The following is a 71535-nucleotide window of genomic DNA, read 5'->3' as shown; positions in this document are numbered from 1 at the left end:
AATAAGACATGGGTGTACATTTTGAAAAAAAACAAAGTGCTGGTGAGAAACATCTTAATGACATCAAAACTTTTTAAACTAAAAATAAAATTTATGTTATTTTTGGAACCAGTATGTGATGCAGTGTTCTACTTACAGTAGTGTTCTAGTATGATGATAATAAATCTAATCAAGGTTAAACTAGTTTAGGACTGGAGTTAAAGCATGCTATTATGGTTACAGTTAGGGTATCATGTGAGCTATTTGTTCTTTAGTACCAATACAAAATGTTGTTAAAAAACATTAAAAACTCACTGAACATGAACATAATAATAATAATAATAATAATAATAATAATAATATATATTTAAGGGAAGGGCCAGGAGCCAGGACAATCACAGAAGTGATTCAGTGATTTTTACAGAGATTCATACATGACGTTTTATTTTAAATCTCTTTGTGGTGGTTCGATGGCCTTCTGAAACCTGAGTAGCCTCCTGCAGAGCCTGTCATTCCTGCAATAAAGCTGAAAGCCCTCTCACTGCAGATGCTGTATGTACAATTCCAGTTCAAACACAGCTGGGGGGTGTGCATGCGTGCGTGTGTGTGTGTCGGGTGTGTGTGTGCAGGATCTCGACATTGTGGAAAAGCTGATCAGAGACTCCCGAGCCATTGCGGTTAACTTTGAAGACAAACCACACCGCGCTCACCACATGTATGTACAGTCACCATGGAAGTCATTTATAGGAAATAAATAAATGAAAAAAAAGGATGGATTTCATTATGGAATTTGACACATTATGAAACTAGAAGAAAAGGGCAATATGATTATGATGAGTCCCTTGCTGAAGAGTTAAAAAAATATCTGTGCATGCTTTGTGGTTTGGATGTTCAGCTATTACAATGTGGAAAGCCCTGTTTCTGTGCATATGAGGTATTTTCCACTGGATGACTTTTATGGGAGAGGCTTGTGGAGAAAAGTGCAGGTCAATTAAAGTTGGAGGATTGCACAAAAGTGGCCAGATAGTTTTTTATGATTGGTTTTCTGCGGACGGCAGGTTTCACTGTGCCATTAGTCAGTCTAGTTAAGTGGTTGGTGTTGAGTAAGCCTTAGGAACAGGTGAAGGAAGGCGGGAAACTTCACCTTCTTATTTGAGGTCTCTTAAAGGTCAGCGCTGCTACTCAGAAAGATGAAATGTGAAATATTTCTGGTTATTATCTGGTTTCCTTTTGAGAACCATGACTCGGCTCTGAACTCTTTGTTCAGCCTCAGATCCCTTTCCTTCTCCTCGTCCTCGGGTGAGACTGTGGTTTTCGCAGTGTTTTAAGTGCTATGCTACTTGAACAGTTCTGAAGGAGGAGGATGAGTAAGTACAAGAAGAGGAGGTGGAGGAGGAGGAGGAGGGCAGCTCGCAAACTTAATCCCTCTGATGACAGAAACACATGGCCTGTACGTGAACAACCCTGACTAACTCATCCCGGCTCCTTCCGTCCAGACATCATCAAACAGTCCGTGTTGTTGTGAGTCGGAAATGCGAAAGCTATTATGCATCCACTTAAATCTCTGGTTTCTGATATCAGCACTATTGGAAAAACACCAGAGGTGTAAAACAGACACATGATATGTTTTTTGATTTAATAAATTCCTTTATACCCCCATACGAGGTGAACAAACTAGTCAAAATCAAAATAACAGATCAAATCTTATATCATATTCTTTGCATAGATTTATATATATTGAATTATATATGTATAATTTACCAAATTCCTTATAAACTAGAGAAATTAAAATAAGAATCTTGAATTTAAACTCTTTGTACGGTTGTACTTGGTGAACAAAAAGAGTCATAATCAAAATCAAAATTACAAATTGATTCTTTAAGTATATTAATTCCTTCATATATTTGTTACTGTTAAATGAAAAATTTAGAGACAACAATCAATATCAAATTTATAATAAACTTACTTAGTAAACAAAAGATTTAAGAGTCAGACTCAAAATCAGAATGTAAATCTTTTACACATTTGTACTTGGTGAATAAGTGTCAGAATCTTTTTTTTTTCACCAAATTTCTTTTGTACTTTTCTTAGAAAATGAGGGAAAAAAGAAATAAATAGCATAATAAGCAGGATTTAGAACCTTTTAATCAACAAATTCTTTGTACACTTGTACTTAGTAAAGAAAAGATTTCAGAATTACAAATAAAATATTAATTCATCTTCTATATCGCTTATCCTGTACAGGGTGCCGGGGGGGTTTGGCGCCTAGTCCGGGGACTTGAACCGTTAACTCTCGAGGAGCAAGGCCACAGTACTAACCACTATGCCACCACAAATGGACTATTTTAATTGATAATTTCATTTTGTTTAAATTCATTGCTCTTAACAAACATAAAAGGATAAGAATCAGAATTAATAACAGAATCTTGTATTTGAAAAAAAAATTGTACACTTCTACTTAGTGAACAAAAGATTTATACTCTTAATTAAAAATTCTCATACATTTGACCATGGTGAATAAAGTGATTCAGAATTAAAATCTTTGAATCCAAATCTTTTTCCTAAAAACTTCTTATATACCTTTGCCTGACAAATAACCGAAAAGATTTTGAATCAGAAACAAAATTATAAACAGAAACCTTATATTCTGCACTCTTCTACTTAGTGAACAAACTAATTAGCACCGGACATTTTACTCAACAAATTCCTCATACACTTGTATTTGGTGAACAGCACATTTTCTGATTCAGACTGCATCTCTACCGTTTTTCAGTCACATTCTCTCTTTATCAGTGACTCTTCTTGATGAATTAGCAGAAGGCTTTAAGAGAAAGTGGGCCTTTGTTTGCTGCAGGTTTGAGAGCTGTTTGCTTGCGCTTCTGCTATATCCAGTGTTAGTAGTATAGTGTGGGAACGATGTTCTCTGAGGTATGGATCGATTGCGAAGAGATAAGAAAAATGGACTGGCCTTGGTCAGGGATAAACAAAAAAAAATAATGTTTTGGTGTGAGAACTTCCTGCTTGCGTTATAATTTTCAACATACCCCAAGGTCGCCATGAGAACTTGTCCATTTCGGCTTTCCCGCTATGTTTCCCTGGACGTAGGAGCTGCAAAGTATTCCGAAACCTTACAGGGGTCCTGATCTGGAAATTTCCCAGCAGGCCTGCTGCTTCAGCGTGGGAATCGAGGGCAGGAATGAGAGGATGTGAGAGACATAAGAGTGTCGTCTGTCACTGATGTACACAAAACATAAGAACAACGAGGAAGTGAGTGGGAGTGCGGGAAGAGTGTTCGGTGAGAATATACATCCACTACAGACATTTATATTCAGTTTATATTCAGTATATAAGCACGTCAAAATCGAAAGACTCCTCCTCTCCATTAAGGCCCCCTTTATGTATTCCCGATCCTGAGTGCTAATGCAATCATTTCCAACGGCCTAATGGGAACCAAAGTCAAGTTCTCAGCAAAAGACCTGCCTCTACCTGATCCTGTCAACATTCTGTCCTTTTACTTATCGCGCTCATCTCATCCCAATTTCACTTTCTCACACACACACACACACACACACACACACACACACACACACACACACACACACTCACACACACACACACTCTCTCTCTCTCTCTTTCCTCCGGCGGCTGTCATGTTCTCGTAAGCTTTACCAGCATGTCTTGAATGACGACTGTAAACAAGCTGTATCCCAGAGAGCAACCCGTACAAATAGAATACAGTTAGGAGATCGTGAGCAAAGTATCGGTGTGTGATGAGGACAGCAGGAGAAAAGATTCCCACAGCCCTGACTGTGCATATATCACCTTTAACAAGATTACATTCCTTTCCCAGCACTGAGGTGGAAAAGAATAAGGAAAGAGCAGGGGGTGGACGGCGTAAAAACAGCTCATTGTCATCCCGCTTAATACACACACACACACACACACACACACACACACACAAAAGCAAATACAGAGCTCTTGTTCAAAGAGGAGTGCATGACAAAATCAGTCGTGTCAAATTCACCCCTGCAGTATACATTACACAAAAGTGTAACTGCACTTTGCACACTTGTTTAACACCATTATATTTGTGAGGTGGCCTGCAAAAAAGGGGAAAAAAAACTTTTCATGGTTTTACCCTTTATATAGTTCTATAGTAAAGAATAATTTCCAAGTGTTATTTATTTATTTTAAGTTAAAATAATGGAATCGTCTCATCATGGGTAAAATTAAATAAATAATGATAATAAAAATCACACCTGGCATTTAAACATGAGCCTCAATGCCTTTAATCCTCTGTTGATTGCTGAGTCATTTTACTGTAATAATTTAATCCACTGTCGTACAGAATATGTAAATGCGAGTCCAAATTAGACATTGTCCAAACTTGATCAGAAACTGTGAGTAATACACACTAAGCTTTATGTTATACACACATACTGTATGTTATTGGAAGCAGGTAGGTAGTACATAAGTACAGTATGTTTTTAGGAATAGTTAAAACATACATATATTGTATGTTATTTGGAGCAGTTATGTAGTAGATTAGTACTGCAGTATTATTGAGAATAGTTAAGCAGTACATTAGTTGTTAGTCTTTCGATTTCTCCCGTCAAGTTGCCACAGCTGACCATCCGATCCACACACAACATGGTTCCTGATGCAACCCTCCCATTTATTCACACTTGTAACCAGAACTTTATCCAGTGGTTGGGTTTTGGGCACCGGGTGGGATTTAAACCCAGGCTTTTTTTGTGATATATATATATATATATATATTTTTTTTTTATTAAAAGATATTTTTATATATATATTTTTTCTTTAACAGTGAAAATATTTTGTATGTTTTTCTTCAAAATTAAACCATTAAGACACCTCTCTTTGGTCATACCTCTCGGTCCAAAAGAGATGGTTTGGATTCAGGTTCGGCTTTTATTGTTTCAGAAAAAAAATGATGATATTTTAATTTATCTAAAAAAAAAAAAATCACATTTGTCCAAAATTTAAACATGATCCCATGGTTCATGCTTTTCCATCTCAGTTGTGGTTTAACCTTAAAGCTGACTGCATTAAGGTTCGTTCCTCTCAATACAATAACAACTTTTATTTAAAAACCATAACCTACACAACCTACAATGTTATGGTTTCTTGCGGCCTGTACTGTAAAGTTTGGATGGTAATCATACTCGTTACACAAACTAGAATAAACAGAAGGAAAATATTTACTCACTGTCCCACTGTTTTACGCCATGTTGAAATAAAGCATATTGTAATTAAAGCCTGTTTTACTGCTCATATATATTTTGTTGTAGGAAGTGAGTTAAAGCCTACTGGTACACAAGCTATCCATTTCAATACATTTTGGTGAAACTTCATGACTATAAATCTTATTTTTATACAAATGTGATTTTAAACGTATTTTGTTCCTCAGTACCACTTACTGTAGCTGTCTTGTTTTTTAATCTTGAAACTGGACACTGAGTGTTTCCTCAGCAATAAAATTATGCAACAGTCAGGTCCAGTCCACTAATTACACTGGATAAGTGCATTTTAAGTGAGAAATTAGCTCCAGGTAAACTGTTACTACAGTAGAGTTAGCAGACAGGACGAATGATTAATTTTTCAGAAACTGACCCTAAAGATAAAAACTGTCATAAAAATGAAAAGAAGTCCAAAGTCACTTTTACTAGCATACTGTACATTGAACAGAAATTTACAAATCACTGCAAGCTAGCTAGCGACCTAGCTTACCGGGCAACTAGCAAGCTAGCTGAATTAGCAAGTGTGGCTTCTTTGGGGTCTATTTCCGTCCTTAAAAGAAAAATAAAATAAAATGTGATCAAATTGTGTTGGAAAAGGCAAATACTTAAATTGCTATTTGTAAAACTAGTGATATCACATTTGTATTTAAGCTTTTGTACCGAAAGTCATGACTGTGATTAGCTACAAAACTGACTGCACTATTACTTATGTGATATTGCTCACAGCTAAAATTACAAACTATAGAACTGAAACTCTGATGGGTTTCTATGTGATACTTTAATAAAAGTTTATTATTTTAGTGGAATTTACTAACTTTTATAAGTTTTTTTATATGAGTTATGTGCAGTAATAAAATACAAACCAGGCTAGCTACTTAAATCTTGTAAACAACAACAACAACAAAAAAGAATTTACCAACAAATCCTTTTGTTTTAGATGTGCTGACAGTTCTAATATTTTAATATAGTGAATGCTATGAATATAACTTAAGTCATTGTACTTAACATGGAAAGTTGGCCTATCCAAGATGACAGCCTGTTTGGCTCGGCCCAATGACGCGCTTACATTTTCACTGCAGTGAGGAAAACAGATGGAATCGGAAGCGGTACAGTTTGGATGTTAGATGTCACATTCCATACAGTGCTAATTGCAGGTTACAGTTGAGCTAAAATGATGACAGGGCTGATTCTGGATCAGTATCTTTACTCTGTATACAGTGTTAAACGCCTATGTATGTTTAACATTTAACTTTTGTGATATTTGCGGCAGTGCCCTTCACTTAGAATGACAGAAACTGGCACAGCGGAGGATGAGAAGAAAACTGGGTAGCTTGATTACAGAGGAGAAAAGGAACGTATGTGGTTTGGAAGTGTAAACAGCGGTGTGGGTACAGTGTTTAGCCCGAGTGTCATAGTGGTTTGTGGCAGCTTGTGTGGTCTCTTCTCCCAGTGCAAGGAAGGAGGTGGAACACCAGAGCTCACACACACACACACCACTTGTGAGATTTTTTGCTCTCACTCTCTCTCACTGGCAGAAGAAATGGAGAGGAAGACCGCTTCAGTAAATTGGCGTCTTTGATGCGGCCGTGTGGCTCTGCCAAATCCCTCTTTTGTTTCGGCGCAGACAGCTCAGGCTGCCTCAAGTCTCTTCTTGGGCCTGTCGCTCTTTTCTCTACTGTGTGCCTGCTTTCACGAGCCCTTCAGGTCACAGCCTGTAAAACAGACCAAGAAAGAAATTACTGAAAAAAGAGAAAAGGCTAAGACCGAGTGAAAGATTTAGCAAGAAATGTGTCATCATATTGAAACAAACACTCTCCAAAAGTCTGCCTTGGTCTTAGCGTCTTTCTCCAGAAACAACATAACTCAGGGTGTTTGGCAGATATCAGTCGCCAGGTAATTGATCTGGATGTCAGGCGCATCCAAAATAAGCACATGGTATTCATCAATCGTTGGCTGAATTGAAGACCGGAGAGAATAAACCAAAGCCAGGGAAGCCAAGTCCTCTAAACTGATTGGAAATGGTAGTAAACATAAAATGGTAGTAAATATAAAATGATAAGGGCAACGAAATTTGCCAAACGAAACATTTCAAACTTCTGCTTTCCTTATGAGAATATAATTTATCCCTACGACTGGAGGATAAATCTTTATCAAAATCTGTTCCCCAGTGCAAGGTATATTTTAAAGATTTTTCAGTCCTGTTCTTCACTTGTTGCATGCCACATATGAGCTATGGGTTTGGCCCAACCATGGATTGTTTCAGACCAACTGTCTGAGTAGAAAATACCTCTGGATTATATTCCTTTCAGCAAGAAACAAGTTTCCCAAAGATGCATCCAGTGTTTTATAACAGAAACGAATTACGTGCACACGTTTACTTCCTCCAAAGCTGTTAGCGCCCCACCTATGGGCTCATTTAACCACAATGTCCTTGTCTATAATTTGAGAATGGGATTTAAATAAAAAGGATTTTTCTTTATATATTTTTTTGTTTTATTGAAAGCATCCAGCTGTAAAGACTGTGATTACCAAACTGAATTCATTGTTATTATCAGGCCTAGTTCCTTTGGTTTTGCTCTGTTCTTTTCCTAATTTGTTTGAAGTAACTCTAAACTGAGCCGGAGATCAGGTGGACCCTGGACACCCGTTTCCCACAGTTTGTAGCGGCTGGCAAGGACCAGATATTTGACACTAATCAGTCATTAATAGAGCAAGGCTTCTCCTGTCAGAGCCAAAGACACGAAGCTCAGGACAGCTGCTGGTATGTCCGAGGGACATGATCCAAAAACTAAGAACAGAGCCTATTGTGATTTTCCTGGTTTCCACAAATCGGAACAGTTCACGATAGCTTTAAGATGTTGTAAGAAAAATGGCACGAATGCAAACTGAGAATGTTAACCCAGAGGATAAACAGAAAGATGACTTGCCAGTTAGAGAAAGACACAAACGTGAACCTTAGCCCTATTCTGATGGTATTACAAAGCTGCATTTAACAAGCAAGTTTCCAGCAGTTTCTCTTTTGGGAAGACTGGGAAGTTTGACATCACATTTTCTCAGCTATTGGTTTATTTAAACACTACAATTAGTTTAGTTAGTTAAGTTAAATTTAGCCTTTATTTGTCACATATACATTACTGTACAGTAAAATTCTTTCTTTGCATAACCCATCGTAACTGGAAAGGGGTTAAGAATCTTGCTCAAGGGCTCAACAGCTGGGGTCCAAACCACCAATCTTCCGATCAGTAAGTCAGTGTGATGCCTTAGCACACTGAGCCACCACTGACCCTAAACAGTAGCACAGTGCTGTGGAGTCTTCAATGTGACTGCTTAGAAAAGGTTGATTAATTTTCTCTATAGCCATTCCAGCTGTTTATAGCTACTATCACAAAATACATAATTGGAATTAACCAGATGTCGATAGCAATAGGTCTAATTAACAAAGGCCAAAATGTTAAAGTGCGTGAATATAAGTTTGATTAGGATCAACCAACAACTGATTATTAAGATGATGAGAGCAAGCGAAGAATTAAAAACTGGACTCCCGCATTACTTTTCAAGCTTCATGCCACCCTACTGTTCATAATTTCCGTCTGCCTTCACTTAACCCTGGTCTGATAGAAAAACTTGTGAGCTGATGGTGGGAGTTTAGGATTCTGGCGTCTGATTTTAAACAAAGCCTTACACAAGTGCTTATATGTGGACTTTGGCTTTAGCAGCGGAACCAGACTCGGGCGCGTTTTATCCAGCACCTGTCGGGACTCGTATCTCACACTGAGCTCTAAAGTGAAGCACACACAGCTGTGGGATCAGCCTGGAAGATCAGCATCAGCCACAACGAAGAGATCACAATGCACCAGGCCTCAGAGTTCCCAGCATGCAGTTTGTCAGTCAGAACACTTCGGTGACCTAATGCTTCATGATTCTGTGAGTACTTTGTCTGAGTTATGGCTTCACAGACATATCGTGTTCTGACCTTGACATGGCTGAAGGCATTTTCTTTCAGACAATGGTGTTAAAACAAACAGAGAATCAAAGGTTTTGTTGTGATGATCAACAACCATCTGACAGCAGCAACAGCGCCGGACAATTTAGAAAAGGTTTTTTAAAGAAAACACACACATAAACATATATACTTTCCCATTTGTATAATGGTACTCCCGAAGGACTGGAAGCCTAGCTGCTCTTGTAAACATGTGGGGTTAAAAGCCAACTTAAGACAGGCCAGCATTTTTTTTCTCATGTTATGAATGGAAAAAATGTGTGGCCCTCAGCTCCTCTCCCCTCTGTGCTCCAGCCTCTTGAGATAGGGACCTAAAAGGGTCTGATTGGTCTGCAGAGCTACGGCTGGGTGAAAGACCAGTTATGAAAAAAAAGTGTGGTCAAAATAAGCAGAGGGAGCTGGAGCAACACTTTCCCACAGTGGCGATGGAGACTGGTGTGACCGTTCCTCATGCCTGCAAACGACACGCTCCACCAGAGAACAGACCTAGAACAGGCGGAAGGCTGAAGGATGCTCTCACTACTCTGTACATATGTGAGTGTGTTTGTGAGAGTGTGTGTTTGCATGCACCTATAATTGTTTTTACAAGTTTAATTCCTCTATATAGTCTCCTTCTACACTAATTCACTTATCCTCAAGGTAGAATGTTTTCTCCATTCACAGGAGCCACAACTGGACTAAAACTGGCCTCCCAGGAACTCCTTTAATGTCCCAAACGTAGAAATAGTTTGGCATGAGGTCTATATGAGGACTATTCAGGAAATGTGTCCCTGTTGAGTTTCACATGGTGTTGGTGAATAGTTATGTTTACAGTTCTTACACAGGAAAGACTGCAGTGGGCTCCAAGAGACCTCAGTCAGGATCGTCATTCACAGACATATAGCCTCTTTTAAAACGTTTGCACCATTCAAATCTTTTACTGCGGCTAGGAGTCTTAAATGCCTCTCGTACATCATTGACAGAATACAAAACACAAATTTATCATTGCTAACAAATATTTTTATAAGAAACATCAGTGTGGAAACCTGTCCAATCCATTAACCAGTCAATTAAAAAATGCTAACTATACTTATAATAATCAATAATCAGTGAATTCTTCCATCATTCGACCTTTAAAATAAGAATTATATTCTAAATAGAATTATTCTGTTCAAATACTCAAATCTGATCTGAACTCCAAACGTAAAGTATTTGCCACAAACTGAAAAAAAAATCACCAGCATCATTTACATTTTTACATTACATTTTTGATCACATTGTTATCTTTTTGAACACCACTCTTAAAATAACATTTTCCCATAACAGCATACCTACAGTATAACCATATGACACAATATATTTCTCTTACACCCCAGCAATGTTACTTATTATAGAAAACCTTTGTTCTTTTAAATTAGTTAAGAATCATGCTTAATGTTGCCGAATATCTAAAAAACATCTTCGCTACTGTTATCATGTACTCCCGCTTTGTCTTGAAATGAATACAGTGATATGCAAATGTGTTAAAAAACCTATTGACAGCCTTTCTGCAGACTGATGCAAAGCTCTGACTCTGGAGACTCCTTCCATAAATAATTAATTAACAACTTCTTAAAAAAAACTTTACCATATTAAAAAAACACTCATTCTTTGTTAAATAAATTAGTTTGAACCACTTTTTCACCAGATTCAAGAATTCAACATGACTGTAGTATAATAATAGTAATAATAATAATAATAATAATAATATGTAAAAAAATTCTATTGTATCATTGGCCAGTTTTTTGCATTTGTGTATGTTAGAACAGAATTTCTGCCACCATCAGTGTTAATGCAATAAGATTTTTCCTGGAACCTCTGAACAGAATATTACAGAGAAAACCAGGGCATTGGGTTTACAACAAAGTTTTAACCCATTGCAGCCACCTGTTACTTGCCAACATGCATGAAAATGGACTTGGCTCTGAGTTGGTGTCCTCTCTGCCATCCAAAAATCTCCCTGAAATCTCTCCATCACTTTATTTTCCATGAACTGTTCCATTAAACTTCTTCTGCCTTTTCGTCACGGCTATCACGTGTCTGCTAGCAATTGTGAATTTGCCTTTGCCATGCGTCCGGCTCTTTTAAGTGGTCGCCGCTGCAGCCGCAGAGGTCCTGACCCCTCTTTGTGCCGCGCAGTCGAGCGGCTGACATCTTTGAAGAGGATTTACTGCGAATTAACACGCAGATTTGATACTGGACTGATCAGGCATGATCTTTTGGAAGACAGTGTTGGAGGACCAGCGTCGTTCCATATCTTGGATGGAAGCTTCCATTTCAGTTCACATGTGGTCTCTCATGAAGGATCTGTTACAACATCTGGACATTTCATGAACTTTTTACACTACTTTCTAGATTTATACAATGACTGAAATTTGTCCGCTTCCAACTTTTCTTCCACCTGTTGTAGATTTCCTGCTTTTTAATTTTTTGTCACTGAGGACACATGATTCCCCGTTGAATCCAATTATGAACATTCCAGAGTGCAAAGCAGTGTTTTTTTCCTGTCGCCCGCTATCAGTGTTTGGTAAAATAACGTAAAAAACAATGGTCTGGTATGCCTTATCTAATTAGTTTTGGGCAGCAGCTGCTGTGCCGTCTCAAACCGATGGAGCTTGTACATCCAGCTGGTCGGGGTTTCTGGGAAGTTCAGAAAGAGTGACTCATAACATACTCATGAACTTGCACAAACTGTTCTGAAGAGCGATACACACTTTTAACACTCTGGTAAAACAGCTAACGAGAATATTATTAGAGCATTCAGTATGTATGGAGGAGGATCTATTAAAGTCATAATATGGTCATAAGAACAAACTGCAGTACTGCACAAAAGTCTTGGGCATCCCTCGTTTCTTCATAGTCTACTTCCAAAGAGCCAGACTTTCTCTTATTTTTTAATGTACACTTAAGCAATAGCTCTCCAGGCTGCTGAAGGATTTTGTTGGCTCTCACAGTCAGTCCAGTCCCTGTACCTGAGAAGTTTCAGAGGAATTTTTTTTGTTTGTTAAGCCACAAAATTACAATGAATCACTTAATCATTAAAAAACATCTAACTTAAGGCATGAACCAGTGAGAAACAGGTGCAGATAATGACAGATGATCAGGCCGGTGGTTACTATCCTGGTGATGCTAAGTGGTTGGAACAGACGAGAGGGGAAATAAGGTTGCTGCTGAGGTTGTGACAGATAAAAAAAGAAAGCTTATAGTGCATGTCTCGGGTGTAATGAATGTTGGATTATTTATTTTTTAATCACAATTTGGAGGAGTAAAAATGTGTTTAAGTAAAAGTTGGAGGAGAACATAAGTAGTTAGACTAAACACATATTGTCTATGGCTAGAACAACTTGCAGAAAAAATGTAACACAATTAGTCCTTGTTTCTTTTAGAATGAAAGCGTTATGACTTCTACAGCCATTCCTTCACTTGGTATTTGACATTAATCAAGTACAGCTTTATGGAGTTCAAAAACCCCCTAAAATGAGCCGCTGTCTGTCTGTATTTAAGAGTGCATGTAAAATTTTGACTCACATCACTCATTTTGTGCCTTCAATGAGACTCCCATCTGTCTGTCACTGGGAGCAAGGATAAATAAAAGCTTTTAAAAGATTTAGAAAAGAATTTTAGCACTGTATCATTTTGGAAACACCTAAAATTATTACAAGGAAAACTAACAAAATAATGGATACTAGCAATGTTAGTCCTGTTCATTTACGTATCTCTTTCTCTTTTTATCTTCTGCTTTTCTGCCTTAATCATTTGTATTTTAAGCTTAAGGAATTATTTATTAGGCTGTGATCCAGTTCCAGCATGGGGTTCTTGATATCCCACATTACAGACCCATAGCGTGGGCTGCCTCTTCCATTTCCCGGAGAGATTATCTCGACACGCTTGCATCTCTACACCAACGGATTGTATCAATCTAACATAAATAAGGACTCCTGACTTTCTCCTAATCCATGCTTCTCTGTAAATCTCCGCTCTTTCCCCACAATAAGTGAGAAATCTACAGCTGGAACTCTTTTTCTGCACCGAACTCTTCCTCTGCTCCTTCCCACAGACGCCCCCCTCACCCCCAGCTCGATTACTTTGACTTCCCACATTTAAGGACGACTAAAAAAAGCATCCTTAAATTGCAACCAGAAGTTTTTCAACCCCCATTTTTCTCACTTATGAACCTAATGGGACCCTAAACAGTGGGAATCGGTACAGCATCATGCTTCCCCGCTCCTCCTCCTCCTCCTCCTCTCCCCTCCCCGAGCTCTTCTTCTATGTTCAAATAATTCCCACTCACTTCAGATTTCACCTATTGTTACCTTTAATAACAGGCAAATACCAATGAGAAATGTGAGTGCTTGGTTTTAAGAGGCAAGACGATATATAGAAAAACAAACAGTGTAAAAAAAATTTTAAATTAAAACCAGGAACTCCAGCCGAGTAAAAGTCCACCAACCTCTTTGAGTTTAAGAGGTCAGACTCACTCTCCCATAGGACTGCACTGAGGGATTAGTGAATTCACTTCCTGTGGTAGCTCTGATTGGTGAGAACGCCAACGGCCTTGTGTTACAGCACAGCAAGCAGCAACTAAAGTCAAAGTTCCCAAACTCTGGAGTCGGCTGGTGGTCTGTGCCATGTCCATGAGAAGGCTTGTTACTTATTAAAACCATGTGTTCTCATTGCTTAAACATCTTTATCAATCTATAAAGAGAATAATTGTGTTCAGGGGCATGCGAAACATCACCACGTCAAATGTACTGTACTGTACGTGTAAATGTCTATGTAAAAACAAGAAATCTTGGAGGAATTATAAAGTAATTTGGTAACCATTTTAGGGTCGGGATGGATTTTGAACTTATCCTGGGAACGTTTAGATTCAAGAATTTTATGTGTCACATACATGGTTGCACAAGTACAGCAGAAGTGAAATGCGATTGCAGCAACTCCAGGCTTTGCAGATAAAAAAAAATAAATAAAGATAAAAAAACTATAATAAGAATAAGAATAAATATGTACAAGAAGATATATTTTGTCATGGTGTAATAAAGTGACTGTGTGACTGTACCAGTGTGTGCTAAATTGTGTCCAGGACAAGTCTTCAGAGATATGGGTTCCCATACTGTATACTTGTAGCTGGTCACCCTGTCCACCAGAGTCCTGTTGATCTTAAGCGGCATGTACTGCGAATCTTGCTTTCCTCTCCTGAAGTCCACCACCTTCTTTGAGACATTTAAATCCAAGTTATTGACCTTACATATTACATACATGTGCATTGCCTGATCCTTCATAATTAACTGATACCTTGTCATCAATTTGTGAAATGAAGAGACGCATCTGTTTGTGAGAACTGTACATGCAATCATTTACCAACACCACTTGCACCATACTCAACTGGGAGTTTTTGCCACATCCACTGTGCAGCCCTGACCTCGCTCCAAGCCATCTGCACATGTTTGGGTCATTAAAGGAATTCCTTGGAGGCCAGTGTTTTAAACATGAAGCAGGCAGTCTACTCATGGCTCTGGCATACAGGAAAAACTTTCCACTGTGATGGTATCCAAGCACTAGTGAAATGCTGGGATAAGTGCGGTAATGTAGCAGGGGATTATATAGAGAAATAAAGGGAGTTTTTATTCTCATAACTATGTTTTGTTATTCTGTGCAATTAAAAGTCAAAGAAAAAGTGTAAAGCAAAATGCCAACCCTGAGCAAACCACTCAGGGTTAATCAAAATAATAAATAAATGTACTGTACTTAATGTATTTAAAGGCAGTATCAGGTAGAAGTTTAAATATTTTTTCCTTTGCCAGTGTGATACTTGTTAGTGAAACAGCATAGGATGGGATGGGAAGGTTTGATCCCATCCATCCATCCTGGTGGCCTGGAACCTTTCTCAAGCAAAGTATGGCACAAGGTGGTCTACTCATGGATGGGATGCCAGCCAATTGCACGACACTAGTACAAACACTTACATACCCAATTTGGTAGCATCCATTAGCTTACTGTGTGGGAAATCAGAGTACCCGGAGGAAACCCAATAAGCATTGATAGAACACGCATACTCCTTGCACACAGCTCAGAGGCGAAGGTGGACCATGAATTCTACAGGTGTGAGGTGACGGTGCTATGTATGTACAAGGGTATATATGTTACACAGCACTGTTGAATTCTTTGTTCTTTGAATTCTGGTCAGAAGGTTGTGCTTTATTTAGCAGCTTTGACAAATTACCGGTGTATACTGTATAAACATACTACATTTCTATAGTAACACTCGGTTAATATTCTGCCATGGAAAAGTCCTCAGGATAAAGAACAGCTTTCTGGTTTCTCAACAGCATGGCCATTAATATAATTATTATTTTTTATTTACTAAATTTCACAAGAGAAAGGAAAAAGAGATAAGGCATCCGCTGTTGTAGCTGCTGTTTCATAACTAATATTTTTTTTCTTTTTGGATGTTCAGCAGCATTTAATGTAACTATAAAAATAGAAAATGTGCTGTTTTTTTTTTTTAAACCAAATTGCCTGCTTAATTTATAAGTACAGAAAAATAATGAACTTTGTGATGGTAACAGTAACATTGCATATGGATGCATCACATCACACCACTTTGTCATTGCTTGTTTTTTCTCAAACAGTGCCTCCTAATACAATATGTGTCCTTACCTCTCAAAATGCATGTTACAGGTATAGACTCCATGCTGTTGTGATTCAGGAATGAAGAAAAACATAGTCACAAAACAGTCACACGTTTTTACTTGGCTGTGCATAGAGAACTGCTCGGGTGAGACGGACTGATGTGCAGTTGCTGAATGCAGTCATGCACCAACAAGAGTCATGTTAAGATCTAAAAGTTAAAAAATGACAGACAGAATGTGTCCCATCATGTCTGCCGTTATTATATTTTTGTGTGTGTGTGTGCAGCATCTCCTCTTGCTGTGGAACCTGAGCTCTGTGAGACACTCAGAGCGACTTGTCCCTCACCCTCGAATCCCGCCAGTTTAGGGGAAAGTGCAGTCACCCGCCATCTGCTATGTTTCTCTGTAGGAGCTCTTAAGAGAGATAGGGGAGAGACTGGAGTAGCAACTGTTATCTCTTTTTGCGAGAACTGTGCTATAGATCCCACATCATAGTGCGTGCCGGGATGCAGGCAGCTCATCTTTTCTTTTTTTTTTAAAGCTGTTATTGTTCATTTAAGGCCTGTGTTGTAGGAAGGTACTCAACAGAAGATAGGAATTCCAAAGAACAAAAAATTAAATAAAATTATCATTAGTATCCATGTCAGTCACACTTGGATAAGACATCCAGAAAGAATAACATGAATTTTTTTTGGCCCATGGTGACTTATTCATTTCATTTAGCCAGAGTAGCACATTCATTGCAATAACACACACTACATCATGCTGATCTATGGCTCCACTCGCAAATCCCAGCCGTGTTTAATATAAACTAAACAAGACGGGATGTGGGATATTAGCCCTGTGGATTGAGAGTACTTTGATGTAGAACTAAAAATATGTCTTTTATTTATTGCAGTATCAAAAGTGATGGAGCATGAACAGCATTCCTTTTTACTACTTAATGTCGCCTTTTGGGTTCAGGACTCCATGTCCATGTCACCATTTTGGCCTGAGATGAAGACAAGATTGTTTTTTTTTTTATATATGAAATGTGCCATGTCTTTGACCACAGAACCATATGATTGCCTTCCAGCAGAGAACTAGTATAAGAAATAAAACTACACAATGCTGTGCTTTAAACAAGAGATCTGAGATATTTTGCTTTCTCATAAAGACAATACACTACAGAACTTGAAGGTGGGGAAATAAATTTTATTGGTTGACAAATACAATTTTTTAATCTAATCTAATCTAATCTAATCTAATCTAATCTAATCTAATATAATATAATATAATATAATATAATATAATATAATATAATTACTCTAATGACAGACACAACTACAATTGAGTACACTTGGTATTTCATTACACCAAGGCATTTTATCAGTTATCCAGAGTGACTTTTTATATACATCTTAGGAGTGGAATGTTTAGGGCCTACCTCAAGGGCCCAAGATTGTCAGCCTGGTGATATTGGGGTTTGAACCTGTGCCCTTCCAATCAGTTGTCCAGCATTTTAACTACAGTGCAACTATCAGTGCAAGGGTGCCAATAGTTTAAGAGCTGACTGTACTGAGTGTGGCTTTAAACTGACCTTTGCTGTAACTTACTTACAAGCTCACTTTTTTTTATCTTAATTTAGTGCACATAAATTAAAGAAGCAGCGTACAAAATATTGAAAATATAGACAAAACATATGTATGTCTTTATTAATTATAACAAAATATTGTAATATTTTATAGGAGCTAAAGTTACTCTTATTATGATAATCTATTATTATTATTATTATTATTGCACTGTTTTAGCACAGAACTTTGACCTTTAATGTGACTCACACTGCAAAGCAGCCCAATCCCTCCTCTTTAGAGAAAGGCTCACTAAGAAATCGGACCATTCCCCCCCCCGTAAAATTCCTGTTTTTCCAATTCAATCTAGGTGGCCATATTTCCCTTATTTTTCACGCATCCCAAGAAACTTGAATCAAAACATTTAGCAAGGTCTCTTGAGCACTATGGAAAATGTTGGCCTTGTAGAAAATAGACCGTTTTTGAGATGATTTGTTTGGGACCTGAGCCGAACCCTTTTGTTCCCACAGCGCTAGCTCACTCAATTTTGGACAGATCAGTTAAAAGAAATGTAGCAGAAATTTTTTTTTTAAATTGTCAATCAAAAATAATTAACCCTTTTAAAATTAATCATGAACGCACTGTTGATAATAAATGGGGTCCATTAATAATGAATGGGGTTTTACAGTGTAGAGACAGGTGAGCTGTCCTCACCATTTTTCCCAGGAAAAGCAGTTCATTTTCTTTTAACCCCTTCTTTACAGTTTCTCCAGGAATTTTCTCTACTTTCTAATAATGTTGTACACTGATGTAGAACTCGTTGTAAATTGGCTGTTATGCTACCTGCCGTTAAAGGGGCAGTCAGTGCTTTTTTCATTTGTTAAAACTTTTTTTTTGTACATAACAGAAAAAAAAAAACGACCAACATCAACGACCATCCGAACAAGAAGCTGTGTCTATTTTACTACTGATGTAATGCTTGTGAAATGCTTTTCTGCTCACCGCAATTGCAAAGAGTGCTTATTTGAATTACTGTATCTTTATCTCAGTTTGAATGCATGTGGCCAATCTCCTTTGACCTTTCTCATTAAAAGAATCTGGTGACTCTTATGTGTGAAATTTCCTGTAGGATTAGTTGTATTTCAAATAAAAACAGCCCTAAAACAGCCAGCCTGGCAAAACCTCACTGCCATGGTCAATGTCACTGAGATCACAATTTCCTCCGTTCCAGTGTTTGATTTTAACTTTACCTAAAACGTAATTAGTTGTGCTTCCGATTATTGTAGACGTCATCTCAGAGTTGCTTTCTCTTCTTTTTCTGAGCTATTTCTGAGTTGAATAATTTTTTTCTTTATAATATAAGAAATTATACATATCATACCAGTTACCAGGAAGAAACATTTTTCGTTGATATGATTCGTTGTTATCAGGATAAAGATAACAGTCCTTGGAGACCTGCTGTCTGACATTTTTCCTCTCACAAGTGTGGACTGGTGTTTCGAAAAACCTGTTTGACTGTTTCCTTTTCTAATGAATGTTCATCTGAAAGTGACTCATCAATCATACAGTCGCTGTAGGATTTGTGGTTTATTCAATCAGATAGTCTGATTGGATGTAATTCAAGTTTCTGGGGACAAAATGTCAAAATTACCCCCCCTCTCTTATTCTCTTTTCTACAATCTAACATTTCTCTGAAGACTGAAACCATAAATTACTTGACAGCCATCTAGCAGGGACATGCCATTCCTATCAAAGTCATGGTGCGCCGATCTCGGAGCACCTTAGACAGCATGCCTATGGGTGCAGGGTTTTTATCTTCATCTCCTTGTCGGTATCTGGTTCTGCTTTCCATGCGATGGTTGCCGTGATTTTCCTTGCCACAGTCACGTCCTCTGCGTTGGCCGTCTGGCCAAGAACAACTCCATGGGTCTGTCTCAGGGGTTTCATTAGACAGAAAAACTCTGAGGATAAACAAATGAACTAACCTCAAAAATTGTTAGTCCATGCGTGGGAGAGTTCAGTGCGCCCAGAATAGCTTTTGATGGAAGCTTGAGAATCTTGAGCTTAAGGGTAGATCTGCATTATTTCACCATACAAGGCCCTACAACACTAACCCCTCCCCCCAACACCACCCACCCACACCACGCCCTACACAGAACCAAGAGCTTATTAAGTATTAGCTGCCCAACACTACATATAGGCATCTACAGCTAAAGTTGCACAAGTTTTGACCCTCTTGTTTTTTTCAGGGAATTTAAGGATAATTGCTTTATTACAAGAGAAACTGAGTATTTAGAACAACTTTGGAGAGGTGTCTATGATTAAACAGGTTAATAAAATAAAATAAAAGTTTAATCACAATGTTTTACACCAATCTGCCATAACATTAACACCACAGATTATATTATCATAACATTAGCATTGATTATCACTTATGCCTGTGGGCACCAAAGGTTTGGTCCAATCCTACAGCCAATACAGCACAAATTGCAAAAAAAAAAAAAAAAGGAAAACTACCAGAACACTACCTAGGAAGGCCCTACACCAAAACCCACAGCACACACAGAGGCCCTGCGGAGTCATGCCCTGAGGCTCCAGAGCTATTAATATTTATTTAAAATAAAAAAAAAATACTGTAAGGTTTCTGTTAAAGTTCAGAATTCTATACATTTACAAACTATATTTATTATAATAAAATTGAGATATTATTAATATGTTAAAGCAACACAAGGCCTAATGGTTTAGTTTGAGTGCAACCAGTTTTCTCTGTATTTAACAAATTTTCCTAGCTCTGAAAACTAGATGTAAATAACGTGCCTGTTGTTGCCAGGTGTACGCATCTGTTTGAACTGCTGGTTTGGTTAATAAATCCATAAAAAAAAAAAATCTTTCTTTTGACAAAGATAATAGGTGAGGTTGATGATGTGTTGAAATATTTATACACTTCATGAGTGTCAGTATTTAGTAACAGGATCATGTTAATGTATAGTATATGGATGAGATTTATTTATGTAATCACTCAAGCTTCCTTGTAACATGCTGCTTTTAGATTTATTTGACATTTTAACAAACATCAATTAATGGACACATTATTACTGACTATATTACTTTGTAACATACTTAGGTTCATCTATGATTTCCTATTTATATTAATATTGAAGTTTAGTCTGTAAAGTGAGTCAAAGACAGAACAGAAAGCATGGCGCAATCACTTTTCTTGGAAACGGTTTTTGTTGTTGTTAATGATATTTGATTTTTTTTTTGTTTTACTCTTATCAGTTCCCTGTTATCATGGTTAATGATTGCGGTGTACATTGTCCTCTTACAAGTTTAGACCTGAAGATCATAAATGGTTGTGATTTCAAACCTGTTCGAGCTGTTTGCTTTTGCAATAAAGCTTGACCTGGATATTAATCTTCCTTAAACATCTTAGGAAACTTACCAAACCTGAGACATCCTCAAAAAAAAAACCAACAACAACAACAAAAAAAAGGACTAAAAAATGACTTGATCACATTTTCCAACACTCCAGTGTGTACTAATAAAGCAAACAAATCCTCATGTAGCTTTTATGCTGTCTTGCGAAATGTTTGATTATCCTGGCAATGCTTTATGTACAGACTGGATGCTTAAATGAACCTATAAGCAGTGCAGGCACACTTAAAAAATAGAGATTAATGAGAGATGTATGTTAAAAAAATAATGGAGTCTAATATTAGTTTACTACAGTAACTACAAAATCAGTGTAGTAACTACAGAATGCAACTTCAAGTGTTTAAGTGATTTTTTTCTCCAAAAACATTTCTTCCACAAAGTTGATGGTTCTGCACTATCCTTCTTAGTTTGGATAATATGGCGAAGGCTTCCCAACCCAGTTTCGGTCATTTCAAATGTCCTTAGTTGTTTTCTTTGTTGATGCAGCCCAATAATTTGACGGTTCTGAAATAGCACCTTTTTTGGACAGGCAGTGTTATTGCCCTATTGTAAGTATTAGCGTAACACAATAACTAAGGAACTTCCAGTCAGAAGTTTACATACATTCATTGTGAACTTGGTGCACATTGTGGTCTTTTTCTGGGGCAGAATAACTGTACAACATCCATCTTTAATAGCTGAAAAAATCCAAGTATTTGAAGCACAAGTTTAAATTTATTTTAAGTTTTCTAAAATGAACACATGGTGAAAATTATACATACAGGATCAAAAATATACATACAACACTTATAATATTTATTTACATTTGGGCATTTGGCAGACGCTTTTATCCAGAGCGACTTACATTTTTTCTAATTACACATCTGAGCAGTTGAGGGTTAAGGGCCTTGCTCAAGGGCCCAACAGTGGCAACTTGGTGGTTGTGGGGTTTGAACCTGGGATCTTCCGAACCGTAGTCCAATGCCTTAACCACTGAGCTTCTTTCAAGTGTTCATATGAATTTTTGCTTTCCCGGCTTAGACTCGACTTTTAAGCACGGTCCACTAATTTGTTTTATTTAATCCATGACCAGGTTTTATGTGTCTTTGGGGTCATTGTCCTGTTGGAACATTCAAATATTGTCTATTATATTTTTCACCATCCAGCTGATGATTCAAGGCTATGCTAAAGAATTCTGAGCTAGTCTGAGCTAGGTCTTTGATTCCATTCACTTTCTTCAATGCCCCATGTTTCACTGGCAGCAAAAAAGCTCCAAAGCATGACACTATCAATACCATGCTTAAGAGCAGGTGCAGTGTTCTTGCAGTTGAATGCCTTAGCATACCTTCGGTAAAATTGTCCATCAGAAGATTTTTTCCTTGTCCATGTGGTCAGCTGCAAACTGTAGTCAAGCTGAAGATGTTGATTTTGGAGAAGGGGGTTCTTACTTAGACGGCAGCCTTTCCGGTAGTTTCCAGCTCTAGACAGGCCTGCATTTTTATTTTAATCAATAGTACTTATTATGCCTGACACTGTAAAATTGTGATATTTGTACTTTAGAAAAGAAGTGCAACACATTTGAAGTGCCCCTATTATGCCATTTTAAAGGTTGTTAATATTGCTTAATGAGTCTCTTAAAACAGCTTTACATGTATGCAAGGTCAAAAAACACTTTAGTTTTCTCCAAAAATAGATTTAATTTTACCCCATTTCTAAATGATTCGTAAACGACTCGTGTGAAGCAGTTCGAAGATTCAGTCTGTCTAAACCCCTCCTTTCCGTGAGCCCTCACTGCTGTGATTGGTCAGATGGCGCGGTCCTTTATGATTGGCCTACCGCTACAGTGGTGTCGGAAAACGAAACGCCCATGACCGTAACTGAACGATGGCTCTGGAGACCCGTCAATACATAGAAAAAATGGCGTCGGTTTTACCCTTTAACAACCAGCTGATTTTATATTAACTGTGGCTACAAAAATCGAAAGGTCTTTTATCTTTGTGTCGGTGTTGCGTTAAAAGGCTGGTGAGCAAAAAGGACAAACACAAACAAGTAGATAAAGCAAACCTGTATTATACAAAACTAAATAAAGTAAACGAAAAAGGTGCACCACAACCAAACAAAGATATAAACAATATTTGCAAACTACATATAATAAACGGTATGTGTATGTGAATGCGAGTGAGTGGAAAATGTCCGAAGTCTGTATTTATTGTATGTGTGTTCTCCGAGTATACCGTGTATTGTTCGGTCTCACCGGGGTTAATGAAGTCCGGGAGGCCGATGACGGAGGGTGAGAAGTCTGGGAAATATGTCCAGTCAAAGCTAGTCCAGTTGAAAAATTTTCGAAAGAAAATGATCCACAGCAATCTCTCCTTCTCTCGTCCAAACAAATAACGCCAGCGCTGGTCCATTATTAATACTCATGCAAGGAGCATGCGCACTTCACGAGTGTGATGCATTTTGGCTGTAAGGGCATGGACCATGCGCACTTTGTGTGTGTGTTTTCCCTCGGGGCTTTCTGTAGAAGAGCATGGGGTATGCGCACTTCGCGAGTGTGTGGCCGTAAGGGGATGGAGCATGCGCACTTCGCGCGTGTATTTTTCCCCTCGGGGCTTGCCGTAGAAGATGGATTCAGTTTTGGTGAATGGTGGAGAATAAACAGTTGGAAAGGATTTTTTGTGCTCTCGTTTTTTTTAATAGTTTTTTTATATTACAAAGTATTTAAGCGAACCTGGCATGAATGCTCGGTCACATTAACAAGAGTGTGGTAACGTTAATTGTAAGATGGCGAGAAAGTTGTTCGTGACGTAGAACATGGGCAGACATTATGCAAATATGTTACGTGATGTGGATCCGTAACAGAGAAAAATTAGATTTGCTAACGACCATGTTTAGGCGAATGTAAGCCGGCTATTTTTGAAAACTTTTTTCTGCACTGTCAGCGTCACAGATAGTGCAGATAGTTTATGTTCACATACAGCTACATGTACACATTCACACTGCATGAAAGATAATATTTGAAAAAGCGTAATAGGACCTCTATAAGTTTATTTACATTTAGGAAACCACCTTTGTAAGAGGCTAAAAAAAAAGAGTCTGGAAAGGTAAAATCCAAAATTTAAATTAATTACAATTATAGAAAAGACAGACTGTTTGAAATATAAGAAAATTATAGACAGCAACAATCAATTAATTTATGAAACCCTCACTCAAGACCATTTGTATTTAAGCTACTGATATCATTTAGGGTTCCTGAAGCTGATTAATTTCCTTTTACAACTAATTTTATTTCCTGATGTCCAAATCATATATTTCCTTTTAAAACCTAGCGGTTTGCCAACAAGTTTTAATTTATTAATGACACATACTTTGTATCCATTTACAGTTAGATGTAATGTTAGAACATCTGCAGAACAGTTAAATAGGACCTCTATAGTCACCTCATTAGCGCTAGTGTTATAGCAGCTATAAACCACGTTTTTTAAATTACGTCTCTATTTCTCTCTCTCTCACACTTTCAACATGTTCCATAAAAACTTTCCATGCTACTGGGAAAGTGCAAGTTTCCTTGATTCTGCTGGCACACTGAAAACCCCTTTACAAAAAATGTTAAATAAACGCTTTATGCTTTCCATCATGTGTATGTTGTTACCACAGAATTTAAAATATCGATTTATATCACCCTTCGATCTGAATCAAAGCCAGGTAATAAATTAGCACCTTCTGAATAGTTAGAATTAAGAATTTAGCAGTGCGCTGGTAGAGGAAGTGTAACTGTATATCCTTTAATTAATTATTTATTTTTAATAATAATCTAACTAGGAGGTTCAACTAAAAAAAATAGGTTAAGGATTATAAAAATGACCTTACACTAACACATTTGAACTGATAGTAGTCGAGAGTTCTTCTCATTGTGTACTGCATATCACCTTGATCGTTTCACAAGGTTTAAGATAAGTCTTAGAAACCCTCAACATTGCTTGTGACTTGATTTTCACAATGCTAACTAAAGTGAACGAAAATTTACTGTAGGTAGGACTTAAAATAATAGTGTTAGATCTGTCATGTAGAGTTATATACCTACAGTTTCAAAGATAAGCATTCTAAGCATTACAGATGGTCCCAGACATACGAGGGTTCCACATAAGAGGTTGTTTTATGATTTTTACATTGATAAGATATGGATAAAAAAAAAAAAATTCTTATGAGATGATGATGATGATGGGTGACACCAGTGAGCTGTACAATCATGAAGTTAAACAACTGATACTCTACAGTGTAGTGTGTTACCAGTTTTTTTTAATTTTTTTATATTTAATTATAAGAACTGACTTTCTGCTAAACTGTCAGTTAATGTAGGTATTCTAAGCATGTTTAAGGTAGGCTAAGCTAAGCTATAGGTTAGGTTTACACTATTAAATTGACTTTTTACTTATTTTAAACAACAAAGTTGATCCTCTACAGCTAAATCCTTCTGCATTGCTTTCTAAGATTTATGCTTAATACTATTATTATGCAGACACAAGTTGGCGCTTTAGAAACAAACCATCTTAGTCTTTAGGCCGCCCTGTGAATGAAAACCACAGGACATGCATCAGCAATCATGAGTAAAGTGCGTTCTCTGTTTTTCTGTTGGCTCGTTTTTCTGCCTCAGTGTGAGAGCTCTGAATCATTCCCCGTGATTCATTCAGGCCAGGACCTTGCGTCATGGACTTCGGCAACCGTTAGAGATTCGACTTAATTGCTCTGTGCGCTTGCCGCTGCCAAGTCAGAGCCTTGTGGTGTCAAAAAGGCTGCAGAAGAGTGCCAAGTGAGGAGCTTGTTTGACTGTTGAGCTTACTTGCTAGTTTAACTAATCCCATGTTCCTGGCCTGAGGGACATTTGGAGGAAAAAGGGGTGCTGTTGAACAGAAAGAGCTGTCAGCCCACTGAGCTATGGGAGATCTGGGTTGCATTTGTGGGAATAGAGAGTGGTATAGGCTTTTATATCGGTGTGTCAGGTCAAGCTTTGTTTAGGTTGACATGATTGTGCCTGAGGGTAAAAAACAGCTAGATCAGATCAGGCGCATTCTAGTAAAATTTGTGAGGGTGTTTTGTTTCTCAGTGAAATGAGGTGTGGTATCATGTTTGCTTAGCTGCATGGACAGCGGGATTGGATAACTGCTATAAATGGGAAATGCTGTTGATGGTGTAAAACCGATAGACATTTACAGAAGACCTCAAACACAGTACAGTGTAAAACATTTAAATGGGGCAAACATTTTAAAGAAGGCTGTACCTTCATGAGTGACAATCCCAGCGGAGGTGACTCAGAGCTCACTGCAGCCGTTCCTGTGAACATTCAGCAAGTGCAATGCCTGATCCTTGAGAATCAATGGACAACTTGTCGCCGACTTGTGGAAGAGATGTATCTGTCTGTGGGAACTGAACACACAATCATTCACCAACACCACTTGCACAATCCTGAAACTCTGCTGGGAGTTATTGCCACATCCCCTGTACAGTCCTGACCTCACTCCATGCCATTTCTACATATTTGAGCCATTCACAGAGTTCCTGGGAGACCAGCATTTCAGACATAAAGCAGGGAGTCTAATCATGGCTCCGGTGTACTGGTACTGAGAAAACTTCCTACCTTGATGGTACCCAAGCACTAGTGAAACTCTGGGAAAAGTGTAGCAAGTTTTCCCAATGCTGGTCTCCCGGGAACTCCTTAAATGCCCTAAATATGTGGAAATGGCTAAAGAGAATCAAATGCAAATTTTTACACAGTATTCTGTTATTCTACAAAGTCAGGTCCCGGTTTGACTTGAACGCCACATGTAAACACAGGAACGAAAAACAATGTTGTTGGTTTGCTGATCAGACCATAAAGGATGTAAAAATGTTTCAATTACTTTAAGTCTGTAGCCTCCCTCAGTTCCAATAAATTGCCTTCAGCTAAATAATTTACATACATGCATGCTGCTAAACCACAACAGAGGAGCTGCAACAAAAAGCTGAGGTAGTTTATTTAAAAAAGTAGGGTTGATAAATTAATGTCAGTTTTTTTTTTTTACAGTGATCAAAGATCTCTCTGACAGGATTCTTTTTCTTGGTTCCAGTACACAGAAATACTTTGCTGCCCCTGAGATACATGGCACTGATTGGCTCTGAATTAATCTCTTGCAGTTCTCCTCGGCTTCACGAGAGCCTGCATATATAAAAATTGCTCAATAGTGTGAGAGCACGTCAAAGTAATACTAGCAAGAGTAATGTCCCATGGACCAGAGCGGGATCCCCAAGCAGATTTGTGCAACAGGACCACAGTATTTCACAACCATAGCTCACATTATGTGCCTTTCTTTATGTATGTGTGTGTGTGTCCATTTATGTGAACACCCAGACTCCCATGTTCCAGAGCTTTTTTTTTTAACCCCAAAAAGCTCGTGAAGGCTGATGAGTGATGATTTTGCCAGGCACTGTAGAGTTTGCAGCGACTTGTATGTGTCATGTGCTTGCCTGTGGCGTACGGCGAGAGTGTGTGTTTACGCGGGAGTGACAGCTAACGGTAAAGCCCTGACCGGTTTTTCTGGTTGTCCTTGCCATCAAGCATCAGCTTGCCTTGAGAAAGCCTGGGAATCAGGGTGTCTCTGCTACATCGCAGACGCACGGGATTTATTCCCATCCCACTCGTCCGTTTATTATTTTCCTGTGAGGACTTGCAACTTTACAAGGTTTAAACAAAAAAAAAAAAAAAAATGAGTAAGGCAGAGGGGTGGAGAGAGAATTCAAGATGCAATCCCAAACATTTCCAAACAATATCCTGAGAAAAGCAGAAACTATGTGGGTCATTAAATAAAGACATTTTTTTCATGCTAAAAATGAAGGGGATGGCGCCTGTTACCCGTCACTCTCTTATCTCAGGCAAAGAGTGCATTCCTGGGGTCTAAAGGGGAAATCCAAACGAATATTACTCACAATGGTCACCTGTCACTGTCCTTTACCACCCCAAAGCATCATATTTTGGAGGAGCGGCGCTGTCTTCAAGGACAGTGCTACATGAGGAACAACAGGAAATCTCCCCTTAGGCGCCCTGACACAGTATTCTATGCCAGGAATCGGAGATTACTTTACGTCACATCCTGGGTGTGTTGTCATTGTCATCTGTGTTTTTGTCTGTCCCATTTCATGACTTAAAAAGAATCACTAATCATGTGATTTTGTTTAATCGTCAGTTGGGTGACTAAAGGCTTACTTTTATACACGGAAACCATTTCACAAACTTTTGCTCCAAAGAAGCCAGAGTAGATTTTAGTTTCTTGATCTAAATCCGCAAATATTTCTGCTCAACAAATAAATTTCCCTATATTTAACTTTTGCATTCAGTTTACTTTATTTATTACAAAGCTTTTTTAGGTACCTTTTATCTCAGGTACCTTTTACAAGCATATTTTTTAGTTCCTTCTCCAGTGTTACTTTTTGTGGGGACCAGAACCTATTTAGGCTTTGGCTACCAAGACGTGATTTATTTTGCAAAACTAAGGGGTGTTTACGTCAAACCGGGACTTTTCATTGTGCAGAATAACAGAACATAGTTACAGTATAAGAGTAAAAACTCCATTGATTTCTCTATATAATCTCCTGTTACACTAATGCACTTATCAAAGTAAAATGTTTTCTCAGAACACCAGAGCCATGATTGGACTGCTTGCTTTATGTCTAAAACGCTGGCCTCCCAAGAACTCTTCTAATGGTCCAAACATGTAGAAATGGCTTGTGTGAGTGAGGTGTGGACTGTACAGAGGATGTGGCAATAACTCCCCGACGAGTAATGTAATGCGCATCTGTAAAGTGGTGTTGTTGAATGATTGTGTGTACAGTTCCCATACACAGAGGAATCTCTTCCATAATTTGGTTAAAAGTTATCTTGGAATTTTTAAGGATTAGGTGTTCCACTCACTAAATGTTCACGGGAATGACTGCAGCGGGGTCTGAGCCACCTTGGCCAGGATCTTCATTCATAAGTGTACGCCCTTCTTTAATATTTTTTGCACTATTTAAATGTTTTAATGCAGCTAAGGGTCTCATCAACGTACTGTGCATTAAGTCTCCCGTTCATTCAGTCCCTGAAATCCTTCCTGAGCTCCTGAAAAGGTTCCTTTATTGAACAAACATGTATACTTATAAAATATTGATAGTAAATTGGCTGGAGAATCAGTCGAAAATCACAAATCTGGAAGATTTAGGAACACAGAACCTTTAGTGGAAACACACCCAAAACACACCTAATTAAATACGTCCTTAAGGTTCAACACCAAAGAACTAAAGTGGTGGGAACCTCAGTCAGTAGGATTTTAGAAATTATGATTCATGAACTAAATCAGAACTGGCTCCTCTAATTGAAAACAAACCTAAAGACCTTGGGTTTGTAAAATCCTTCCTGAGTTCCTGAAAAGGTACTATATCAGACCTGGTTTTACCAGTGAAAAGTACTAAAAGGACTTATTTAAGTTTAATAAGGTGCTTGTCTCCTAAAACATTCCTGTGGTGGAACCTCACTCATTATCCGATGAGCAATCCTCTTTAAATCCTGCCAAAACAGGGCCACAAAACAGAACAACAAGGACAATACACTCAGGATGTGATGTAAATTACTATCAGACTATTGTTGAGATGCAGTGTTTCCTGGCACCCTGAGGGTGGTTTTCTTGTTTTTGTTTGCTTTATTTATTTATTTTTTACATTTTGATCGTGAAGATATGGGCTTTAAGAGAGTACTGTTTCCGAAATGAAAAAAAAAAAAGAAAAAGAAAAGAAAATCTACTGCTTTTCCTAATGGACAGTGACAGGTGTGACACTGCTGTGAGTAATACTGGTATTCGATTACTAAAGCTGGTTTTATTTTTGAGGAGGCGTAGCACTGCTGGAAAAGCACTACCTAGAAAACTATCTACACTTCCTTTTAACTACATAAGAAAGTGGAGAATCAGAAAGGCTATGTGTATGTAGAGCTGAGACATAATGTACTGTATTAGGGGATAAATAGTTGGTTTAAATAGTTGGCACAACAACTTGGCTGTGACTTTGCTGCAGTCTTAAACATTTTATCCATTGTTCAGTTTTGTTGCACATGTTTTTTTTCTTACATACTGTACATGCAGTACGTTAATGTTATTTCTATAGTAACAACCTTCCATAGGCAAGCATTGCACACAATTAAAATAAATAATAAGGAGTATGAAAAAGGCTTGTAAAGGAATGTCAAATACTTTATGACAGTCAGTAATGTTTCTGTGAAGGGAAGTCATCAAGACTTCAAAAGGAGTTTATGTTTTGTTAAGTAAAATAATAAGCTGTGTTTTTTTTTTCTTGATTAATCACATCTCCAGGGTGGGGGTTCGAATCTCAACTGCTGTCGTTGTGGATGGAGTTTGCAAAGTCTTAGTCATAGTGGTGGCTTTACCATATGCACAGTATGTTTGGTGTTTCCAAACTGGGTGTGTCTGGGTTTGCCCTCGGACAGGTTGGTACCCCACTCAGGGTGTATACTGCTTTGTACCCTAATTTCCCTGACATAGGTTCCAGGGACCCTGTGACCCTACAGTGGATAATTCCTATAGACAGTGGATGCATTGATGGATGGATGAATGTCATGACACATTGTCTATTGACATTGGAAAGGGGATAAATAGTTAGTAACATGAATATTTCCCTGAAACATGATGGTAAACTGCTAATAAAGGAGTCTGGCTAACAGTAATTACACTTAGCATGAAGTCTATTATACAATTTCAATGGGTTCTGTTTACAGCTTGTGAACTCAAAGGTATTTTGGTGGACTAAAAGAATGGGCGTGAACACGATGAAGGGTCAGTTTCCCAGCTTTTCTGTGTATGTGAGACAGAAAGACGCTGTTGTTGAAATGTGAAACAGAAGTGTGGTGGCATCCGGGAGATGGTTGTGCTGTCCAGTGTATTTCATATCAGCAATTTAATTTTGTGAGAGCGTGGCTATGGCCGGCCTCGACCTTATCCATGATCCCACTCTTTTTGTCCTGTTGCCTCAGGAGCTGAATGTTTCTGCTAAGACAGAGACAAGAACAGTCATGCCAGGCCTCCCCTCCCCACGCCGCTCGCAAAGTCACATTCCGCGAGACACTTTTCCCACCGAAACCCAAACACACAGCTCTATTCTTTCCTGGCTCAGGCCCAGAAAAGTGGGTGTTCACATGAGAGGGGTCGTGTATGCTGCCCGAGGCGACGGTGACCCTCCTGGACCAGGGGTACAGCCCACTACCAGAAAAAACACTCGTTCTCCTGTCAAACAATGATGAGTCTACGTTCGTATTCAAGAACACACACACGCACTCCGTCACGCAGTCCCTCGCTCAGTAAAACCCACAGATTGTGCTTGTGTGTCAGTAAATGTGATCAAGTTTTTCCATTCCTTTGTTGGTTAGGCTTTATTTTTCTGAAGGCTGTGGTTTCAAATTATGCTTTAAGAGAACAGGAAGTGACCTCTTGGGATGGACAGCTCTGTTCCCTAAAGAGCAATTCCACCTTTTCTGTACCAGCGCACTCCAGGAAGGTTAAAACTAAGCCTGGGGCACAGAGTAACACCCGACACCGCTCATCTCTAACGGGCTCTGTTGTGTAAGAAACATAAGAGCTCATGGAGAGAGGAAACATCTTAATCCAACAATAGAGCATATGAGATCCAGACTATTTTATCCTGTCGGGTATAATTATTATTCGTGCTTCCATTTCTTTTCAGTAATCAAGTTATCCTGATGGATCTAAAGACTTTCTCTGGAAAAAGAAAAATCATCTATCCCCAAGACTTTTTTTCTTTTGGACCGGCCAACTTAAGGGAAATCCACACAAACACAAAATTCTCACAGAGAGTATAAGGATTGAAAAAAGACCCCTTCAGTGGTTGTGAAGTAGCTATGATACCTAGTAATTTATAACTGATTTATATTTTAATGATTTAGTAATTAAATTAACATCTGTGTACAAATCCTTGCTAATTAAGATTTTACAGTGGAATTCTTTTTGTCTGTGTGTATTAATGCATGGCTCTTTGGGATGCCCACATCTGTACAGCAAAAGCGATGTTACTTACCAGATGCCATGGTCAAAACCTACATTCAAAACCAGTCACTGAAGCACATTCAAGAAAACACATCTGATAACATCATGTCATTTTAAACAGCACTGTCCCCTTTATAATTGCTTTCAAGTCGTTCTGAATTGCCTTTGAACCGTCACGTCGTATTTCACAGCTATTGCGAGCGACAAAGCTAGCTAGCTTCGAATACAAGGTTGTGTCTTAAATACTTCTTCAACCCCTGACCAAGGGCACTACGTAGTGTGTGGAACAAGTGATTAAACACCTTACTCCAGCACAGTAGCTTTTCATTTTATGCTATTTGCTATTGAAATGTCAGTATTAGTTAATGTTACCTACACATCATTTTATGAAGTAAAAAACCACAACATGTTCTGTAGAATCATCTAATTTGCAAAAGAAGCACTGAATTAGCTAATGCTAACATTTCCATCAAATCCAGGAGGATTCACATATTTGCACACTATCTGAGGTGATCACATTATAATAAATCAAACTTCTGCAAATTAATCTCCTCATTCCTTTCTTCAAATGTTTTCACACGCATGTTTCTCTTTTGAATAAGTTATTAAGTCCACAACAAAATACTGCGTATGAACACAGAAGCTATGAGTTGCTAGGTCCCACTATTATCAGTGTCACAAAGACTCAGGTAATCTGGTAGCTAATCGAGTGATCATCAGCTCATCTTTCTCTTATTTTAATGGCTCCAAAATGCACCTCGAACATAATTATCAACGAAAAAGAATGTGGTCTAATGTTGGTCAACGGTACTTCTGCAGTTCACTGCGGTCACCTTTGCAAAAGTTTAAAACAAGACTTTAGATTTATCATCATAAGGAATATTAGGGTGTAAAATCCTTAACACAGACTCTACAACTTACTGTTTAGACGAAGTAAATATACTTATCAACTCATCACAGTTAGCTGACTAGACGTAGAGTATTTAGCTGCTAACAAAAGATAAACATAAAGGCGGCCATGTTTTCTTTCCAGTTTGTAGTTGATGTAATTCCCAGTTACGACTTCCCACTTCTGAGTTAATTTGATCATAGCGCTCAGGTCTGTTCATAAATCATTTTCCTTCAGTTTTCTATGTTCTCTGCTTCATGCAAAAATAAAGTTTTGGGTCACAGATTTGATCATATGAACACAGAAAGTGTATGTTTTTTCGGAACTTTTGGATCAGACCAGCAATAGCAATAGTTCCACCTTATCACCAGTTCTAGACAATTTAATCCTTGTGTTTGTCATTTTTCACTTTGACAATAGTGGTGTCTTTCCAAATTTAGCCTTCTCTCCTGCTCAAAACGCATTCTTTTAATGTTTTTCCTTACTCATTCGACATTGTGCTATCGTTCCTCTGGTATGTTTTTGCTTTTTCTTGGCGATATTTTAACGTGCTGTTCATGTGGACAGGATTTTTTTTTTTTTTTGAGGGGGAAGTAGATGTATTAAGACTCATTTTCGAAATGTCTGTTTATGTGTGGATAGGGTCAAAGATTATTTAAAGCTTTCTAGCTTTAATACCCCATAACTGAAAGGGCAAAGACACTGAACATATCTTGACCATTTTCGGAGCTTTCTGCAAAATGGTTTCGATTTTATTTTTGAAATGTTAAACTGTTCCTTTTAAGGAGAAAGTTTAGTAAGGCTTTGTAAACAATTAATTAAATTGAATAAAGTCCAATTATAAAAGGATATAACGAGGACGACAGATACAGTAGAATGAACGAATTGGAGAAACTGTGGCAATGAAGCTGAGTGTGTGGGTGTTCTTAGAGGAGTGTGTTTGTGTGTGGGAAAATTAGTTGCAGGAGGAGGCATGGCAGCCTCGCCGGTTGGTGTTACGAGAGGAGAGGAAACATTGTGATGAGAGATGTGAGTGTGATGTTTAAACGTGTGTTTGTGTGCTTAAGGAAGATCAAGGAAGAAAAAAGGGCAAAAAAAAAAAAGGTGGTGAATGGAGTGAAAAAGGAAATGTGGTGAAATGTTTGTGTGTGTTTGGGTGTGTGTGTGCGTGTGTGTGTGCGTGCATGTGTGTGTGTTTGTTTAAGAGAACGAGGAGCAAAAAAGAGGAGGAGAATAAAAGTTGAATAACAGTAAGAGTATTGAGGAGCGCTGATGATGAGATTACGAGTTGTGTGTTTCAGCCAAATCACAGAGGCGTGTTTGTGTTCTGATTGGGAAAGGCCAAGCAGAGGCGGCTGTTATTTGGATGCAACCAACAAAGTGCTCAGCAGAGATGAATCTTCTTAGACTGGATAAACAATTCAAGATGCTCATGATGTGTGACTGTAAAAGAGAAATAACAAAAATCTCGCATTTTGGATAGATTTCTGTAAACTCATGTGCATGCCCAGGGTTTATATCTTTGCTTGTCCGAAATTTGAATAACTTATTCATCCCTTTGCCAAGAAGCGATGCTCTCAAGCTGAATAAACAATGATGTGAGCGGCATGGCCTTGGAGCAGTCTGCTGGCACGGCGTGGAGAGAGGTCACAGCCTCTGAAACAGCCTGGTGAAGAGAGAGAAATAGACAGAGAGAGAACAAAAATCCTGGCTCACTCATGCTCTCGTAAAGGAGTTGGACTGCCGCCCGTGTCTCTGGAGATGTCACAGGACTTCTGAATGAGTTCGAGGAAATATAAACAATGTTCTGAGCTTCCACAGAGCTGCCTGTAAAGATACGCACTCATAAACCGGATCGTAGCCACTCAAACAAAAATAAGTAAGCAGACTCAAATAAAGATGAGTCATGAAGACACAGGCAATTAACACAAGAGGATGCTAAAAAACAATGCATGATGAATAATAAAAAAAACAACTACAAGTGTGTATTAGAGATGGAACTGAATAGTAACCAAACTGTGTTCAAATAGAGATATGAATTAGAGGCCACTATTCATTGAAGTTATTCATTCATAAAAGTATTTGTGCTGGGGTCTCCAAAAGGTATATTTTTAACTATAAAAAATATATATATATTCCGGAGATCACGAGTGATGTTCGATTCCCGGGTGATGCTGTAACCTTTTGCAGCCGAAGGTCTAGAGAGCTGATTGGCCAATCAAGGAGGGATGAGAGGTACTTGTGCTCCCACATTAATCATGGCTCTACAGCCAATCAGGAGCGTCTGTGAACTCACGCAAGCAGAAGGAGTGGATAGCACTGTCCTCCGAGTGTGTTACGCAACCCCCCCAACGGTGCGTGAGCAAGCAGTTTGAAAAGATGCGGTTGGCTGGCATCACGTGGTACGGAGGAAATATGTGATATAGTCTTCGCCCCTTCCAACTAAGTGGTAGTAGTAGCCTTAATGTGGGAGCCCCCTAGTGACGGGGAAGAATTGGACACGACTAAATTAAGGAGAAAATCGGGGTAAAATAATAATAATTTAAAAAAAAAATGTATATATATATATATATATATATATATATATATATATATATATATATATATATATATATATTAGTGCTGTCAATCGATTAAAAAAAATTAACTAATTAATCGCACAATTTTTTGCAATTAATCGCGATTAATCACAATTAAAAGACTGAAACTTTTTGGATATGTAAATGTAAATAATTAATGTAAACTCAAGACAATGAAACTATTTAAATTCAAATATGATTGTTTATTGGAATTTTTGTTTAACTTGTAACACAGATTTTCTCATGTAAACAACATACCTGCAATAAACCATCAATATTCTCCAAATTAACTGTTGGCTTGAAAGCCATATTTATTACAGAAATAAAAACACAGGTATGTGCCATTTGTGTCATTTGAATTTCAAAACAATCAATGCAATTTACATTGGCGAGGCCCTGTAGAGATTGTTTCGGTGGGGTGTTTTGCTTTTAAGTGATATGTCAAAGACGAATTACTTCTCTGGTATTTAAATTCGGCTTTGCAAAATGTACAGATTACTTTTGTTTTATCCACAGGACCATCCGGCAGAGTTTTATACTGAAACTTTCCGTCTAAAAGTCCTTCCTTGGTCTTATCCATACTACTTTGCACGTTGAACACACGTCGGCCACAACAGAAAATAAAAAAAACTGCAACTGCGTTAATTGCGTTAATTTTTTTTAATGCGTTAAATATTTCAAATTAATCGCATGCGTTAACGCACTAATTTTGACAGCACTAATATATATATATATATACACACTACCGTTCAAAAGTTTTAGAACACTTGCAAATTTCTTTGTTTTTGTTTAGTGATTTATTTTCTACATTCTACAACAATACTGAGGATTCATGTGTTATAAAATAACACATATGGGATTAGGTAATTACGTAACAACAACAAAAACAACAGTTAGTTGTTATTTTAAGACACAGAGGTCAGCCTTTCTGTGATAGTTCTTGCAAGAACAGTATTGTCAAGTGCATTTGAAAAATCCGTCAAGCACCATAATGAAACTGGCTCTCAAAGGCCATCCCAGGAGGGCGAGACCAAAACCTACCTCTGCCGCAGACGAGAAGTTAATTTAGAGTTATCAGCCTGAAAAATGACCAATTAACAGCACCTCAGATCAGAGGCGTTATGAAGTCTTTACAGAGACTTCAGAAAAGTAACAGAAACATCTTAATATTAACTGTTCAAAGGAGATTAATGCTTTTTTTGGACGCCTTCAGCATTCCTTTACAATGTAGAAAGAAATAAAAATCAGAAACCATCATGGAGTTAAAAAGTGTTCTAAAACTTTTGAACAGTAGTGTATATACACAACTTGTATATTAATCAAGCATGTGTTTAAAAACTTAAAAATTATTTTAAAAACTGTCTTCCTGGGAAATTTGTACAATAATTAAATTATCTTGCTGCCTAAATAATGGTTTTGAGTCACAGATGCTATACTTTCAGCTAAATGAATAAATAAACAAGTAGCACAGTCGCGTATTGGTTAGTACTGTGGCCTCACACTACCAGGGTCTGGGTTTGATTCCCACCTTGGTCTGTGTGAGGAGTTGGCATGTTCTCCCGAAGTTCTCCCCATGTTTGATGGGTTTCCTCCACGTACTTCGGTTTCGTCCCACAGCCCAAAAGACATGCAGATTAGGCTAATTTGCGTTCCCAAATTGCCCATAGTGTGTGTGTGTGTGTGTGTAAGCATGCCCTGCGTTGGATTGGCACGCCCTGTTTACACCTTGTGCCCTAAGTCTATTGGAATAGGCTTCAGGCCCAATCCAACGGCTTGGGATTGGGAACAATAGCCAATAGCCAACAATAGCCAACAATGTAAAATAAATCAGGTAATTTATATATTTTTATATATATGAATGAATAAATAAATTACTTTGTTTATTTTACATTGTTGGCTATTGTCAGATATAAACAATAATACCATGACTTGGGAAAACTTTTGTTTTAAAAGCTCACACTGAAGTATATCATTTCAGAAGCTGAATAAAGTTACACTATATGGTCAAACGTTTTTGGACACCTAACCATCAGATTGGCTCAGGCTGGCTGAATATTACATGCCAGATTTATTCCCCCTTTTACTCTTCTAATTAGGTCCACCTTACATCTGGAGAAGGCTTTCCGCTAGACATTGGAGTGTGGCTGTGGGGATTTATGTTTATTCAACTACAAGAGCATCGATTTTGCACAGGCTCCAGTTCCAGTTCTGTCCAAATAGGTTAGGGCAGGGTTCTGTGGAGGGCCACACCATGTTTTCACAGAGCTGGCTTTGGGGATCTCACAGGGGTGTTGACATGCTGGATAGCGGTTTGGCTCTTTCAGTTCCAGTGAAGGTAAATTGTAATGCTACAGGACACAAAGGCACCTTGTGTTGGGAGCGGTTTGGAAAAAACGTATGTATGGCTGTAATGGTCAGGTCTTTAAATATGTTTGGCCTTATAGTGTATGTTTTGCAAATTCATGCATTCATTCATCTTCTGTACTGCTTACCCTATATACTCGGTTGCAGGAAACCTGGAGCCTATCCCAGGAAACTTCAGACACATGGCTGGACAGAGAGCCAATCCATCACAGGGCACACACACACACACACACACACACACACACACACACACACACACACACACACACACACACACACACACACACACACATACTGTGGGCACAATTTGGGAACACCAGTTAACCTAATCTGCATGTCTTTGGACTGTGGGAGGAACCCTGAGTACCTGGAGGAAACCCACCAAGCACAGACAGAACATGCAAAAAAATCTACCCTGGACACTGGAGGTGCGAGGCCACTAAACCACCATGCTGCTTTTGCAAATTATCATTTGTAATTATTTAATTTTGTGTGTGCATGTGTGTGTGTGGTGTTTTCTGGTGCTCAGACCTCCCACATCTCCTAGTTTCATATGTGTATAGTATATGGTATATACATGGTTCTCACCTATCTGGCTGAAGAGTTGTGGAAATTACAATCAGCAGGTTAATTAGCCTGAACAAATATGTGGCAGGACTCTTACTTTGTGAAGGTGGTGTTCACCTCTCCACAAAAAAAGCTAAAACCAAGCGGTTCTCAAGTGAATTGTGAACTTCTGTGGCAAATTTCTGTACATGATCTTTAAGAATTGATCAAGCAGAATTGATCAAGCAGAATTGAATCAAGCGAGTGACTCTTTTTGACTCTTGGCTCAACCAGATCCAGGAGATTTCAGACTAAACATCGATTGCTGAATATCAATTTTACCGCATAACATAACAAATTATTCTTATTATCTTAATTGTAATTATGGTAAAATATTTGAGAATGCCATTAAACCACAGAATTTCACTTTTGTCTAAATAATTTTGGTGTATTTAAGACTTAAAAATTAGATAAAGATCATATTATTATTGTGAAAACACTTTTTCATGATATAGAGACTCATGATGTTTTATTATCTTATCATTAAGACGACATCAACCACGTCTGTGTGGTGGGGAATAAGAACAATTAAGAGTTGAATTTCAAAAGCAGGGTTAAATCCTGATCCCTGAGAAGGTCTTTGGGAGAGGAAAATGATTCTGACTGGCATGACAAAGCATTTTTTTCCCCATGTAAACAGTTGTGAGAAAGTGAGAAATGGGAGAAATGAAAAGCAGACAGACAGAGACATAATAGAATAGAAGTTCTTTCGCTCTTTGCTCTGCCCTATTATTCATTCACACACCCTAAGCCTGGGACATTATGGCAGTTTCGGTTTTCCTACACCTTAATCTTCTCTCCTCCCTCATGTTTTCATGGCATGATTGAGCAGGACAGCTCATCTGACGTGCACGAGCTCCAGGCCTCTCCCCATTCCCTAGTAGAAAGGGATCAGGTTTCTGTCCAGCCAGGCGAGAAAAGCCTTCCAGATTCCGTACACACAATCAGCCATCAGTCTGAACTCAGAACAGGTTAACTGCAGGATCTGAGATTGAATCTTTTAATCAGTTTAACAGTCAGTGGAACAGGTGGAGGACAAGTCAGACATTACTCTTTTACACTATGCAATTAATGTTTTCATTTGTTCAACAGATTTGTCATAGTAGGACCTGCTCTCAATTTCTTGATTCATTTTCTTTTCTTAAATAATAATAAGCAACAATAATAATCAATAATAATCAATAATAATAATAATAATAATAATTGGTGAAAATTTCTCTGCTTTAATATAATAGCTAACAAACGTTGTAGCAAATTCCTAAAAACATCATAAATGTCATTATTTTTTTATGATAGTGAGAGCGCTCATTGTAATGCTCAATAAATAATAATATTTGTGCTGCAATACCTTTATTCTTGATGGTCATGTTTTCTGTGAATTCAGAATGCTCACCTAGGTGTTCAATCTTCTCAGCTCATGTGCATGTGTTTAGGTCCGTGGTTTTACAAAGTAGATCAAAACGACATGCTGTAGGTGTTTGAATGTTCTGTCAGATTATATTGTAAATGTCGTGGGTTTTTCTCTGAGATCTCAGATTTCCTTGCTCCTGCCAAAAACATGCAGGTGGCACGACTGCTTCAAATTTGCCTTGTTTGTGAATGAGTGTGTGGATGTCCATGTACTAAAACCGTGTCTTAAATGTTCCAAAAAAGTTTTGAAAGTAAAGGTTTGCACTAATAATTCATTCTATGACCTTTAATAAAATAAAGTGATTAATCAAAAAGCACAGAAGTGGCAACACAGTGGCATATTAAGCAATTTCCCTCTGGGATTAATAAAGTTATTTGAATCTTGAATCTTGAATCATAGTGGTTAGCATTGTCGCCTAGCACCTCCAGGATTGGGATTGTCGCCTAGGATTGGGTTTCAATTCCTGCCTCAGGTCTGTTTTTATAAAATTTGCATGTTCTCCCCGTGCTCGGTGGGTTTCATCTGGGTGCTCTGGTTTCTCTAGTTAGATTTTTCTAACTGGCGTTTCCAAATTGTCCATAATGTGTGTGTTTGCGCCTTGCGATGGATTGGCACCCTGTCCAGCGTGTACCCTGCCTTGTGCCCTCAGCCTCCTAGGATGAGAGTGAGTGAGTGTGTGTCTGCACCTGCCGATGGATTGGCATCCTGTCTAGGGTGTTACCCGCCTCATCTCCAAGGTCTTCTGTGATAGGCTCCAGGTTACGCAACCACCTGGACTTAATTGTGAAATAGTTTTTTACACCATCTCTGTGGCTTATTATAAATACATATATAATATATATAATACTTTACAGAGTTTTTACTATTATGCTTAAATATATATAGTTCTACCATAAATGTAGCTTAAATCTACTGTATTTTAATGTTCATAATAATACATGATCACATGACTTCACCTAAATTACTGTACACGACTTTATCCTTGTTTCTGATTGGTTGTAATTTTTTATATACAATAAGAGGGTGAAGCCCAGACACATCACACCCTGCTGAAGGCTAAAATAGCTAACGCGCTCATTTTGTCCTGATAATTAAGACTTTTTTTATACCTGTGTGCCTTGTTTTTTTTTCTTTCACTGTGTTACACATTAAACCAATTTAATATTTACCATATTTTTATGTGTCTGTGTCCAGACCTCAGACTGTGTCTGATCCTCAGTGTTTTTACTTGTTCTTCCATTGTCATCATGCGCTGCTTTGCATTTGTGTCTCATTCTCTTCTTGTCTCTTCTGCTGTGTCTCTCCTTCTGTTTGTGCCTCCCTATAGGCCTTTTCTTACTTCCTGGCTCAGTTTCATTCTTTGTCCATGTTCCTTTCTCTTATTCTCTTGCTCTGTGTGTGTGTGTGTGTGTGTGTGTGTGTGCGTGTGTGTGTGTGTGTGTGTGTGTATGTGTGTTTGTGAGATGCAGACTGTAGAGAGGCTGAACCAAAGCTGACCAGACGCTCCAGGAATGTGTCCGAGAAGCAGCATGCCAAAGATAACGCCTGAGGCCTGCACTCTCTCACTCTCTTTCCACAACATTTCTTTTTCCTTTAAGACCTTGTAAGAAAATGTTACAGTCTGCCTGTAACTATTTTTGTGTAATTGTTTTTCTTTGTCAAGAATCAAACTGCATAGGACCAATCCTTGAACTACCAGAATGGCCACTGCGACTGCGGTGTCTATGAGAAGCACTTTGAGATGCCGCTTATTGCACTGTGGTCTTGTTTGCAGCAGCTGGAGCATTAGGCTTATGCAAGAAAAGAAAAAAATGCGTTGCAAAATGCAACTTTAATGACTCTTTTACACACACATACACAAAATGACATGCTTGATATGTCGACATTTGTTCATAGACTGTTACTGCACACTGACGTACATAGTATATATACACATACATTTTTTCAACACACAACTGTTGTGGTTGTTTGGAGAGAGGAAAACATGCACAAGCTGATTAACCACTACAATTACACAAACAACCCATGTTTAAAGCTAATGACTGCTCTTGATACCTGTAGTTGGGGAATGGGGGAAATCTAAAGAGCATTGGATTAGATGATAGTTCAAAGACTCATTAATAAATTTATCTAAGAAAATATCTGGAAAATCCACATTTTATCATAAAAATTGTTATATATTCACATTTATCCCCAGATACTTTACACAAAACTGTAAAATGTCCATTTGGATTTCATGAGGAATGGAAGTCATCAACCCGCTGCTGTTTTTGTGAATAGACAATAGCTCTAGAGACATAATGGTCTTGTTTAATGAGATTTGTAACTCCTGTCTTTGCTCAATTAGTAAAAGAGGTCCTCTATTCAGCAGTGCTGGGTTTCCCAAAGCAGTCATACTCCCCGTCGTCCCACATCAGAACAAGGAATACAGGCTACACAGAGCAATACCAACACCCCCCCTAGCCCACCGTCCTCCCTCCTTTCTCCAAAAAACCCTTCCACACTGCCGTCCTTCTTCCTTTTGATTATGATTGACGGACCCTTTGTCCCATTGTACGAAGCTGTCGCCTCTGATGAAGACACATAGACAGGCTGCAGATCCACTTGTTGCGCTGCAGATTCCTTTACTGTGCACAGGGTAATTTTTAACATACCATGCTCCTAAAGTAAATCTTGGACCATTGACATTTCTGTTGTGTACTAATTGTGTGTTTGATTTCTCTCCGTGTCTGTCCGCGATGACCGAGAAAGCAGAGGCAGCTGGTGCTCCGGGTTTGTCTGCAGACCTCACCATTAACGCAGGGATGAGAACCAGGTCACATTCTCTCACTCTGCACAAAGACAGGGGTGAGAGAGGGACGCGAGGGGGCTGGGCAAAGGGCCTGGATGGGGACTAGGCCGTGACCTCTTTATATCCATCAACATATCAGTGGCTGGGTGCGCGCTGTCCAAAAGCATGCTCTTACACTAACAATTCATGTTCTCTAACTTTTTTCAGTTACTCTCAAATTTTTTTTAAATTATCTGTTGCTCTCAAAGATCTGCGCATAAACATGTCATTTTACATCACTGAATAATATTCTAGGTGGAATATTGCATTGTTTAACATGTTAATGCCCAAGAAACTACCAAAACGGTCCTAAGGACAGATATTTGATTTGAATATTATTAACATTACCAGTGTCTTTGAATATCCATAATAATTATAATAATTAAACACATACTTCTGTCACACAAAATATTCACTAAACTAGTGATCTACTAGAACCAGCTTCACGTCTCTATGTCTCATTTTCCATTGTTGCGTTTTAGTAGCCAGATCAGCCTTAATACCCAAAATTTCATATATAAAGTTTACTGCTAGCAGTTTTACCTGTTGGAGGATATTAGTATCTGAGACAAATCTTCCATAACAATGTGCCATAATACCCACAATTTTTTGCTTGCTAACGTTTAGCTAATTTGGCTAGCTCTATCGTCCTATTGGATTTCAGACTCTAGAGGTATATTTTCATTACCCCACATACCGTAATTTTAAATAATTAGTTTATGACAAATTCAGTGTTAACATTCATGTTTAATGCTCATTTGGGAGCAACACTAACTAATATGTAAAACTTATGCATTTGAAATAAATGTAGTGCTGGGCTAATAACTTTGACCCAAACAGTAATTTATATGACCAAAAGCCATCCAGAGTGCTAGTACTATTATTTCCATTTATTTTAGCAAAAAATGTTTTAGAATTAGTTGCCTAGATGGATGTTTTTTTATGCAGTAGATGCCTTAATAAATCTTTTCTAGTTGATTGAAAATTAAGTGACAATTTACATTATGTTTGCAACTTGAGGTATAATCTAATTATACTGTATATGCATATATTTACATTTATGTCACTTTCACATAGTATGAAGTTGAACATAAATCTGATGATGAGGGACATTCAAGTCAACCCTGGACTTGTGATTAAATTTCGGGTGAAAGACTTCAAGCACAGCACCGTAATGAGACTCTTAGCTGCAGTAAATCATTTGAATAGTGCAAACGTTTTAAAGAAGACTGACATCTGTGAGTAATGACGATGTGACTTAGAGACCACTGCAGTCATTCCCATGAATATTTAGCAAGTGGAATGCCTGATCATTAAAAATCTATGGATAACTCGTCTTCAACTTGCAGAAGAGATGCATCTGTCTGTCGGAACTGTATACACCATCATTTACTATCACCACTTGCACATTACAGGAACAGGATCATTGCAACAGAGAGTTTTTATCTCCTAACAGTGTTATGTTATTCTGCACAATTAAAAGTCCTGGTTTGACTTGATCAGCTATTGTGTGTTAATTGGTAAAGTCTTTTGTAATATTAGTATTTAAAATTTAAAAGAAAACTTAAAAAAACAGTGTGGGTCAATATGTTTTACTCTAATTAGTAGTCAGCTTTATAAAGGTAATTAGCATAATGGTATTGTGGTGATTGGGCAGAGTTCATATAATCCAGATAATCCAAGCCGGAAAAAAAGATACGTTTTATTTTGACGTTTTAAGAGGCAGCATGTTTGAGTTTTTATAGACGATTATGCAAAAATCTAAAATAGGATTGAACAACAACAACAAAAAAAGCCTTTGATTTAATTTGAAGGACTTCCTCGGGTTCTGAAACGAATCTGACTGACATTAATTCTCTATATTTAGCTCATTGTTTCTTTCTTTCTCATGTTCTTTTTTCATGGTCGTGAGCAGATTTTTCCTTCAAGACCACAACAGAGAGAAACTTAAGACGGCCCCCGTACGCTCCATGACATGACACACACCAGAACACTCTGCTCTCAGACCTGCTAAGAGCTTAGATGATTCAACTCTTGTCCTTAAGTCTCGGGTTCACATCACCAGAGCTTTTTGTCATTAAGAAGCCGTTTCAATGATACAGCCAATGTGCATCCCATTTCTTGGAGCACTAAAAGAATGTTTTACATGTGAGACGTTCAAATTCCTCGACAGAGTAAATATCAAGATGTGTGAGTGTGGGCCTTGCCAGAAAATGCTCTGCTGCTCTCTGCTGTTCAAAATACACTACTACACACGAGCACATGCACAGTCATAATACTGAAAGTATTAGTTCCTATGAACACTCTCACATGGTATATAAGACACTGCTACATAAATAACCCATTAACATTTCTAAAAGTATTACTGTCCAATTTACACATCTGTATCACATATATTAATTTCGCAATTTTGCCACTCAATTTTTAAAAACTGTCCAAAAAAATTCTTCCTTGTTGTGTTTGTAAAAGTTTGATTGTATTACAGCATAACATTAAAAATTCACATTTATTCTAAATAGCCATATACAAAATAAAAATATAAATTTTTTTCAAATCAGGAGACTGTATTACAGTAAATACATTACGAGCTTAAACAGGCTTTCACAAGAGAATTCACTCAAATCATTAGTTTATAAAAGCAGCTAATTATAAGCACGAAAATTCAGACCTTATCTCAAGGGGATTACTTTTAGACGCCGGTCTTGTTTACCTTGTTGACATGTTTTATTCTCCATTTTGCAATATAATATAAATCCTCATAAATAACACAATAATTCGCTTAAACACATTACACTCATTTACATCATCTGCAACTATTGATACTATTTTGCAAAAAAGGAAAAGAGTTAGTTGGTAAGTTAGATCAGAAGTATTAGAACAGAGAAAACAGGAACAAGAAATTGAGTCACAAAATCTGAAATCCTCACATGCATCAAAATATATTTATGTCAGTATCACAAGTCAGTTCATTGTGGATGTATGCATGTGGGAATGTGTGTGTGTTCAGTCAGGTGACACAGTGCGTCTGCGCAGGCAACTGCAGGTCAGGCATTTCAAAATGTTCATGGTTATGTGCATTAGGGAACCGAAGTTAAACAGCAGGTTGTAGAAGGTGTGTATCGACAGGCCTCCCGTCTCGTCTGCATACTTCATGGCCACGATGGGTGTGTAAAGGCTGTTAGTGAGGTTCCTGAAGCGAGGGTTGCTAGATTCTATCACCTTTTTAATGCACTATCAGAAAAAACAAACAAATACCGGATGCATGTTGTGTTAATTCAAATTGAGAATGTTTTTTCTCTCCTAAAGTCAAGCACTTTTGATTATAGTTGAACGTCTAGATCAGTGGTTCTCTGCCTTTAATAGAAGACCCCCTGTCCTAGATTTTGTAATGTTTCATCAGATCCTAGCACACCTGTTTTAAATAATCAGCTAATTAACAGCTTTTTTCCTGTATATAAATGGTTGTGGTGAGGCAGGGAAAACAATAAAATGTTCGAGATCTAATTCATGGTCGGGACTCAGACACAATCTCAGTTTTTAGATTTAGGTTGAAAACCTTTTTATGTAGTCAGGCCTTTTAAGACAATTTTCTCTTAGATAAAGATGCAGATTTGGGAGACTTGGATGTAGAGCATTATGGTGAACTGGTACAAGTTATGTTTGGATGCCGTTTTACCCCATTATCATTAATCCCATGGGTTAGAAGATGGTGAAATGGAGCCCTCATGTCTGTGTTTCCTTCCTTCTCCCTTTTACTTCCGCGGTCATAGCTAGTTCTGCCGGAGTCACTGCTTTCAATCTGAATGAATGTGACTGTGACCACACCTCATATTTATCTCTTTCTATCTCTCTGTTCCCAGTGAAATATATATGACTGAATTTACCATATATACATATATATGATAAATTCAGCAATCCTTAAATCAGGCCTATATGGTAGAGAGTCTCATCAGACCTGAGAATTTTGTTTCTCATAGTCTGCAAGTCCTTTAGGTGCCTTTTGGCAATCTCCAGACGGGCTGCCATGTGCCTTTTACTAAGGAGTGGCTTCCGTCTGGCCACTCTACCATATAGGCCTGATTGGTGGATTGCTGCAGAGATGGTTGTCCTTCTGGAAGGTTCTTCTCTCTCCACAGAGGACCTCTGGAGCTCTGACAGAGTGACCAACGGGTTCTTGGTCACCTCCCTGACTAAGGCCCTTCTCTCCCGATCGCTCAGTTTAGATGGGCGGACAGCTCTAGGAAGAGTCCTGGTGGTTTCGAACTTCTTCCACTTACGGATGATGGAGGCCACTGTGCTCATTGGGACCTTCAAAGCAGCAGAAATCTTTCTGTAACCTTCCCCAGATTTGTGCCTTGAGACAATCCTGTCTCGGAGGTCTACAGACAATTCCTTTGACTTCATGCTTGGTTTGTGCTCTGACATGAACTGTCAACTGTGGGACCTTATATAGACAGGTGTGTGCCTTTCCAAATCATGTCCAATCAACTGAATTTACCACAGGTGGACTCCAATTAAGCTGCAGAAACATCTCAAGAATATATATATGTTTAAAAAAGAAACCAGGTGTTAAAATTGAAAAATTGCATGTGATTGCCTATTGGCATTTTGAACAGAAATCAAATCACAAGGTAACTAGAGATTTTTCCCCAAGCAGCATTTAAACTTGTTCCCTTCATGGAGGCTAAATAGTGGTTTATGATTTGGCCATGAATAAGAGACACCCCAGACCACACCAGAGTTTTCAGCTTACTCTAGCTATGTCGTCTGGCGTCTGCCCCATTGCCTCGAAGATATCGATGGAGGACGGCATGTACACGTCCTTGAAGTATCTCACTGTGTCTGTGTCTGCGCCCGGAAACTCCATCTTGGCCACCTCCTCCATCATCTTCGCCTCAAACTCAGTGTGCACGGGCCCGGGCTCGATCAGAGACAGCCTGTTGGTAGAGAGCACAGGGAAGAGTGGTGTTCTCACTTTATCACTTTAGTGAATGTATTTAGATCTTATGTAGCAATGTGAGCAGCTGGTATACAGACTTGACATTAAACTTGAGCAGTTGGACTGCCAAGCTTTCACAGAAACCCTCAATGGCAAACTTGGAGGCCGTGTAGACGTCATTAAACACTACCCCTGCACAGACAGACACAAACATACAGTATGTTCTAGGATATTAGAAGTTCAAGGCTTCATGGTAGGAAGTCTATAAAGTGTGTAAAGATGCTTTGGAAATGAGTGATTGGCCTGATATCAGCAAAGATGGTCTATTGGACATCAGGGGAAGGAAAGAATTATATATATATTGTATATGAATTGTACTTTTATGTTAGAATTAATGTTGATTAAAATACACTTGGGTCCATACATTTTGGAACAACAATAAAATAAATGTGGTATTTAGACTGTACATTTCCACATTGAATTTGAAATGGAACACTCACGGTGCAAGCAAAATCAAGACTTTCAGCTTTAATTCAAAAGATTTGACAAAATGTGGCATTACCCATTCAGGAATTATAACCATGTTCATACACATACACCCATTTTGGGGAGCTAATAAATAGTAAAACAAATGGCTGACAAGCAGTTGCATGACCAGGTCTGGCCTGTTCCCTCATTACTCCATGACTAATCAAGCAGATAAATGGCCTGGAGGCGGTTCCAAAGTGAAAGACTACAGAATCCTGTCCATGGTAAAGAACCCTTTCATAACATTTAGCAAAGTCAGGAACACTCTTGAGGAGGTAGGCGTGACATTGTCATAGTCTCCAGTCAAGAGATGGTGATGCAAATACAGACACTTTACAACAAAGTGCAGACCACTGGTAACGCTCAAGCCAGACTAATGTTGCCAGATTTTTTGGACTAATAAAACCAAAAATAACTTTTACCAAAATAATGGGAAGTGAAAAGTATGGAGAAAGAAACGAACAGCTTATGATCCAAAGTATACCACATCTTTATGGCATAAGTGTGTATAGCTGCCAATTGAACTGGGACACTGGTGACACTCAGTCAGCATACAATGAGACATACAGTGAAAGCTACCTTAGAGTTTCTCAAGGCAAATAAATGGAGTATTCTTCACTGGTTAAGGCAGTCACCTGCTATCAACCCAATAGAGTATGCTTTTCACTGACTGCAGACAAGACTGAAGGGACTCACAAACAAGCAGCAGCTGAAGGCAGCTGCAGTAAAGGCCTGGCAAAGCATTTGGGCAGAGGAAACTCAGCACTTGGTCATGTCCCTGGGTTCCAGACTTCAGGCAGTTATTGACTGCAAAGAATTTTTCATTTGAGTAATAAAGGTAATCCTTATGTGTGTGTAATTATGTTAGTTTGTTCCATTATATGTGAGTTTCCCAAAATGTGGGATGAGGGTGTATAAAAATTATTTTTAAATAATTTCACACTTTTTTTGTTAATGCCACACTTTGGTCAAATCTCTTAAATTAAAGTTAAAACCATGGAGTATTTAATTTCAAATGAAATGTGTTGGCGTACAGAAGAAAAAATTTGTCCAAAATTTTTCTTACCATATATACTTAAAACGCTGACATAAAAGGCACGTTGTGTTTTAGCTATGGACTTTTTCATGTGCTTCAAGTGGTTCAGTTTAAAATTTAGTTTAACAGTTTAAAAGAAAAATTCAAGATTTCACCATGACATATTCTGCCATTTGTATTTTATATATATATATACAGTGAGGTCAATAAGTATTTGATCACCCTGTGGTTTTGCAAGTTTAGAAATCATGGAGGGGTCTACAATTTTTAGCATAGCTGCATTTCCACTGTGAGAGACAGAATCTTAAAAGAAAAATCCAGAAATCACATCATTTGTTATGTTGGAAGACCCAGCCACGAGCCATCTTTAATGCTCTGATGAAGGGGAGGAGGTTTTTGCCCAATATGTCATAATAAATAGGCCCATTCACCCTCTTCTTAATACAGTGCAGTCATCCTGTCCCCTGTGCAGGAAAACACCCCCAGAGCATGATGCTTCCAGCCCCATGCTTCACTGTAGGTATGGTATTATTGGGATGATACTCATTATTCTTCTTCCTCCAAACACAGCGAATGGAGTTAAGACCAAAAAGTTCTACTTTAGTCTCATTTGACCACAGGACTTTCTCCCCTGACTCCTTTAGATCATCCAGATGGTCCCTGGCAAACTTTAGACCGGCCTGGACATGGGCTGACTTAAGCAGGAAAACCTTCCGTGCGATGCAAGATTTTAAACCATGACGTTTTAGTGTATTACTGATAGTAGCCTTGGAAACGATGGTCCCAGCTCTCTTCACAGCATTGACCAGCTCCTCCCGTGTAGTTCTGGGCTGATTCTCCACCATTCTTAGCATCATTGATTCCGCATGTATCAGACTTTGGCTGATTGTGGGGTGCACAGGTGTCTTTATGACTGCTAACGACCTCAAACAGGTGCTACTAATTTAGAATCATGAGCAGAGTGTAGCTGGACTATTTAAAAGCAAAATAACAGGTCTTTGAGGGTCAGAAATCAGGCTGATAAGCAAGTGATCAAATACTTATTTGACACGGTAATTCACAAATAAATTGTTAAAAAAATCATATAATATGATTTCCGTTTTTTTTTATTCTGTCTCTCACAGTGGAAATGCACCTATGCTGAAAACTGTAGACCCCTTCATGATTTCTAAGTAAGAGAAGTTGCAAAATCACAGGGTGATTAAATACTTATTGACCTCACTGTATATATATATACACACACACACACACACACACACACAGACACACAATGGGGCAAAAAAGTATTTAGTCAGCCACCAATTGTGCAAGTTCTCCCACTTAAAAAGAGAGGCCTGTAATTTTCATCATAGGTATACATCAATTATGAGAGAAAAATAAGAAAAACTAAATATTTTTTTGCCCCATTGTATATAATATTATATACAGTAACTATACATTCAAACATCACCCACATTACCCTGCATGCCCATCACACTGCTCATGACGATGATATGCCCCTCTCTTCGTCTCTTCATGTCAGGCATGACTTCTTTAATCATGCGCACCGTGCCGAAAAAGTTTGTCTCAAACACCATCTTCATCTGCTCCAAGCTGATGCTCTCGACAGGGCCAAGCAACCCCACTCCTGCGTTGTTTACTGGAGGGCAGGGAGAGATGGAGAGGTTGGATAGCACAGTGACTGATTAACAATGCTGGGTCAAGGTCAGACTTTGCATGCCTGTGTGCTAAAGTTAATGTGTAAAGGAGTCACAGGCTTCCATTAGTCTTTGCAGATGCAAAATCCTGTGACATACAGTCAATAGCTGACGTCAGTCATTGTAAGATGAGGCTTACTTAGGATGTCGATGTGTCTGTCTTTAACCCTGCTGATGCACTGCCTAACCGAGTCGTCGCTGCACACATCTAGCGCTTGCAGAGTCAAGGTGTTTCCAAAAGCATCCCCTGCTGCCCGGACCAGCTTGTCCTTCTTCTTCAGGTCTCGCATGGTGGCAATCACTGTGAGCCAGAGAGAGAGTGACAGAGATGGGTAGAAGTGAATGACCAAATTAAATTTTGCCATGAACAAAAGTAATGACATTTATTCCAGAAAGTTTAAAAGCCCAAAGAAGTCCAAAATATTGTCAATACTTTCACAAAGACAGTTCCTTGTATTGCTACTCAGCGTACGTGCAGGCTTTCCGAGCTCCCAGTGCAGTTTATACAAATCACCTATGAATAGTTCATGCGTTCCACATTTCTCTTGAGTAGAAAAGTCACACCGTCTATTCAAAAGCGTCTAGAACAAAAAAAATCTGGTATATAAAATGTGGACAGTAGACAGGAATAGTGTTTTTTTTAAGAAAGATAAAAAAAATTACATACAGTAATAACATAAATGTTTAATCATAATCTTGCCAATAAATAATACTTTTATTTACTTTTACAGTGGCTTGCAAAAGTATTTGGCCCCCTTAAACTTTTCCACATTTTGTCACATTACAGCCACAAACATGAATCAATTTTATTGAAATTCCACGTGAAAGACCAATACAAAGTGGTGTACACTTGAGAAGTGGAATAAAAATCATACATGATTCCAAACATTTTTTACAAATAAATAACTGCAAAAGGGGTGTGTAATTATTCAGCCCCCTTTGGTCTGAGTGCAGTCAGTTGCCCATAGACATTGTCTGATGAGTGCTAATGACTAAATAGAGTGCACCTGTGTGTAATCTAATGTCAGTACAAATACAGCTGATCTGTGACGGCCTCAGAGGTTGTCTAAGAGAATATTGGGAGCAACAACACCATGAAGTCCAAAGAACACACCAGACAGGTCAGGGATAGAGTTATTGAGAAATTTAAAGCAGGCTTAGGCTACAAAAAGATTTCCAAAGCCTTGAACATCTCACGAAGCACTGTTCAAGCGATCATTCAGAAATGGAAGGAGTATGGCACAACTGTAAACCTACCAAGACAAGGCCGTCCACCTAAACTCACAGGCCGAACAAGAAGAGCGCTGATCAGAAATGCAGCCAAGAGGCCCATGGTGACTCTGGATGAGCTGCAGAGATCTACAGCTCAGGTGGGGGAATCTGTCCATAGGACAACTATTAGTCGTGCACTGCACAAAGTTGGCCTTTATGGAAGAGTGGCAGGAAGAAAGCCATTATTAACAGAAAACCATAAGAAGTCCCGTTTGCAGTTTGCCACAAGCCATGTGGGGGACACAGCAGACATGTGGAAGAAGGTGCTCTGGTCAGATGAGACCAAAATGGAACTTTATGGCCAAAATGCAAAACGCTATGTGTGGCGGAAAACTAACACTGCACATCACTCTGAACACACCATCCCCACTGTCAAATATGGTGGTGGCAGCATCATGCTCTGGTGGTGCTTCTCTTCAGCAGGGACAGGGGAGCTGGTCAGAGTTGATGGGAAGATGGATGGAGCCAAATACAGGGCAATCTTGGAAGAAAACCTCTTGGAGTCTGCAAAAGACTTAAAACTGGGGTGGAGGTTCACCTTCCAGCAGGACAACGACCCGAAACATAAAGCCAGGGCAACAATGGAATGGTTTAAAACAAAACATATCCATGTGTTAGAATGGCCCAGTCAAAGTCCAGATCTAAATCCAATCAAGAATCTGTGGCAAGATCGGAAAACTGCTGTTCACAAACGCTGTCCATCTAATCTGACTGAGCTGGAGCTGTTTTGCAAAGAAGAATGGGCAAGGATTTCAGTCTCTAGATGTGCAAAGCTGGTAGAGATGTACCCTAAAAGACTGGCAGCTGTAATTGCAGCAAAAGGTGGTTCTACAAAGTATTGACTCAGGGGGCTGAATAATTACGCACACCCCACTTTTCAGTTATTTATTTGTAAAAAAATTTTGGATTCATGTATGATTTTCGTTCCACTTTTCACGTGTATACCACTTTGTATTGGTCTTTTATGTGGAATTCCAATAAAATTGATTCATGTTTGTGGCTGTAATGTGACAAAATGTGGAAAAGTTCAAGGGGGCCGAATACTTTTGCAAACCACTGTATACTTTAAAAATTAAATTGCTGCAGGAAAGGTTGTTTTAATTATGTCTCGTTATTTATGAGTTCATATAAAATAGCCCTTAAACCAGCTTATTTTATAATAATTTTACATGTATTTATTAAAATACTAGACATTGTGTGGACTATTTAATTAAGCAAAAAAAAAGAAAAAAGAAAATGCTTATAATTAGCAATTTAGAGATTCTGTATTAATACAGTACGTTTCCATTTACTCAACAGGGTTGATCCAAAATACGAGGTGCTTTTGAAGTCAAACCATGATTTTCGGTTGTGCAGAATAACAGAACACAGTTATGAGTGTTAAAAACTCCATTTATTTCTCTATATAATCCCCTGCTACACTAATGAACTTACCAGCGTTTCACTAGTGCTTGGATACAATTAAGGTAGAAAGATTTCCCAGTACCCCAGAGCCATGATTGGACTGCCGGAACAAAATGGCCAAAATATGTAGACGTGGCTTGGGGTGATGTCAGGACCGTACAGGTGATGTGGCAATAACTCCAAGCCGAGTTCCTACAACGTGCAAGTGGTTTCGGTGAATGCTCGTGTGTACAATTCCCACAGACAGATGCGTCTCTTTTTTAAGTAGTGACAAATTATACATCAATCTTCAAGGATAAGGCGTTTCACTCGCTAAATGTTCATGGGAACAATTGCAGTGGGCTTCGAGCCACCCCTCCCAGGATCATCATCACAGATGTACGGCCTTCTTTAAAATGTTTGCACCGTTCAAATGTTATACTCATCACTGTCCAATCACTGTACTATGGTTTAAATCGTCTGTACATACTGTAACCAGCCATTTAATCATAAATTCCAGTTTGTCTTGAATGCCTTTCATATTTTACATAAATAATTCATCTTCATCATAAACAATGGTTCTGATTAAGATGCTTACTGTGTGCGTGTACCTCATCTGAATACAGCCATTAAACCAGTGTGTTTATGCAGCGAACTGTTCTCAGCGGACATTTATACCGTCTCTGTTTATTTCCTTCGTCTCTCCCGAACATGCACGCAGACACATTTTGTTTAGTGCACACTAGTGCTAATTAGATTAGGGCTGGAAGATAAACAGTTAAACTGAGCGGATAAGCCCTGAGCTGATCCGCTTCTGAACTTTGGACCGTTAAACATTAACCTGAATCACACTACCTCATATTCATGAACATATCTATCTGCAGAAGTCCAACAGGTTAGTCTGTGATTAGCTGATATATCAAAAGGGGGTGTGATTAATAATAAACAGTATACAATTAAAATGAAAACATATTTTTTCTATTTTATTAGTTTTTTGTAGTGTAGTTTTTAATAAGCGGCACAGTGGATTAGTGATTAGCACTGTCGCCTTGCACCTCCTGTGTCAAGGGTTCGATTCCCCCCTGTGTGCATGGAGTTTGCATGTTCTCCCCGTGCTTGGTAGGTTTCCTCCCATAGTCCAGAGAGTTTTTGTAAGTCGCTCTGAATAAGAGCATCTGCCAAATGCCTAAATGTAAATGCAAAGTCATGCGGATTAGTCTAATTGGCATTTCCAAATTGTCCGTAGTGTGTGAATGTGTGTATTTGTGTGTGCCCTGCGATAGATTGGCACATTTTCCAGGGTGTACCCCACCTGGGATAGGCTCCATGCCCCCTGAGAGCGGTATAGACGATGATTATGTGAGCGAGTAAGTGATCAGAGTGAGTTCTTAACAATAGTCACAAAAAGGCTTTACGGAGATGCAGATCTAAACTTTTATTGTTTGAGAATGAGAAAGGTAAACACAACAGTGACAAGGGAAAACTCCCTGAGAAGACATGAGACAAGAACCCAACTTAAAAGGGAACCCATCCTCACCTGGGTGACCTATGATAATAAATAATTTCTCTACGATAACTCTACGCTAAACTGTAGTCACGCAGTGCACAATCGAAAATTTAAATATTAAAATTATAAATATAAATTAAAATATTTAGTGACTCTAAATTGCTCCCAGGAAGGAACGAGCATGTTTGCATCTTGGAGACAGACTGGCATATCATCCAAGGTAAACTATCTCACTTGATGCCCAAAGTCCACTGGAATTGGCTCCAGATAGATAGTTCTGTGTGTCTGATCAGGATAAAGCAGTTACCAATGAGGAATGGATGAATGAATTTTAAGCATATATTCTCAACATTATAACATAAAAACACAACTTAGGGTAGCAGAAATGTATTTTTATTTAATATGAACAACGTCTATTTGTGCTGTTCATCATAGCATGAAAAATTAGAAATCTAACACACTCTGCTCTACTGCTTTATGTGAGGATTCATTTGTAAACGTGGTAAACATGGACCATGTCTGACCATGTCTGACAAAAAATTCTGTATGTGCATTAATAGAGCAAGTTGATAATTGATGATTTGTAGCAGGATCCTACCAGAAAAAAAAAATGGATTAAATTTCAGAGAAAGAAAGAATGATTTTAATCATTAAAAAAAATCTATGGTGAAATATCACAGAATTGCTTAAACGTAGTGCTAAAACATAGAACACAGCAAAGTAGGTTACGTGTTACTAACAGTATAACAGTAACAACAAGTAAGTGGTTTAGAAAAAAATGTGTGGAAAGTTCTGTCACAGCTGTGTACAGTATAAATACATGCCATCAAATAGCACTGTTTTAGAAGATGATTTGTTAATTTGGAACTGGAAATGGTTACATATGGTAGCTTAATCATATTTTTGCTTGGATTTTATTAAAAAGGGGGCAGAGATGGGGGAAATGTAGTAATTTATCTATCACAATACTTCCACTCACCTTCTATACTGCTTTATCCTGTATTTAGGGTCACAGGGGACCTGAAGCCTATCCCAGGAGGCTTAGGGCACAAGGTGGGGTACACCCTGGACAGGGTGCCAATCCATTGCAGGGCACACACATACTGTATACACACTTAGCCTAGCCTACATGTCTTTGGACTGTGGGAGGAAACCGGAGTACCCAGAGGAAACGCACCAAGCACGGGGAGAACATGCAAACTCCATGCACACAGAGACGGGAATCGAGCCTGGCCAGGAATTGAACCCGGATCCAAGGGGACAGTGCTAACCACTACACCACCCTGCCGCCTATATTGTATTCAATTCAGTTAAATTAAATTTTATTTTTATAGTGTTTTTTAACTGTTGTCATTGCCGCAAAGCAGCTTTACACAATCAAAAGACGATTATGTTTGTGGGAAATGTAAAAAATGTATATCATCAACAAAATGATCAGTATTGGGATGTTCTTGGTAATTCCTGTCTCCATTATATACTTAAACATTATAAATGATTTATTCCTATTTACAATTTGGTGTGAAAACATTGACTGTAAAAAATTACATTTAAGTATTTCTTCCTGCTTTAGTAGATAAGTGTTTCTTACTTTATTCAAGCTTATTAGTTTTTAAGGAAGCAAACATCACTGGGTATTAATATTCTATGGGAATCAGCAGTAATCTTTTCAGCAATTTGAGCTACAGTAGCTCTTCTATTTGTTCAGACTACACAGGCCAGTCTTACACGCCCCCCCAAGTGCATCAGTGAGCTTTGGCGGCCCATGAACCTGTCACAGGTTCACTGGTTTTCCTTCCTTGGATCACTTTTGGCAGGTCGTGACTACTGCAGACCGGGAGCATCGCACAACGTACTTTCTGATGAATATATCCCACCAACTTGTAACAAGATATTGTAACTGTAGCTCCTATGACAATGTGTTTGCTTGGGTCAGAGCAACTGCTTTTCTTTTCCCCAAGTGCATGGCGTGTTAATAATGCCCGACTGATGCCGGCAATCCCAGGACACGGTATGACCAGAGATTACTGACAGAACAATAACATTAATGCTCATTATATCGCTCACTATGAACATTTTTGAATATGGTAAAATGAACTGTGTAGGTGTTCAAATAACCTGCTAATAGTTTCTTCAACACTGTATGTCTTAAGCTACCTATGCAGGTGTTAATTTAACCCTTTGTTAGTTTATTTAACCATGTAGGTGATAATCTTACTATGCCGGTGTAAATTGTGTTTAAAATTACTATATACTTTCTAATTTAATTAACCAGATGACATAATAAAGCATATTAAGTTAAGACTGTTAACAGTTAAACAACGTTAAACAACATGTGGTCCTAGAATTCAAGCTCACAGCCTTTGGGTGATTAGTGCACAACCCTATGTGCTGACCTACCTCTCTTTTGTTTACTGCAGAAGTTTAGGGATTTAGTGACTGTGTTGCCATTAAGCAGCTTTCTTTTTCCTCAAGCTGCTTTCTCCATTCTGGTTTACTTTCTGTGCGTTACTCCAAGCATCTTTTCTAATCCTACGATACATAAAAACAGAAAACTGCAGAGTGCGGAGTGGACCAGTGCGAGTACTGTCATACTGTCAGTAACACTTTCATCATGAAAGCATCTGAATGGACATGAGAGCGTGTTACAGACCAGGCAAAGCTTTAACATGCTGCAGTGAACAACCACGCCATTATTCGAGCTGTTATTGTGAAACAAGACTTAAGGCGGATTAGATGTTGCTGAATGGACTCAAGCAAGGATTTTTTTCTGTGTTGTTTTGTTCTGTTTAATTCCCCACACAGCCTGCACAGATCATCTTCTGTATTTCATTGTGAAATGGGTGGAAGTGCATCTAGGAATTATTTTGTCTACATTCTAGGCTGCGATTACAGTAGTGGTTGGTTACCTTGCTCTCACCATATTAAATTGAAGTCTGCTTGGTTTTGTTAACTTTTCCAGTGTTTGTTTTGGTAGAAATTAACAGAACGACTTGCATTTTAACCACATATAAATTATATATTTAGACCTGGAAAGGTTTATTCCAATCTGTAAGTGTTATGGGGTGTGGATTAGAGGGGGTCACCGAAATAGGAGTTTGTGAGAGTGCTTATGACCCATGTGGAAATAATTAGAAAACTGAAAAGAAACTAAAAAAACCCTGAAAATACAAAATAAACAGCGCCGTCATCTCCTCAACACCGAACGTGGCTCTAAAAGCTACTCCTCGGGGTTGCCGCCTGCGGATCTGCCTGTTCTGAACAGTGCACAGTGTTCTCTTGTGGTTCTGCCCCTCTTGAGACCCGTGTCGTTACAAAAAGAATTAACTATTGAGATTTGTTCCAATACACAGCAGAGTTATCATTTGGAGACCCCCCCCCCCCCCCCGCCCTATTAAAAGCTTGTCCATTTTTTCATTCCTCATATACAACCATAGAAAATCGCCTATTAGACCAATCAGAATAAAAAAAATTAAACACCTTATATATATATTTACCCCCCTAGGTATTAATTAATCTCTTTGGAGCTTAATTTAGACCTTGTAATTTTTTGCTATGAGAATTATTTCAACAAGTTTCCACTAGAAGGGTTCATTAAAACCTGCAGATGATAAATGAACACAGTGAACATTAGTTAAATCCTATATTTATTAATTTAACCTTGTAAACTTTAATTAAACCATGTTAAAAGTTAATTTAATATTGTAGGTTTTAATGCAACACTGAAAATAAATATGTATGTGTCAATTTAATCCTTATAAGGTTCTTTCAACCCTGTAGAGGATGATAATTAAGCTATGAGGAATTTAGGTTAGCTATGGTGGTAAGGTGGTCATTTAAACTTTATAAAAGTTAAACCCAACACTTCAGACACTTCAGTTACATTAACTATGTACTGTAGTTCTTGTTTAAATTCACTGCCTGACCAAGAATTCATAAAATGAAATAAAAGGACCTCATTGTAGTAACAGAACAGGGCATGACATCTATGGAGTTTTTCTTCCCTGATCTTAGAATGTATTACTTTTTTGCCAGGCAATGTACATAGTGAATAATTGTAAGCCTTAAATATGAATTTTGCTATATAGGTGTAAGCCTTAAAATATGTTGATGTTAACTGAACACTTTAATGATTAAATTTAACCCTGTTGGTAACTCTGTTAAATTAAGTATGTAAATGCTATTATAAGATGCAAGAAGTAATTCAACCTTCTATGTATTGAATTTTACACTGTAAGAGAGCGATCAACATTGTAGGTGTTCATTTCACAATTAAACTGGGTATGTTTTAATACAATGTTTTAAGTAATTTAAAATGTGTTAATTTACAGATGTAACTGTTGATTTATCCATGACAAGTTACTTCAATCATTCAATCATAATTAAATGCTTTAAGAGTTAAATTATGTCTCATGTCTTAGTTTCATTATGCCTGTGTTTATTTAACCATTTAAGAGTTAATTTAGCTCTGTATGTGTTAATTGAACTGTAAAAAATACCTGTTTACAGTGGTGGTTAATACAAATATATTAAGACAATATATGCCATGAATTATAGTTCTAAAGTCACTAATTAGTTTGAGTTTATCTGGCTGAAGAGTTGATTCAAATTGGTTCAGCTGATTGATGGAATGAATATGTGGCAGGACTACTACTTTCTGAACCTGAACTGTCCACTTCTGCACAAAAATGGCAAAAAATTATGGGATTGTCCTCTGTATCTCTGTAGTAAATTTCTGTACATGAAAAGCAAACAGGCATGGATTGAATTAGTGACACCAGAGTACCGCAGACATCTTTCCGTCCCTATGACAAACCAGGATAGCAAGTTTCAAAGTATAAAGGATTTTACAACAAATATGGTTTGTTGAAAAGGAATTACACTGCATAAAATAACAAATGATTATTATCTTGATTGTCATTGTTTAAAAAATGTTATTAAACCATTGACTTTCACTGTCTCAATTCTTTTTGGCTAACACTGTAGGTGTTGAAATTACTTGTCTGGTTGTTAATTAATTTCTTCAAGAGTTAATGTGCTTATGTAGGTGTTAATGTAATTACTGAATAATTGATACAGTAATTTAATTATGCATGTGTGAATTAATATGCAGGAGTTAGTTTAACAGAATGAATGAAATTACTCAACCCTGCCGGCTGTAAGTTTTGCTACATGGTGTTAATTTCATGCTTTTAGAATTACATCAACCATAACAATTTGGTAATTTACCAACATGGGTGTTGATTTAAATAGTTGATTAAACTGTGTGTGTTAAGCTAAGTCTGTCCACCCCTTTAGGAACCTCTGTAGTCAAACTAGGGAATGTGGAAGCCAATGATGACCGTTGAATTTATTCCCATATTTACCACCATGGTGGGACATCCGGTCAACGTTCACAAACTACGGGCGATTTTGGAATGCCAGTTAGCCTTTGGATTGTGAGAGGAAACCGAAGTACCCGGAGGAAACCCATTAAACACGGGGAGAACATGCAAACTCCATGCACAGAGACGAGGCGGAAATCGAACCCAGATCCCTTGAGCTGCAAGGTGACAGTGCTAAGCACTAAACCACTGTGCTACCAAGTGTTCACTTATGGTGTTAAGACTTTGTTGAACCCAATAGGTGTTAAAGTAACACTGTGGGCCTGAATGAATTAAACCCAGCAGACCCAGTGTGCATCTGTGCTATTATTTTTTTTAACCCTTTAAGTACGGATTAAGGCACTGTAAAGAGTGCTCTGCATGAGGTAGTGTGCTCCAGATGAAGACTTCAGAGTTCACACTGTCTCTCTTATCCAGGTCTCCAACTCTGTCCTGTTCCCCAGCACACACTCGGGCGCATTAGACACGCCACTGAAGTCCACCACTGGCGGCCATAAAGGGCGCTTTGTGCAGGAGAAGTGGCTTTTTGAAGAGCTGGCAGTGTCTTTATGAACTCTGCCGCATCGCCGTCCCCTAGAAACCGACCTTTCACATGCTAATCAGCGCAAAAACACCGGGATCCGCGACTTTACTCGGTGCAAAGATCGTGCGCGCGCGAGAGCGAGCGAGTGAATGTGCGCGAGGACATGCCCTTTGGCGCGGAACACTGGAGCTGAGCTCGTGCACGAGTTAAACCGGCGTGTACGCCACAAAGTAGTTACATTATAGTTTGAAAAAGCAACATTAATTATTATTATTATTATTATTTTTTAAAAGTTTGTTTTATTTTAATAATGAAAAACTAAATCTGTAATGAAGTACATTCCGTGGTTTAAACCGCCGCGTTGTGCTACAGAAGAGAGTGAGAGTTTACCCTGGTAGCGCTTCTGCTCGTCTCTGGCCAATAGGACGGCGATCCGCAGCCCGATCCCGGAAGAACAGCCGGTAATGAGGACCACTCTCTGTCTCGCGCTCGCCATGATCACCAGCTCGCGCGCTGCAGCTGACTCTCCGCTCCGGTCTCGCTCGCTCTTTCACACACACACACACACACACAGACTCGTGTACACACTCACACTCTGTCACTCTCCCTCTCTCTCTCTCTTTTACACACACGCACGCACCGAGCTTAGTCAACGTGAGCTCTAAAGCGGATCACAGCGCGTGGGGCCCGCGGGACGGGAGTGCGCGACATATGGTCACATGGCCGAGAGAAAATACGCGACCCTATGATTAATGCGCTCTCTAACGAGTACACGGAGCTCACCCTGTAGGTGTACAATCATTTGAATATGCACTGCATTGACTGTGCACACCAATAGTGACACTGAGGTGGAGGTGTGTGTGCAGTGGTGTTCCACTCACTGCGCTTCTTACCACAATGCAATCCTGGAGAGTTCAGGGTTACTTCTTTTGAGTGGTGGTAGTTCAGTGTGTTAAGGTTCTGAGTAACCAATTGGAATTTTGGCGGTTCAAACCCCAGCTCCGCCAGGTTGCCACTGTTGGGCCCTTGAGCAAGGCCCTTAACCCTGTCTGCTCCAGGGGTGCCATATAATGGCTGCTAACAAGAAGCTGAGTTAGGCAAAGAATAAAGAATTTCACTGTGCATTCATGTACATGAGTTTTACTATCTGACTGATTCAATGCTCAAGTTACTTTCTGTCTCAGTTTTTTTTCGTGTTCTCTCTGTGCAGGTTTCTAGTGTTTCCTCCTACAACCTCAATTGCTCCAGGTGAATTGGTAATGTTAAGTTGCTCTTAGGTGTGAATGTGTGTGCATGGTCTGCTTGTGAGTGTGTTTTCCTCTTATTTCCCCCCTTACTCTTAGGGTGTTTTTACATTAGGTGCGATTGATTTGTACCATGCCCAAGAATGCTCCCCCTCCTGGTTTGTAAGCTGCCATTAAACACAAAAATAAGCGAACGAGAAGGCTTACTTTTACACTACGCGTAATATTATTGGATGAATGGTTTTGTCTATGTCTAAATCGGGCGACAGATACAACCGCCGTTTCTGTGGCAGTTATTCCAGAGGACACAATATGCGTTAATGACATCATGTCTAAACAGCGATCTACTTCCGTGTTTAGGCACGATTGGCTTCCGTATCTGATGTAATCCGTGCCCGAGACTGACATTCTCAAGACCATCTTTTTCAGCATTCTCTGGAGCGGTTCCTGAGTGCAGAACAATAGTGTTCACACCGATGAAAATGTACCAGGCTTTGTGGTCAAGTGTTGTCGGAACCTTACCTGGGGCCCTAATGTTAAAACGCCTTTAGTGTTCCTTGGACAGGATCCCCTTCTACAACAAACATAAAGGGTAAATACCCAAAGTTCCAGGTGCATAAAATTCCCTTCTTGCAAAGTGCTGAATGAGTGCCTAGCAGGATTGAATGGTGACAACACTTTCCTGTTCCCACAGTTTCATGCTTTTTTGAGCTGTTAGAGTTATGTTTCTACTTGCTCACAGGGGTGTCATTAAGCGTGTAAGGAAGGATGATTCCAAAGACCCCTAAGTGACTGGGGTCTTGAAATGGTTGGCTTCATCAAGGTTGCGCATCCAGAATCTCTAGTGCTTACACTCAGCCTGCTCATCGTAGTTGGTTGGTTCAAATTTTCTAAAAATATAAACTTAATTGAACCGACTGTGATTTTTAACCATGATAGAACACTTTACTGAAGAGTTTAATCAATGGTAGCTGAGAGGGTAAGGTTTGGTTAGTCACAGTTGGATCCCTGAGCATGATCCTTAACCCTTGAGCATGCCCTTGAGCATGATCTTTAACCCTTGAGCATGAACCTTAACCCTTGAGTGCTCACATGAATCTTGTCTCAATTGTAAAGTGCCCAAAAGGCATCAGCTAAATGGGGTAAACGTTAATCAAAACGAAGAAATGAATGTGGTAAAAGTTCTCATATTCATAGACGTGTTCTTTTTCATTCATTCATTTTTTTAGCTATTTTTCATTCTCCATTTCTATTTAAAACCAGCTGTTTCTGTAACCGTTGTCAAGGTTTTTTAAAAAAAATTTTTAACAAACATGTCATCACGTCACTAAAAATAGAAAAAAAAAAAAGAAATCCCTATCTAAGATTTAACAGTATATAAAAAGTCTTGTACCTTGTCCAATGTAATTAAAAACACCTATATAACATAAATGCATGTTATAAATGACAAGACAAGATCTGGTTGGCTTGACAAGACAAGATATACTACACAAGCTGAGCTGTTTTAGGTTTAGTACTGATGTTTATTGATACTGCTGTAAAACTTTTACAGGTACATGGTTCTAGATTCTGTTAAAATACTTTTACGCATCTAAATTTAGTCTGGCAACACAAAATTATAAGTAAAATTCCTCATATTATTAACTTCATAGCAGCTATAACTATGTGTGTCACTTCACTTTTTCCTCTTTTTTCCACAGCCTTTCTTTTTTCTCTTTCTCAAAATTAACAAGACAAAAAACAAGCACATTACAAATGCTGACCTGACATGGGAGACGCCTTCCATAAATGTTAAATAAACATCTCCTTTCAGAAAACTTCACCATTTTTAACGTTACGGTTTTCTATTTTAAATGATGATGTGTGTTTTTTCAGGACTAGATCCAAGTAATTTATCAATAATCCAGATGTTCTCAGATGAGCTTTGTAATGCATAGAATCTTTAAAATGCAGTGATTGTCTGGAATAAAGCCCTTACACAGACACAAGGTGAATTGATCCGTGAGGGTTAAAGGCAGATAGAGTGAGGTGAAAACGCACAGTCACACGCAATCCTGTGTGAAATTGAGATTAATTAAGTAGACTCGAGCCTGAGCAGAGACTGACAGAAGCCATTGTCCTTCTGAAGCAGCTCATTTACGCCACAAAACTTTTCAGCATTCTTCTCTTTCATTCGCAACACAGAAGGCCACTGTCAAATCACACACCCACCCCTGAGCCAAGCACAGCAGAGACCTACTGAGAGCCTACAGCGCCCCCTGCTGCCCCAACCTTAAAGGACAACCTACACATCTCATGCATGACTTTTTTTTTGTACTGCAGTAATAAGGCCTATTTTGGAAAACAGATTGAAGCTAAATGAACTTTAAAGAAGAAAGAATGTAAAATGTTGATAGAAAAAATAATGAAAGAGTTTTATTGTAAAAAAAAAAAAAACTACAAGTGGAAAAGACTCAGCATAGAGGCTGTTAAGGTGTGGATGAGATTTTTTTTCTCAGCACTGAAAGAGGCACGAGATGTTCAGGTGCATGTGATGAGGTCACCCAGACCTAAGAGGTCACCACACACTCAAGCCAGGACTTGCAGTGTGTGTGTGTGTGTGTGTGTGTGTGTGTGTGTGTGTTGTAACATAAGAAGCAGGAAAAAAGGAAAGACAATCAAATGCATTCATACACACACAATGGCAGCCACTGAACCCCTCACTTTTCTTCCTTGTGCACATGTACAGAGGATTGCCTCCTGTGATATAAGGAAGGATTTAGTATATTTCTCTCTGGCCCGGGATCAAATGTACTTTTATATAATTTCTTCAATCACACTGAGGGGGAATGACAAACAGTAGCATTCACGTTGAATGTTACTTAGAATAGAATAAATATACTGTACCAGAGCATATTATGATTTGGGCAGAATGGTGGTGTAGTGGCCTTACACCTACAGGGATGTTTTCCATCCCTCTACTCCAGTTTCTTCCCACTGTCCAAAGACATACAGATTAGGCTAACTGGCACCTCCAAATTGACCATAGTGTGTTAGTGTGTGTGGTTGTGCCCTGTGATGGATGGGCACCTTGTCCATAGTGTACCCTGCCAAATGCCCCCTGTGACCCTGAACAGGATTAATGGTATAGAGAATGAGTAAGCGAGTGATTGCAGGGTTAAACAGAAGAGAAGAGAAGTGTGTTAGACAGCATAGCATTAAATAGAATAGAATATATTCTATTTAATTCATGGAAATGAATATAATTTGACAACAAATTGTTTCATTTGTCGACCTCATCAAGGGGTCAGCAGTGCAGGCCATCTGATCCACATATACAGTACCATGCAGGTTTTATCCAAGATGTCCTTCTTGATGCAAACATCCTACACTATCAGGACTTCGGAACCAGCACTAAGGATGCCCAGCAACCAGCGCATAGATTGAGACTTGGCATTGAAACCAGGCCGTCCACTTGGCACGCCAGAAGCCTAAAACTGAGCATAATACTACCACATTAGATCTAAAAATAGTACAGAAAATCATTTACCATGAATATAACTAAATACACTTGAAAGGAATCAAACAGCATGTTGTATATCAGTGTAGAAGTTGAATAGAAGAGAATAAGAAAAAAACGGAGTAGACTAGAATATTAGAAAAAAATAAAATAAATAGGCATGTAATAGAATTAACTGAACAGAATAGTATAGAATGCACATAAACACAGTGGGGCTAACAAAATAAAAAGGGGTTTAGAATAAATACAAGCTCTGTATAAGAGAATTGCAAAGAGTAGAGCAGGAAAAACAAATTATTTTGTACTTATTTATTAGCCATAAAGAATGTTTATAGGGGAGCAGTGGTGGCTCGGGGGTTTGAGCCCCGGCAATGCAGGGTTGCCAAAGTTGGGTCTCTAGGCCGTTTACCCTATGTCAATATAAAGTATAATACAGGGGCATTCTCAGTGCCAGTCCCAAGAGAAATGAGTGGGTTGTCAGCGTGCAATCTTTACTGATAACCTGCAGAGCGAATAATAATGTTAACTCAAAGAAATAAAAAAGGTAGTGATATCCTCCTGACATAAGCAGCACATTTATTTATCACAAACATCAGATTTGAACGTCAGACCATCTGACCATCTTCCTTAATGCCTTTCGCTTGCCTGAGGAAAAGTGAACAGATTGTGTGTGTGTGTGTGTGTGTGTTTTGTGGAAAGAAAGAAAAAGAGAGAGAGGTTAGACAGATGAGATGGGGATTAGGGCGAAACAATCCATTTGTTTATGTCAAACTAATTGAGACAGAACGAACAAGAAATTATGTTTTATAAATATATATATATATTACATTTGTCTAAATATTTTCAGTACACTACAAACATCTTAGGCGGCATATTATCCGTAGTACAAATGTTGTTATACAGTATACATTTATCAATTCTGCATTATTATGTACAAAATCATTCACTATTCCCATAGATAACTTATTACAATAATAATACATAAATAACATTACAGAAGAAAGCAGCATATTAAATGACAGACCAGTTTTTAGATGAAAACAACAAATGTAATATTGGCTCCAGGTTTTGCATGAAATAAGAAAGGATGGTAGCAGGATTTACTTTGAGTCTATCGACATACAGACACAATGCTTGTTAAACTTATAACACTGACTATATAGTTCACTGCTATAAGGATTAGAATTTAAATCTCTCATTAAAGGACAGTTAATGTCCACCAAACGAACAACATAGAGGTGTCCATTTTTTCCCTCCATTTTGTAGCTTGAATGCACAAAGTCTGAATATTTTGTATTTCCAACTTCCGACTTCCCACCTTGTAAGAAAATCGAAGGCAATGGTCTAATATATTTGTTGCATTGCTACTGTACATTAATGTGTATTAATGTTATCTGTATAGTGCCTGTTGAATAAATCACCAATGAACCTTACACTCCACCTTATTCAGCTTTTATTTCCACTTGGTTTGCTCAGCGTACTTAAGTGAACTCTTCTTCTCTCTCAGCAGGGCATGAGACTGTTCACTGTCCCTGGCTCACAAAAGCAGACTGGACAGTAACCCCATTCTCTCTACGGCCACTGGTAGGACACCCACATAAACACACACATGCACAAAGAGAGAGAGTCCGGCTGCAGTGGAATGTTTGCCCCAGGTCAGGAGTGACTCTTTCTCCTCTTTTGTGTGTTGTCTGCTGAGGAGGTGAGGAATGCAAACTTTACAAAAGTGGAGAGAGAAGGAAAAATAAAAGAAGAAAAAGGCAGCTGGGACAAAAAAAAAAGTGTCCCTCTGCCTGTAAAAAAAGAAAGAAATCAGGACGAGTGAAAATATGCAATAGGAGGAAGGGATGAGAAGGAAGTGAGGAACAGAGATGCAGAGATAAAATGAAGGATGTAAAAAAAGCACAAGGGTTTGTGTATGTAAAGGCACGGCCTAGCGTGTGCATTAAGTAAAGCACCAATGCGTCAGAAATTATTCTAATTAACACCACGCTGAGAAATCCTGCTGCGGATCTGGCAGTGCAGTGAGGCGAGCAGGAGCGCAACACTGCCTTCATATATTGTATATACAGTTATATTGGAATTATTTACATAATCTGCCTCCGCTTTTGTGCTTGCACACTTTCTTTTCACTTACTGCATGGAAACTTTGTTTAATGACATTTATACTATTACAGCCTGAGGTTTTGATGATTAATGGATATTTCCACCTAGTTTTATACAATGAACTACAGTCAAACACACATACAGTACAGTATGGGCTTAAAATGCCGTTTTAAAAGAAAACAAATCAGACGCATTTGTTACAGTAGGGTTTGAAAGTTTGTACACCCTTAAAACAAAGAATTTGTCAGGACAATTCCTAAAAAAGATCATAGGGTTGTCAGGTAAAAAAAAAAAAGTAAATAAAGAAGAAATCTGCTTTTTTATGTAAGAGTAGCTGTACTTATAATAATGTGTAAAATAATATTACTCAAGTGGAAGTAAAAAGTATTTGGTGAAAAATTTACTAAGGGTCTAAGTAGTTTCATCATAATGTCTGATTCTTTTTTATTTATATAAATTATGTAAGCAGCCTGACAAAATGATAAAATAATGTACAATTTCTGACATTTCCAAATACTAAGGTAAATGAAATAAATAAAATCAAATAAAATAAATATCTTTACAAAATAGCAAATTAAGGACCAAGAAACACAAATCGAGTGGCCACGGCTAAGGATTTTTTCCCTGTTATACAGTCAGTTTGTTTGTGGTCATGTGACTACATGTGGTTATTGTTATGGCAGCTGATTGGTCAAACAGAGTCATGTGATTAGTGTTGCTATGTCTGATTGGTAAAACAGTTATGTAGTAGATCCACTGGCTGCATGTGTAGAATAAATGGTTGGAAAAGTAACGAGTCGAGTGTAGCCGAATAGTAAAAAGTGTGGTTCAGTAAAACTTTTTACAATTATTTTCAAAAAGTAACTTAAGCAAATGTAACTTGTTACTACCCGCCTCTAGTTACAATCTCTCACCTTCAGGGTCAGGGTTTGATTCCCGCCTCAGGTCTGTGTGTGTAGAATTTGCATGTTGTCCCTGTGTTTGCTGGGTTTCAGTGAACTCTTATTTTTTTGAAAAGCATGCCAATACAAAATAAACTTGCACAGTGAGTGCACCCACATGCTAGTGAGTCGCTACCGAGCTGTGTTTTGGGGTTAGTGTTTAACACATTTCACTTCATATACAGTAACTATTTTAATATCTCATAAAAATCTTTCTTCTTTCCTCTGTTTCTCCCCTGGTCTTCTCAACTGTAACATTTCCTCCTATTTGCTCCTAAAAACATGGTTATAACTCTGACAGATACACACACACACACTGCCTTCTCCAAAGCGATTCAGGAAATATATGTCGCTATTACTTTTTTATTTTATTTAAGGTTTTTGAAAGTTATTGTTTCTGTTAAGATCAATTCATATTTTATATTGTTTCCTTTTTTATTAAGTTTTTAAACTTTTTTTTTTTACCATAACACTGCTTTATTTTCATTATTTAAAGAATGAAGCTAATGGGCATTTCCAGATTTCTCATAGTATGTGAGTGAGTGAGTATGTGTGTGCTTGTGTGCCATGTGATGAATTGTCACCGCATTCTGGGTGTACAGTCTGTGGCCTGTGGGATAGGCTCCAGGATAAGGATAATAAGGATAAGTGCTATAGAGAACCAGAGAGTGAGCGAGTAATTGCTATTTTTCCTAAGACTCTCCAGTTGTGTTGATTTGAAATTTAATAATTAATTAGAGCTGCTCTTGTATGTTGACACTGTGCTATTTCAATGAAGTTAGTCTTATACTGCTGCTTTTGATGATGATGATGATGATTATGATTATTATTATTATTATATTGTTCATAATGCTCAGCAAGATGCACACACAAGATTCTTGTTCAGTTCTTTTGCAATGCCTTTGTCTCGAATATAACTGCACTATTTTCTTCCTGTTTAAACTTTTTTTTTTTTAATTCACTGAAGCTAAAATAAACAAGGGAAAACATGGGAATGTAGAGACATTATTTGGAATGAAATTGATGGCATGAGTGAATTTAATCCACTGAGTGACCTATAAAAAGACAAAAACCGGACAGTTTATTGGCGTCAGGAGGCTGAGACCGCATGAGAGACAGTGGTGAGACAGTCTCACAAACAGACCCGGTGTCTCTACAGCTCAGTTCAGGAGAGAGATCTGGAGGATCCCTGTGTGATGATTTAAAGCAGCAGGTGTTGAGCGAGCATCAATCACAGACAAATCATGACATATGGAGCAAATCCGAGGGCGTGTCATGCCTTATCATCTTTCATCATGTTACCTCTGCTGTCAGTCTGCTAGTTTTGTGAGAAATTGATGTTCTGTAAAGGATGACATCCCGAAGTATGGCTGCCTGGCTTTATAGAGCATGAGTATGAATGAGAGGGCTTAAGGTCCCACTGAAGACTAGCAACTAGCATAAAATATCTAAAACTGGGGAGATACTGTAGCATTAGCTACACCAAGGATGAAGATGGTTAAAGTTAGCAGAGGGTTGTGTTGAGGTATGACTAACTTAGCTTAAAATATTTGTTCATTCATTAATCTGTTCATTCATTAATTTTCCATAGTGTTTATCTTGTGTAGAGTTGAGTGGACATGAAGACATCTTGGATGGGGTGCCATCACATCACAGGGCACAAGCACACACTCATACACTACATAAAACTTGGAAAAACCAAAAAGACTACGTTAAATGTCTTATTGAAGTCCTGGATGTACGAGGAAACAGTGCTGACCCCTTAGCCATCGTACCGCAGCCAAAGGTTTAGATACAGTGATTTACAGTGTTTGAGATGAGGGAAACATTCAGAATTGAATCTGAAGTTCAGGGGATATTCAAGTGAAACCAGGGCTTTTGATTGTTCACAATAACAGAACACAGTTACTGTATGAGAGTAAAAACTCTCTTTATTTCTCTATATAATCCCCTGCTACATCAAGGCACTTATCCCAGTCTTTCACTAGTACTTGGATACCAGAAAGTTTCATGCTGTACAAAGTTCTCTCATACACCAAAGCCATGATGGGCCTGCTTCACACCTAAATTGCTGGGAGTTATGACAGTAACTCCCCGACGAGTTCCTGTAATGTCTAAGTGGTGTTGGTGAATGGTTGTGTGTACAGTTCCCACAGACAGATGTTGGCGACAATAATGAAGAAAGATGACAGTTCCCACAGAGAGATGAAGTTGGCAGCAACTTATCTGTCAATTTTTAAGGATTGCTTGATGTTAGAGATCTTTTGTTAATATTCATAAGTTCTGCTGATACTATATCACTCCACTCATGACTTGTAACACTTCAGGACCGTTTGCAATGAAAAGCACCCCAAACAAGTAGACAAGAATTAATACCTAAATGTTCTATCTTTGTTTCATCCAATCAGAGTTTACATTGTTTAATTATGTCTTAATGCATATGATTGCAGTTTATTACTTATTTGTAACTTATTCCTGCTGCTATCAGGTCTTCCTGCAACTCTTTTGAACTGACTGCTGGTTTCTATCTTAGGGTCCTTATTAGTCTGAGATCCCATTGATGCATCTTGTGTGGTACACCTGTCCAGGAGCGAATCCATGAACTTTCTTTGTGCATATTATTAAACCGGTTGTGCTGAGAGAAATGCTTAGAGACATTAATTTGGCTCTGTTGCTTTTATCTGATTTGATTTTATGACTAATTCAACTAGAGCAAATCCATGCTCATGGGACTTTTAGCCTTTATTTGCTTTGAGTGTTGTTTAATAATGCTGTCTCTGAGAATTTCAGTAAACTCTCGTTCATTTACTAAGAACACGCCCACACCCATGCCACTGGGACCTCATGGCTGTGAGGAATAGGCTCCCAAGG

At 38.4% G+C, this 71535-nt stretch overlaps 1 protein-coding gene across 2 annotated transcripts; it reads right to left on the bottom strand.

Moving 5' to 3' along the window:
• Nucleotides 1-45095: 45095 nt before the first annotated feature.
• LOC128519476 (retinol dehydrogenase 8-like) lies at nt 45096-61437 on the bottom strand. 2 transcript variants are annotated; one of them, XM_053493211.1, is made up of 6 exons: nt 61265-61437; nt 50948-51109; nt 50571-50750; nt 47646-47739; nt 47362-47545; nt 45096-45839 (listed from the first exon to the last, which is right to left on the bottom strand). In XM_053493211.1, the coding sequence occupies exons 1-6, from the start codon at nt 61368-61370 to the stop codon at nt 45612-45614; spliced, it is 954 nt and encodes a 317-aa protein (XP_053349186.1). In that variant the 5' UTR covers nt 61371-61437; the 3' UTR covers nt 45096-45611. The 2 variants fall into 2 exon arrangements, with proteins under 2 accessions (XP_053349186.1, XP_053349187.1); XM_053493212.1 differs by lacking the exon at nt 61265-61437 and adding an exon at nt 53515-53618.
• Nucleotides 61438-71535: the final 10098 nt, after the last annotated feature.

The sequence above is a fragment of the Clarias gariepinus genome, chromosome 3 (assembly GCF_024256425.1).
Source record: "Clarias gariepinus isolate MV-2021 ecotype Netherlands chromosome 3, CGAR_prim_01v2, whole genome shotgun sequence".
In the NCBI taxonomy this organism is placed as follows: Eukaryota; Metazoa; Chordata; class Actinopteri; order Siluriformes; family Clariidae; genus Clarias; species Clarias gariepinus.
The sequence above is the reverse complement of the archived record's forward strand: the minus strand, read 5'-3'. Positions and strand labels throughout refer to the sequence as shown.

What these genes read in the sequence shown, in the direction of transcription:
- LOC128519476 (XM_053493211.1), bottom strand. Translation starts at nt 61,370, where the DNA reads ATGGCGAGCGCGAGACAGAGAGTGGTCCTCATTACCGGCTGTTCTTCC. An exon ending in CAGTGTGATGGGCATGCAGG is followed by an intron (nt 47,740 to 50,570) that starts GTAATGTGGGTG and finishes CTGTCTGTGCAG; the next exon opens with GGGTAGTGTTTAATGACGTC. An exon ending in CGCCAGACGACATAGCTAGA is followed by an intron (nt 45,840 to 47,361) that starts GTAAGCTGAAAA and finishes TTTTTCTGATAG; the next exon opens with TGCATTAAAAAGGTGATAGA.